The sequence below is a fragment of the Aegilops tauschii genome, chromosome 4 (genome assembly GCF_002575655.3).
Source record: "Aegilops tauschii subsp. strangulata cultivar AL8/78 chromosome 4, Aet v6.0, whole genome shotgun sequence".
NCBI lineage: Eukaryota > Viridiplantae > Streptophyta > Magnoliopsida > Poales > Poaceae > Aegilops > Aegilops tauschii.
Genome location: NC_053038.3, coordinates 443484359 through 443556447, shown reverse-complemented (window position 1 = coordinate 443556447; position 72089 = coordinate 443484359). Strand labels below are relative to the sequence as shown.

Here is a 72089-nt window from a genome sequence, read left to right as displayed (position 1 = left end):
AGACCCGGGGGCCATAGGTTTCACTAGTGGCTTCTCTCAAGAGCATAAGTATTTACGGTGGGTGAACAAATTACTGTTGAGCAATTGACAGAATTCAACATAGTTATGAGAATATCTAGGTATGATCATGTATATAGGCATCACGTCCGAGACAAGTAGACCGACTCCTGCCTACATCTACTACTATTATTCCACACATCGATTGATATCCAGCATGCATCTAGAGTATTAAGTTCATAAGAATAGAGTAACGCTTTAAGCAAGATGACATGATGTAGAGGGATAAACTCATGCAATATGATATAAACCCCATCTTGTTATCCTCGATGGCAACAATACTATACGTGCCTTGCTGCCCCTACTGTCACTGGGAAAGGACACCGCAAGATTGAACCCAAAGCTAAGCACTTCTCCCATTGCAAGAAAGATCAATCTAGTAGGCCAAACCAAACTGATAATTCGAAGAGACTTGAAAAGATAACCAATCATACATAAAAGAATTCAGAGAAGATTCAAATATTGTTCATAGATAAACTTGATCATAAACCCACAATTCATCGGTCTCAACAAACACACCGCAAAAGAAGATTACATCGAATAGATCTCCACGAGAGAAGGGGAGAACATTGTATTGAGATCCAAAAAGAGAGAAGAAGCCATCTAGCTAATAACTATGGACCCGAAGGTCTGAGGTAAACTACTCACACATCATCGGAGAGGCTATGGTGTTGATGTAGAAGCCCTCCGTGATCGATGCCCCCTCCGGCGGAGCTCCGGAAAAGGCCCCAAGATGGGATCTCACGGGTACAGAAGGTTGTGGTGGTGGAATTAGGTTTTTCGCTCTGTATCTGGTAGTTTGGGGGTACGTAGGTATATATAGGAGGAAGAAGTACGTCAGTGGAGCAACGTGGGGCCCACGAGGGTGGAGGGTGCGCCCAGGGGGGTAGGCGCGCCCCCTACCTCGTGGATTCCTGGTTGATGTCTTGACGTAGGGTCCAAGTCCTCTGGATCACGTTCGTTCCGAAAATCACGTTCCCGAAGGTTTCATTCCGTTTGGACTCCGTTTGATATTCTTTTTCTGCGAAACTCTAAAATATGCACACAAAAATAGCAATTCTGGGCTGGGCCTTCGGTTAATAGGTTAGTCCCAAAAATAATATAAAAGTGTATAATAAAGCCCAATAATGTCCAAAACAGAATATAATATAGCATGGAGCAATCAAAAATTATAGATACGTTCGAGACGTATCAGTGCCAACGCGATACACGCCATCAGTCAGATAGGCGGGCGGGGCCCGCTATGGACCACCCAGCACCGAGAGGCTCCGGTGGCCTATGTTACGAGGTGGGTTGCCCGGCCTTTACCTGTGAGCTGCGGCAGTTCCAGTGGTCGTCCCACCGTACGTTCAAGCTCGATGTCGGCGAGAAGTACAACGACAAGACCCACCTGTCGGAGTTCCTCGGCATCTACACCATCGCGATGCAAGCCGCTGGAGCTCGCGACGACAAGGTGCTTGCCATATACTTCCCGTTGGCCCTGAAACCCAATGTCATGTCTTGGTTGATGCACTTGCCGGCGGATTCCATTTCTTCTTGGTCGGATCTGTGTCATGAGTTCGTTGGTGCCTTCACCGGAGGCCACCAAGCTCATGGCCAGGTGAGTGATTTGCATATCATTCCCCAGAAGGAAGGTGCAACCTGCTTAAGTACATACAGAGGTTCAGCCGGGTGCAATACAACATCCCCGATGTTCATCCTGTCGCCGTGATCAGCGCGTTCCATCAAAATTTGCGCAACCGCAAGATGCGTGAAGAGCTGGCGATGCACAAGGTCAAGGATGTGGCCAAATTCTATGTTCTGGCCGATAGATGCGCTCGGGCTGAAGAGGGGAGGAAGTACCCCGGCGAGGACGCCGGCGCAGAAACCGACTCTACGGATGAGGACACCGCCGCCCAGACGAAGAAGGGTCGGCGTCGCAACAGCAAATGCAAGGGCAAGGCCGTGCTTGCCGTCGAGGGATCCGACAACACCGGCGCTGCCAAGAAGGCCAAGGCAGACGACCCCGGCAAGGAGATTTCTGGGTGCGCCGCCTGCCGGGCCTTGGCGGCTGCCGACAAGCCAGGAAGGTCCGACAAGCAATACTGCAAGATCCATCGCACCAAGGGCCACGACCTCCAGAACTGCCGACAAGTTGAGCTGCTTGCCGAGAAGCAAAAAGCTGAATACGAGAGGCGGGACAAGGAGAAGGGCCGGGATGGTGCTGAGGGATCCGGCAAGAAGCGTGGCGGCCAAGGGGGTCGCCGCGGCAAAGATAACCAACAAGAGAGGCCCGCCCGGGGCCGCGACAAGAAGCAAGAAGATGATGATCACGATGAGGACGACGAGTCCGACGAGCAAGTGTTCTAGAAGGCTACGGAGGCCATGTGCGTCGACGGTGGTGCTTCTCTGCATACCTCTCATCGCCAGCTCAAGCAATGGGCGCGTGAGATCACAGCAGCAGAACCATCGTTCGATGCCCAGAAATTGCTGAAGTGGTCCAGCACGCCTATCATTTTTGACACCGAGGATCACCCTGATCGCACAACTGTGGTCGGGTGTTTGCCGTTGTTGGTCACACCAACTATACGCAACCTCAAAGTGACAAAGATGCTAGTTGATGGCGGGGCCGGCCTGAACTTGATCTCGCTTGATGTGATCAAGAGGCTGCAGATTCCCGATGGGGACCTCGAAGAAACGGGTATGTTTCAGGGGGGTCAATCCGGGAAGGAGTCAACCAAAGGGAAAGGTCACGCTGCCCGTGACGTTTGGAAGCGATTTGAACTACAGGACGGAGAGGATTGTCTTTGATGTTGCCAAGATCCCCTTGCCTTACAACGGAATCCTTGGCCGCCCAGCGCTGGCCAAGTTCATGGCGGCGTCACATTACGCCTATAACACACTGAAGATGCCAGGGCCGATGACTATCATCACCGTCCCCTCCGACAAGAAAGATGTGCTGATCTGCGCCGACCAGCTCTACCGGGAAGCAGTTGTGGCGACTGCCGCCAAGGCACTTGCTCCTGCCGCTGAAGCCCCGGGAGGGAAGAAGACCGATAAGACCTCTCGCACCCACTCCGGCAAGCGCACCTCTTCGGAGTGTAGTGCTCCCGTCGAGAACGTGCTAGAGAGCTCCACTGGCAAGAGCAAGAAATCCAGAGCTGCACCACCAGAGACCAAAAGGGTGTCCGTCAAGGAGGACGGCGTGGGTGGGGCTTTCACTAAGCTCCACCCTCGACAGCAAATAGGAAAGTGCGCTCGTCGCCTTCCTGCGGGCGAATGTCGATCTATTTGCATGGCAAGCATCCGACATCCCCGGCGTTCCCAGGGAGGTGATTGAGCACCATCTTACTGTCTGCCCTCGTGCTCGGCCTGTCAAGTAGAAGGTCAGGAAGCAAGCTCTGGAACGGCAAGAGTTCATCACAGAGGAGATCATGAAACTGGAAGTGGCAGGCTTGCTGAGAGGAGTGCTCCCCCCAACGTGGCTGGCCAATCCGGTGGTGGCGCGCAACGAAAATGGGAAGTGGAGGCTATGTATTGATTACACAGATATCAATAAGGCTTGCCCAAAAGATCCTTTCCCATTGCCGCGCATCGACCACATTGTAGATTCCACGACTGGGTGTGACCTGTTGTCATTCCTTGATGCTTACTCAGGGTACCACCAGATCTTCATGACGAGAGAAGACGAAGAGAAGGCGGCATTCATCACCCCATGTGATACGTACTGTTTTATACGGATGCCTTTCGGGTTGAAGAGTGCTGGCTCAACATTTGCGAGAGCAGTCCAAATTGGTTTTGAGCCCCAGCTCCATAGAAATATGGAAGCTTATATGGATGACATAGTGGTCAAAACCAAGGACAGGGCAACACTCATACCAGATTTGGAAGAGACGTTTGCGAACCTACGCAAGATCAACCTCAAGCTGAACCCTGAGAAGTGTGTCTTCGGCGTCCCGTCCAGCAAGCTTCTCGGGTTCTTTGTGTCGCAGCGTGGGATCGAGGTGAATCCAGACAAGATCAAGGCCATTGAGCAAATTGAGGCACCCAGGCGGATTAAGGATGTGCGTCGGCTTGCTGGCTGCATTGCCGCCATGAGCAGATTCATCTCCAAGTTCGCCGAGTGTGCCCTTCCCTTTTTTAAGGTTTTGAAAAAGGCAGGCCCAATGGAATGGACCCCAGAGGCCGAAGCAGCGCTGCAAGATTTGAAGAAATACCTCTCCTCCATGCCAATACTAGTTGCGCCTAAACCACAAGAGCCGTTGCTGCTGTACCTAGCAGCAACAAATCAAGTGGTCAGTGCTGCGCTAGTGGCGCAGAGGGAGGTCGACACAGAAGTGATAGCGACAACGCAGCCTGACGCCACTGGGGCAGAGGTGACGCAACCAACTGAAGTGGTGCCGAAGAAATGATGATGCAGCGCCCGGTCTACTTTGTTAGCTCCCTCTTGCAGGGGGCTAGATCAAGGTACTCCAGTGTGCAGAAACTGCTCTTCGGCCTCCTTATGGCCTCGAGGAAGCTGCATCATTACTTAAAAGCACACGAGATCACCGTCGTCACCCGCCTCCCGTTACAGCGGATACTGCATAACCCAGATGCGACTGGGAGGATTGTGGAATGGGCCCTGGAGCTGTCTAGTTTTGGTCTTAAGTTTGAGAGCACTTCGACGATCCAAAGCAGAGTTTTGGCAGAGTTCATTGCAAAATGGACCGCGACACCCGACGAAGAAGTTCAGGAGACTGTTCTCCCCGGCAAGGAGGCAAGTTGCAACTGGATCATGTACTTTGATGGGGCTTTCTCGCTGCAAGGCGCCGGTGCTCGTGTACTGCTTGTCGCACCCACCGTAGAGCACCTCAAGTACGTGGTCCAAATGCACTTTCCCAGGGAGATGTCGACAAACAACACTGCCGAGTACGAGGGATTGCTTGCCGGTCTCAAGATCGCGGTAGACCTCAGAATCAAGAAACTCATCGTCAGGGGTGATTCACAGCTTGTCGCCAAGCAAGTCAACAAGGATTATCAGAGTCCGTTGATGGAGGCCTACGTAGATGAAGTGAGGAAGCTGGAAGAGCGTTTTGACGATATACAGGCGGAGCATGTTCCCCGAGCGGAGAACGACATCACCGGCTACGTGTCGAAATGCGCTGCCCTCAAGCTGCCTGTGGAACCAGGTACCTTTGTGCTTCGATTAACTCAGCCATCCGTTGAACCATCAACAGAGCAGAACAAGCGGAGGAAATCAGGGCCCGGCAAGTACTTTCCCGCCGAGCTCCCCGGAGCCGCCGGCAAGGATGTTGCCGGAGACACGGAGCCTACCGTGGGGCGATTGCCTCCGGCAGGGCGTCAAGCCCTGGCCGTAGAGACAGCCGCTCCCATGGCGGAGGAGATGCCTTTAGTCCTTGCCGTCGAGCCTCAGGATCCGGCATGGGCACAGCATACCATTTGATTCCTCCAAACAGGGGAGCTTCCTGAGGAGCAGGAAGAAGCGGAGAAAGTAGCCCGTCAGTCTGTCATGTATCAGTTCGTCGATGACGTTCTGTACAGGAAGAGACCAAACGGTGTGAAATTGAAGTGCATTCCCCGGGAGGAAGGACTAGAGCTGTTGGCGGAGATACACAGAGGCATATGTGGCTCCCACATAGGGTCGAGAGCCCTTGCCGGCAAAGCATTTCGGCAAGGTTTCTTCTGGCCCACAGCCCTCCAGGATGCAAGGACACTAGTAACCAAGTGTGAAGCGTGTCAGTTCCATTCAAAGAAGCTTCATCAACCAGCCCAAGCTCTCCAAACAATCCCTCTTTCCTGGCCATTCTCGGTCTGGGGGCTCGACATACTGGGCCCCTTTCCCCGTGCCGTCGGGGGCTTTGAGTACTTGTACGTCGCAATCGAAAAGTTCACAAAGTGGCCAGAAGTGGAAGCAGTGAGAAAGGTGACAGCGCAATCAGCCGTCAAGTTCTTCAAGGGGCTAGTTTGCCGTTTTTGCATGCCAAACAGAGTCATCACCAACAATGGCACGCAGTTCACAAGCCGCACCTTCATGCAATACATCCAGGACCTCGGCAGCAAGGTCTGTTTTGCTTCTGTGGCACATCCACGGAGCAACGGCCAAGCTGAGAGGACCAATGCAGAAGTGTTGCGAGGCCTCTGGACAAAGACCTTTGACAGGCTGTGCAAGTGCGGAAGGCACTGGATCGATGAATTGCCGGTGGTTCTTTGGTCAATCAGAACGACACCAAATCGAGCCACCGGCCAGACAACCTTCTCCCTCATTTACGAGGCGGAGGCAGTTCTCCCCACGGAACTCACATACGGGTCGCCCCGAGTGCTCGCTTATGATGAGCTTGAGCAAGAGCAACTGCGGCAAGATGACGCAACGCTCCTCGAGGAAGATCGTCTTCGGGCGGCTGTGCGAGCAGCGCGCTACCAGCAAGCCCTGCGCCGCTATCATAGTCGCAAGGTTCATGCCCGAAGCTTTGAGGAAGGCGGCCTTGTTCTTTGGCACGTTCAATCGGCCAAGAATTCCAACAAGTTGATGTCGAAGTGGGAGGGCCCTTATCGGGTAATACGAGTCACCAGGCCCGGCGCAGTCCGCCTGGAGTCCGAAGATGGTATTCCAGTGAGCAACTCCTGGAACATCGAACATCTTCGCAAGTTTTACCCATAAGGCACGGTTGCCGGGCCTCCCGGCAAGCCACCCTTTTGTACAAGCCTTGCCGACAAGGCATGTAACCCTTTGTACAGAGCCAGGCACAGACCCTGAGCATAAATAAATGAAGCGCTGGCGCCCTAAGTTTTAGCATGCATGCTAGATTGAGTCTCTCCCTCGGTTAGGGTTGATAGTGCTTAGCGGCGACTAACCCCTAGCTTAGAGGTAGAGTGTGTGTCTTTCTGTTCTCTCCTGTCGTTTCTAGGTTCACAGGATGCGTAAACATCCCTGCCGGACTATTTAGAGGAAAGAGGATAGGCCGACGTCCCAACCCCGGCAAGCCAAGGTTGCCGGGGGGCTGCAGGCCCGGAGATCCGACCACGACGAGCCGAGGTCACCGGGAGCTGCTGGCCCAGATAAGTTCTTTATCCCCTGGTATGCATTCCCGTACAAGATTGGGACGTATGAGCCTCATTTTATTCCCAGGCCACCGTGCTCCCCTTTTCCCGTGCCCTGGGACTATTCCCTGGGCCGGAACTTGGTCGTAGTCGCAGTGATGAGGAAGTAAACGAGGGGCCTAAACCTACTTCACCCCGGCCTCCGCCAAGAGCGTGAGTAGGGCCGCAGATGGAGAAAGGAACGGCAAGGCATGTTGCCGGGCGATAATGTCTATTTTAAAAAATAGCAAGGATTCGTTCCTTGGCATGGGCCTCGCTTACGCACAAAAAACCCGGGAAGCGCCCTTTTTCATTAATACGTTCCAAACAGGTACAGTTTGTATGGAATGCAAACATGAGCAAGGGGATTACAAGGTTTAAAGTTTATAAAGTACCGTAGGCTTAAAGACTGAAAAACGATAAGGTGCCCGTAACCCCTTTCTTGTCCCTTTCCTCAGGAAACGGAACAAGATGACGGGATGGCAAAAAGAGCGCCTAGGCGAGGTACGAGCAGCAGAAGGCACCAGGAGAACATCCCGGTGGCCACCCCAAAGAGAGGCTCGTGATGATGATGATGGGAGAAGAGCTGGAAGACGAGGCGGCAGGACCGGCAATACGCGACGAAGGCGTCGATGCCCGCGTACTCCGAATTGATGGCCCGCCACCCACCTTCTTCGTCTTCTCCGGCCTCCCAAGCCAGCTGCCCCAGGAGGCGACCCCGAGAAGTTCAAGGAGCTGGCGATGCAGATGGAGGTGTTGCCGGCGTCGCCTTGGACCACGCGTCCGACACCTAGTCGGACCCGTCATCCTCCCGCCTACTACCCTCGTCATCGTCGTCGTTGTCCTCCTCGTCACTCTCGCTCGAGGAGGAATCTTCATCATCGGAGGAGCTCTCCAGGCAGCACTTTAGGCGAGTTCCCATGTCCCCAAAGACCTTGACGGAGAGCAGGCCGTTCTTCATTAATTTGAAGTAGAGAACGAGCCCCTCCGTCGGGCTGTGGACACGAGCGAAGGTCTTCCATCCGCGACGAAGATACATGACGTGAGGAGCGGGGAAGTCGACATCGACCCGCGCGCCGCTGTTCCCGCAGCCCCTCATGTGCAGCCTCAGGGTCTACGGCGGATCAAGCTCCATCTCCCGAGCAAATGGAGTGGGAAGATGAAGACGGCGGCGCACCAGCCGGTGCAGCCCGATGAAGAATTCGCGAGGCTGGTCCCCGACGTGGCCCTCCATTGGAGGAGGGACTGCTGGTGGAGGCGAGGCCGATGCACCGCCCCGTCCTCCTCTTCCACGAGCGCCACGACAACCTCGCCCTCTCCCCCTCCCCCTTCCTCTCGTGGCCGGCTCCGCCGCCACGAGCTCTTGGGGAGGAGGGGCGCGCTGTCGAGCGAAAACCCTCGACGCCACCATCGAAATGTCGCCGCGCCCTCCCGCCATGGCAGAGGAAGGTAAGGAGCCAAGATGCAGAGAGATGGATAATGAGAGATTTAGGAACGCCGCCCTCCGCCTCCCCTTCTTATAAAGGGGCGGGGTCAGAGCTCGGCCGGCCCGCTCAACCAATCCAGCCATGGGGAGGGGCGCGGGGAATCAGGACCGACCCGCGGCCCCAATCAGCGGCGCCCAGGCCCCTGCCCCAGCACAGAAACCCGCGCCTTTTGCGTCCACCGCCTGCCCTCCCCGATGCATGGGGAACACGTGGCGAACGAGTCAGGCCCCGGATGGCAAGTGGAATGGCCATTCCACGCCCCGTGATCGGAGGGGGGCGTGCGAATCGTAATGGCCACAACCCAGGTCCACTTAGTAAATGAGCCGCGCCTCTGCAACTTCCTCTTTTTTAAGAGGGAAACGCAGACCGCCTTTTTACTATTAGACCCGTGAGATGACGCAAGGAGGCCACGATTGCCCTACGCATGACCCCCACATCACGCATTTGACGCGAGCCGTGGGGAAGCGCAACGGGCGAGAGAGTTACTGGAACAAGAAGAAATCCACCCCGCCTGCCCGTGCACTGTTCTGGGCCTAGCCCAACAACGCGTGGAGCTTATGTGTGGCCCAGGCCCGGGGGCTCCTGTCCGTGTACAAAAGTAGGGGCTCTCCTTTTGACCCCTAACTTGTGCACGGGCAGTCAGAGCCACGACCACGGCCACACTTAGCAGAGCAAGGAAGGAGAACAAGACCAACAAAACAACGCCAAGACCAAGAACACAAAGAGCAGAAGGACGAAGCAGGTTCCCCCGGCAAGACCCTTGCCGTGGCAACCTCAGCGGCCCCGGCAAGACCCTTGCCGGGGCAGCTCGCCCAACACCAGCAGAGCGCGCCACCTTGAGCCCACGGCTTCCAACGTAGTCAACCACGTAGGGAAAAAGGCTCGGGAGGCACCTCCATGGTGGCATGCAGATCTTTGTCAAGATCATAGATACACAAGATCAGATGAGGATTAGAAGGCAACGACCCTCGGCAAGATCCTTGCCGAGGAAATCCACAAGACCCCCGGCAAGATCCTTGCCGGGGACGGCTACGACGCCACGGCAAGGCCCTTACCGGGGTCCCCGGCAAGACCCTTGCCGAGGACATTGGTGGGCCATAGCCAGGCCCGCCCTGGCCAAGACTCCACCATTCCCATGCAGCTGCCAGCCGAGCCAGCTGGGCAAGCACCTGTGTGGCGACGAGCGGCTTCCAAGCCAACTCAACAAGCACCTGCGTGGTGGCATGCAGATATTCGTGAAGACCCTACCACCGCGCCACCTCAGCTGCCTGCCTGCCTACATGGCGCCACATGCATCGCTGGCCCGCGTGCGTGTCAAAGCGAGGCGGGGCAGCGATGGATGGGACGGGCCTCGTTCCCGTCCCCGATAAAGCTAAGGGACACCTAAGCGATGCATTAAATGCATCTTGTCCTGTAATGCGGGCGATAAGCTCAAAGTACTATAGACCTTTCCACCTCATGTGTGCCACTGTGGCAGCCCCTTTCGACTATAAAAGGAGGCCCGAGGCATACTGGAGGGGGATTCGGCTCTTTGGAACTACGCAGCCACCGTAGCTAGTTCAGGAGCTCAAGAACTCTCTCAAATACACACCAAAGCAGGACTAGGTTTTACGCATCCTCGCGGCCCGAACCTGGGCAAACGATCCTTGTGCTGGCTCTTAAACCTGCTCTTCTCACAACCCCGCGCCCGCCAACCGTAGTAGGGATTCTAGTGATCCCATAGGTGTTGTTTCCCCGACATCTTTGGCGCACCGGGTAGGGGGCGTGGCGCAGTTGAGAGAATCTGGTTTAGCAGTTACCAGTAGTTCTTCGTCACCATGGCTCCCAAGAAGAAGACGATCACGGTGATCGGTTCATCCGGAGCCGGACGGCCCGTACCGATGCGGGCGAGCAGCGGGCCAGTCGCGGACAGAACCCGAGCCGTGGCCCGCGAGCACCAGCATCCCTCTGGCAGTCAGAGCTTGGCGAGCGGCGTCGTTCGTGCGCCAGACGAAGGGTCGCACGCCGCCAAATCGAAAGACGGAGCCAGACCCTCCGCAGGCGGCGCGGGGCCCTCCAAAGGCGTCGTCGCGCCACCTGCGGGCGGCCCGGCGGCTTCGAAGACGCCCACGCTGGCGCCCACAGCGCGCTCCTCCCAAGCTGCGCGCGACGAACGGCGTCACCACGCTGATGACCCCGGGCGCCGCCGCGGGAAGAGTCCCATGCATCGTTCGTGGGACGCAGAAGACCAGCACGCTCGCCGAGGCGCTGGCGAAGACGGCGTGCAGCCGCTGGGCCGTGATAGAGCTCCTTCTAACGTGGCTAGAAGTCGAAATGCGCCACGGTCCACGCAGCTCTCACCGCCACCCACGCCAGCAGAAGCTTTGGCGCGCGCGCAGCTACTCCTCGACTTCCCTCGTGCTACGGAAAAGCTCGATGAGTGGAGGGCCACCATCCGGAGCCTTGTCGGCGTCGCCAACCAAGACGAGCCACGGCCAGCGGGGCCCTTAGGCCGGCGCTCCGTCGAACCACCGCATGCCAGCGGTGGAGGGGTCGGAGGTGCTGCGGCCACGGTGCACTCTCCTCCTCTACGCCAGCCACCGCGGGTGTCGATCCATCGTGATGACGCTTGTGATAACATTTCCATAGCGTCGTCCGACCCATGGACCCACCGTGACCAGTGCCAAGTTCTTCGGGAGCAAGCCCATTAAGACGCTTGAACCACCATCGAGCGCCGACACGATACACGCCACCAGTCAGATAGGCGGGCGGGGCCTGCTATGGACCACCCAGCACCGGGAGGCTCCGGCGGCCTACCTTACGAGGTGGGTTGCCCGGCCTTTACCCGTGAGCTGCGGCAGTTCCAGTGGCCGTCCGACCGTACGTTCAAGCCCGACATCGGCGAGAAGTACAACGGCAAGACCCACCCGTCAGAGTTCCTCAACATCTACACCATCGCGATGCAAGCCGCTGGAGCTCGCGACGACAAGGTGCTTGCCAATTACTTCCCGTTGGCCCTGAAACCCAATGTCATGTCTTGGTTGATGCACTTGCCGGCGGATTCCATTTCTTCTTGGTCGGATCTGTGTCATGAGTTCGTTGGTGCCTTCACCGGAGGCCACCAAGCTCATGGCCAGGCGAGTGATTTGCATATCATTCCCCAGAAGGAAGGTGCAATCTGCGCAAGTACATACAGAGGTTCAGCCGGGTGCAATACAACATCCCCGATGTTCATCCTGCCGCCGTGATCAGCGCATTCCATCAGAATGTATGCAACCGCAAGATGCGTGAAGAGCTGGCGATGAACAAGGTCAAGGATGTGGCCAAACTCTATGTTCTGGCCGATAGATGCGCTCGGGCTAAAGAGGGGAGGAAGTACCCCGGCGAGGATGCCGGCACGGAAACCAACTCTACGGATGAGGACACCGCCGCCCCGACGAAGAAGGGTCGGCGTCGCAACAGGAAACGCAAGGGCAAGGCCGTGCTTGCCGTCGAGGGATCCGACAACACCGGCGCTGCCAAGAAGGCCAAGGCAGACGACCCCGGCAAGGAGATTGCCGGGTCTGCCGCCTGCTGGGCCTTGGCGGCTGCCGACAAGCCAGGAAGCTCTGACAAGCAATACTGCAAGATCCATCGCACCAAGGGCCACGACCTCCAGAACTGCCGACAAGTTGAGCTGCTTGCCGGGAAGCAAAAAGCTGAGTACGAGAGGCGGGAGAAGGAGAAGGGACAGGATGGTGCCGAGGGATCCGGCAAGAAGCGTGGCGGCCAAGGGGGTCGCCGCGGCAAAGATAACCAACAAGAGAGGCCCGCCCGGGGCTGCGACAAGAAGCAAGAAGATGATGATCACGATGAGGACGACGAGTCCGCCGAGCAAGAGTTCTAGAAGGCTACGGAGGCCATGTGCTTCGACGGTGGTGCTGCTCTGCATACCTCTCACCGCCAGCTCAAGCAATGGGCGCGTGAGATCACAGCAGCAGAACCATCGTTCGATGCCCAGAAGCCGCTGAAGTGGTCCAGCATGCCTATCATTTTTGACACCGAGGATCACCCTGATCGCACAACTGCGGTCGGGTGTTTGCCGTTGTTGGTCTCACCAATGTACACAACCTCAAAGTGACAAAGATGTTGATGGCGGGGCCGGCCTGAACTTGATCTCGCCTGCTGTGATCAAGAGGCTGCAGATTCCCAACGGGGACCTCGAAGAAACGGGTATGTTTCAGGGGGGTCAATCCGGGAAGGAGTCAACCAAAGGGAAAGGTCACGCTGCCCGTGACGTTTGGAAGCGATTTGAACTACAGGACGGAGAGGATTGTCTTTGATGTTGCCAAGTTCCCCTTGCCTTACAACGGAATCCTTGGCCGCCCAGCGCTGGCCAAGTTCATGGCGGCGTCACATTACGCCTATAACACACTGAAGATGCCAGGGCCGATGACTATCATCACCGTCCCCTCCGACAAGAAAGACGTGCTGATCTGCGCCGACCAGCTCTACCGGGAAGCAGTTGCGGCGACTGCCGCCAAGGCACTTGCTCCTGCCGCTGAAGCCCTGGGAGGGAAGAAGACCGGTAAGACCTCTCGCACCCACTCCGGCAAGCGCACCTCTTCGGAGTGTAGTGCTCCCGTCGAGGACGTGCTAGAGAGCTCCACCGGCAAGAGCAAGAAATCCAGAGCTGCACCACCAGAGACCAAAAGGGTGTTCGTCAAGGAGGACGGCGTGGGTGGGGCTTTCACCATAAGCTCCACCCTCGACAGCAAATAGGAAAGCGCGCTCATCGCCTTCATGCGGGCGAATGTCGATGTGTTTGCATGGCAAGCATCCGACATCCCCGGCGTTCCCAGGGAGGTGATTGAGCACCATCTTGCTGTCTGCCCTTGTGCTCGGCCCGTCAAGCAGAAGGTCAGGAAGCAAGCTCTGGAACGGCAAGAGTTCATCACAGAGGAGATCAGGAAACTGGAAGTGGCAGGCTTGGTGAGAGGAGTTCTCCACCCAACGTGGCTGGCCAATCCGGTGGTGGTGCGCAAGGCAAATGGGAAGTGGAGGCTGTGTATTGATTACACAGATATCAATAAGGCTTGCCCAAAAGATCCTTTCCCATTGCCGCGCATCGACCAGATTGTAGATTCCACGACTGGGTGTGACATGCTGTCATTCCTTGACGCTTACTCAGGGTACCACCAGATCTTCATGACGAGAGAAGACGAAGAGAAGACGACATTCATCACCCCATGTGGTACGTAATGTTTTATACGGATGCCTTTCGGGTTGAAGAGTGATGGCTCAACATTTGCGAGAGCAGTCCAAATTGGTTTTGAGCCCCAGCTCCATAGAAATATGGAAGCTTATATGGATGAGATAGTGGTCAAAACAAAGGACAGGGCAACACTCATACCAGATTTGGAAGAGACGTTTGCGAACCTGCGCAAGATCAACCTCAAGCTGAACCCTGAGAAGTGTGTCTTAGGCGTCCCGTCCGGCAAGCTTCTCATGTTCTTTGTGTCGCAGCGTGGGATCGAGGCGAATCTAGACAATATCAAGGCCATTGAGCAAATTGAGGCACCCAGGTGGATTAAGGATGTGCGTCGGCTTGCTGGCTGCGTTGCCGCCATGAGCAGATTCATCTCCAAGTCCGCCGAGCGCGCCCTTCCCTTTTTTAAGGTTTTGAGAAAGGCGGGCCCAATGGAATGGACCCCAGAGGCCGGAGCAGCGCTGCAAGATTTGAAGAAATACCTCTCCTCCAAACCAATACTAGTTGCGCCTAAATCACAAGAGCCGTTCCTGTTGTACCTAGCGGCAACAAATCAAGTGGTCAGTGCTGCGCTAGTGGCGCAGAGGGAGGTCGACGCAGAAGTGATAGTGACAACGGAGCCTGACGCCACTGGGGCAGAGGTGACGCAACCAACTGAAGTGGTGCCGAAGAAATGATGATGCAGTGCCCGGTCTACTTTGTTAGCTCCCTCTTGCAGGGGGCTAGATCAAGGTACTCCGGTGTGCAGAAACTGCTCTTCGGCCTCCTTATGGCCTCGAGGAAGCTGTGTCATTACTTAAAAGCACAAGAGATCATTGTCGTCACCCGCCTCCCGTTACAGCGGATACTGCATAACCCAGATGCGACTGGGAGGATTGTGGAATGGGCCCTGGAGCTGTCTAGTTTTGGTCTTAAGTTTGAGAGCACTTCGACGATCCAAAGCAGAGTCTTGGCGGAGTTCATTGCAAAATGGACCGCGACACCCGACGAAGAAGTTCAGGAGACTGTTCTCCCCGGCAAGGAGGCAAGTTGCAACTGGATCATGTACTTTGATGGGGCTTTCTCGCTGCAAGGCGCCGGTGCTCGTGTACTGCTTGTCGCACCCACCGTAGAGCACCTCAAGTACGTGGTCCAAATGCACTTTCCCCCGCCCCAGCACAGAAACCCGTGCCTTTTGCGTCCGCCGCCTGCCCTCCCCGATGCATGGGGAACACGTGGCGAATGAGGCAGGCCCCGGATGGCAAGTGGAACGGCCATTCCACGCCCCGTGATCGGAGGGGGGCGTGGGAATCGTAATTGCCACGACCCAGGTCCACTTAGTAAATGAGTCGCGCCTCTGCAACTTCCTCTTTTTAAGAGGGAAACGCAGGCCGCCTCTTTACTATTAGACCCGTGAGATGACGCAAGCAGGCCACGATCGCCCTACGCATGACCCCCATGTCACGCATTTGACGCGAGCCGTGGGGAAGCGCAACGGGCGAGAGAGTTACTGCAACAAGAAGAAATCCACCCCGCCTGCCCGTGCAACGTTCTGGGCCTAGCCCAACAACGCGTGGCGCTTATGTGTGGCCCAGGCCCGGGGGCTCCTGTCGGTGTACAAAAGTAGGGGCTCTCCTTTTGACCCCTTACTTGTGCACGGGCAGTCAGAGCCACGACCACGGCCACACTTAGCAGAGCAGGGAAGGAGAACAAGACCAACAAAACAATGCCAAGATCAAGAACACAAAGAGCAGAAGGACGAAGCAGGTTCCCCCAGCAAGACCCTTGTCGTGGTAACCTCAGCGGCCCCGGCAAGACCCTTGCCGTGGCAACCTCAGCGGCCCCGGCAAGACCCTTGCCGGGGCAGCTCGCCCAACACCAGTAGAGCGCGCCACCCTTGAGCCCACGGCTTCCAACGTAGTCAACCACGTTGGGACAAAGGCTCGGGAGGCACCTCCATGGTGGCATGCAGATCTTTGTCAAGATCATAGATACACAAGATCAGATGAGGATTAGAAGACGACGACCCTCGGCAAGATCCTTGCCGAGGAAATCCATAAGACCCCAGGCAAGATCCTTGCCGGGGACGGCTACGACGCCACGGCAAGGCCCTTACCAGGGTCCCCGGCAAGACCCTTGCCGAGGACAATGGTGGGGCCATAGCCAGGCCCGCCCCTGCCAAGACTCCATGATACGTCTCCAACGTATCTATAATTTATGAAGTATTCATGCTATTATATTATCTGTTTTGGATGATTATGGGCTTTACTAAACACTTTTATATTATTTTTGGGAGTAATCTATTAACCCAGAGCCCAGTGCCAGTTTCTGTTTTTTCCATTGTTTCAGTGTTTCGCAGAAAAGGAATATCAAACAGAGTCCAAACGGAATGAAACCTTCGGGAGCGTGATTTTTGGAACGAACGTGATCCAGGATACTTGGAGTATACGTCAGGGAAGCAACGAGGAGGCCACGAGGCAGGGAGGCGCGCCCTACCCCCTGGGCGCGCCCCCACCCTCGTGGGCCCCTCGTGGCTCCCCTAACCGACTTCTTTCACCTATATGTCCATATACCCTAAAAACATCGGGGAACACAATAGATCGGGAGTTCCGCCGCCGCAAACCTCCAGAGCCACGAAAAACCAATCGGGACCCTATTTCGGCACCCTGCCGGAGGGGGGGTCCCTCATCGGTGGCCATCTTCATCATCCCGGCGCTCTCCATGACGAGGAGGGAGTAGTTCACCCTCGGGGCTGAGGGTATGTACCAGTAGCTATGTGTTTGATCTCTCTCTCTCTCGTGTTCTTGAGGTGATACGATCTTGATGTATCGCGAGCTTTGCTATTATAGTTGGATCTTATGATGTTTCTCCCCCTCTACTCTCTTGTAATGGATTGAGTTTTCGCTTTGAAGTTATCTTATCGGATTGAGTCTTTAAGGATTTGAGAACAGTTGATGTATGTCTTGCATGTGCTTATCTGTGGTGACAATGGGATATCACGTGATCCACTTGATGTATGTTTTGGTGATCAACTTGCGAGTTCCGTGACCTCGTGAACTTATGCATAAGGGTTGGCACACGTTTTCGTCTTGACTCTCCGGTAGAAACTTTGGGGCACTCTTTGAAGTTCTTTGTGTTGGTTGAATAGATAAATCTAAGATTGTGTGATGCATATCGTATAATCATACCCACAGATACTTGAGGTGACATTGGAGTATCTAGGTGACATTAGGGTTTTCGTTGATTTGTGTCTTAAGGTGTTATTCTAGTACGAACTCTATGATAGATCTAACGGAAAGAATAGCTTCGTGTTATTTTACTACGAACTCTTGAATAGATCGATCAGAAAGGATAACTTTGAGGTGGTTTCGTACCCTACAATAATCTCTTCGTTTGTTCTCCGCTATTAGTGACTTTGGAGTGACTCCTTGTTGCACGTTGAGGGATTGTTATATGATCCAATTATGTTATTATTGTTGAGAGAACTTGCACTAGTGAAAGTATGAACCCTAGGCCTTGTTTCCTAGCATTGCAATACCGTTTACGCTCAATTTTACCACTCGTTACCTTGTTGTTTTTATATTTTCAGATTACGAATACTCATATCTATCATCCATATTGCACTTGTATCACCATCTCTTCGCCGAACTAGTGCACCTATACAATTTACCATTGTATTGGGTGTGTTGGGGACACAAGAGACTCTTTGTTATTTGGTTGCAGGGTTGCTTGAGAGAGACCATCTTCATCCTACACCTCCCACAGATTGACAAACCTTAGGTCATCCACTTGAGGGAAATTTGCTACTGTCCTACAAACCTCTGCAGTTGGAGGCCCAACAACGTCTACAAGAAGAAGGTTGTGTAGTAGACATCATGCTCTTTTCTGGCGCCGTTGCCGGGGAGGTGAGTGCTTGAAGGTATATCTTTAGATCTTGCAATCGAATCTTTTTGTTTCTTCTTTTATCACTAGTTTAGTCTATAAAAGAAAATTACAAAAAAATGGAATTGAGGGTGCCTCATATGCTCATCTGTTTAATGTCTTCCGTGAAAATAAGGATTCCGATAATTGTGCTCAATTGCTAGAGGAAGAATGCATTAAAATGTTTGGCACTAAATCTTTGAATGATGAGCATGATTGCAATGTTGTTAGTATGAATTCCTTGAATATCCATGGTGCTAATGATATGCAAAGCCACAAGCTTGGGGAAGCTATGTTTGATGAAGATGATATTTTTTGCCCCCCCAAGTTTTGATGAGCAAATTTATTATGATGATAGCATGCCTCCTATTTATGATGATTATGTTGATGAAAGTGGTTTCGGAGAGGTCATGACTTTATTTAGTAATGAATCCACTATTTCAGAAGAGGTTCCAATTGATTATGAGAACAAAGTTGCTATCTATGATGATTATTGTGATGACACGTATGCTATAAAGAATAAAGATAACCATGAAACTTGTCATCATGATTTTAATTTTCAATTGGATTATGCTTCACATGATAATTATTTTGTTGAGTTTGCTCCCACTACTATTCATGAGAAGAAGTTTGCTTATGTGGAGAGTAGTAAAATTTATATGCTTGTGCATCATGAAAATAATGCTTTATGTGATGGTTATATTGTTGAATTCATTCATGATGCTACTGAAAATTATTATGAGGGAGGAACATATGCTTGTAGGAATTGCAACAATATCAAGTTTCCTCTCTATGTGCTTAAAATCTTGAAGTTATGCTTGTTTTGCTTTCCTATGCTAGTTGATTCTTGTTCCCATAAGTTGTTTGCTCACAAAATCCCGATGCATAGGAAGTGGGTTAGGATTAAATGTGCTAGTCACATGCTTCATGATGCTCCCGTTATGTTTCAATTCTTATCCTTTATGTGAGCATCATTGTCATCATCATGCCTAGCTAAAAAGGCATTAAAGAAAAGCGCTTGTTGGGAGACAACCCAATATTTACCCTTACTATTTTTGTGTGTTCACATGATTATGATATTGTAGTAATCATGTTTTATAGCTTTTGTTTCAATAAAGTGCCAAGTAAGACCTTTAGGATAACCTACGGTGATAGTTAATTTGATCTTGCTGAAAAACAGAAACTTTTTCTCACACGAGATTAGTTTTCATAAATCAAAGGAACGTGATTTTCAATTGATTCTTTTTTAAGAAGATTAATAAACAAATTTCTTAGTACTTCCTAATTTGGTAGAATTTTTGGAGCTGCAGAAGTATTCGAGAGTTACAGATTACTACACACTCTTCTATTATGAGTAGTATCGGATGGTATGAACCATAGAGAAGTTGGAATACAGTAGATATTACACTAATATGAATTTAGAATGAGTTCACAACAGTACCTAAGTGGTGGTTTTATTTTCTTATACTAACGGAGCTTACAAGTTTTCTGTTGAGTTTTGTGCTGTGAAGTTTTCAAGTTTTGGATAAAGATTCGATGGACTATGGAATAAGAAGTGGAAAGAGCCTAAGCTTGGGGATGCCCAAGGCACCCCAAGTCAATATTTAAGGACAACCAAGAGCCTAAGCTTGGGGATGCCCTCGAAGGCATCCCCTCTTTCGTCTTCGTTCATCGGTAACTTTACTTGGAGCTATATTTTTATTCACCACATGATATGTGTTTTGCTTGGAGCGTCATGTCATTTTATTTTATTTTGCTTGCTGTTATTTATAATAATGTTTTTCATCTATATTTTCAATAAAAAATGTCAAGGATAGCCGTTACCATGCTTATTTTGCAAGTATACATGTTGCTGTTTCAAAACAGAAAGTTTACCGATGTTGCAAAAAATCCCTAGAAAGGTCAAAATATGATAAATTGTTGAAACTTTTTGCATATTAAGCTCTGATAAATTTTCTACAATGTGGTAGAATTTCATAATGTTTGGAGTTAGGGAAGTATGATGAATCTTGCATTCTTTACAGACTGTACTGTTTTGGCAGATCGCTGTTATGTTTGCATTGTTTGCATATGTTTGCTTGTTTAATGATTCTATTTGAGGATAGGAGTATTAAATATGCAGAGACATTTAGTATGCAATGTTGAATAATAATTTTTGTGATTTGCTACAGTAGAGAATGATAAGGTTTTTGCATTGGTTTATACTAACTTATCTCACGAGTTCTTGTTGAGTTTGGTGTGGATGAAGCTTTCGAGATTTAGGAAACCGTGATATGAGAGGAATTAAGGAGACACAAAAGCTCAAGCTTGGGGATGCCCAAGGCACCCCAAGATAATATTTCAAGAAGTCTCAAGCATCTAAGCTTGGGGATGCCCCGGTAGGCATCCCACCTTTCTTCTTCAACAATTATCGGTTAGTATCGGTTGAGCCTAAGTTTTTGCTTCTTCACATGATGAGTGCTATCCTTGAAATGTTGTTTTATTTTTTTTTTGCTTGCTGTATGAATAAAATACCAAGATCTGAAATTATTAAATGAGAGAGAGTCTTCACATAGCTACATAATTATTTAACTACTCATTGATCTTCACTTATATCTTTTTGGAGTAGTTTGTCATTTACTCGTGTGCTTCACTTATATCCTATGAGTAAATGGTTGAATGAAATGAATATCATAAATCTGAAATTATATATGTTTCATATGATTATCCCATGGGGAGTAATGACTTTACATATAAGAAGTAGAGGTGGTAAATTTATTGAAGGTTAGCAAACATTGTATTGGTCACTTGAACAATTCATGAAAGAATATTGAAGGAAGAGAGATTTCACATATAAATATACTATCTTGGACATCTTTTGTAATTGTGAGCACTCATTAAAATATGATATGCTAAAAGGTTGATGTTGGACAAGGAACACAACGTAATGGGTTATGTTTTCTTATATCCGAAATAAAGTATATTGTCATGGATCGCCCAACACGTTGAGCTTGCCTTTCCCCCTCATGCTAGCCAAATTCTTTGCACCAAGTAGAGATACTACTTGTGCTTCCAAACATCCCTTAAACCAGTATTGCCATGAGAGTCCACCATACCTACCTATGGATTGAGTAAGATCCTTCAAGTAAGTTGTCATCGGTGCATGCAATAAAAATTGCTCTCTAAATATGTATGATCTTTTAGTGTGGAGAAAATAAGTTTTATACGATCTTGTGATATGGAAGCAATAAAAGCGATGGACTGCATAATAAAGCTCCCTATCACAAGTGGCAATATAAAGTGACGTTCCCTCGCATTAAGATTTTGTGCATCCAACTATAAAAGCGCATGGCAACCTATGCTTCCCTCTGCGAAGGGCCTATCTTTTATTCTTGTCTTTTACCTTATGCAAGAGTCATGGTGATCTTCACCTTTCCTTTTTACATTTTATCCTTTGGCAAGCACATTGTGTTGGAAAGATTCTGATATATATATCCAATTGGATGTAAGGCATCATGAGCTATTATTGTTGACATTACCCTTGATGTAAAAGGTTGGGAGGCGAATCTATAAGCCCCTATCTTTCTCTGTGTCTGATTAAAACTTTGAACCCATAAAAATATCGCGTGAGTGTTAACAATTGTGAAAGACTATATGATAGTTGAGTATGTGGAGTTTTCTAAATCAAAGCTCTGACATAGACTCTTCCTGAAAATAAGATGAATTGTAATTGTTTGATGACTGATAACACGGTTTGTTAGTTTTCAAGAAAGCTTATGATCTATACTTTAACATGTGAATAGCTTGTTACTTCATCATGAGAAGCTTTATGAGATGAGCTACTGTTATGATATATAATGATGCTAGAAAAGGTGGTTGAAATTATCATTCATCAAACTTGTGCACCTGCTAGCATTCACACTTCATAAATTATTTCTTTTATCATTTACCTACTCGAGGACGAGCAGGAATTAAGCTTGGGGATGCTGATACGTCTCCAACGTATCTATAATTTATGAAGTATTCATGCTATTATATTATCTGTTTTGGATGATTATGGGCTTTACTAAACACTTTTATATTATTTTTGGGACTAACCTATTAACCCAGAGCCCAGTGCCAGTTTCTGTTTTTTCCCTTGTTTCAGTGTTTCGCAGAAAAGGAATATCAAACGGAGTCCAAACGGAATGAAACCTTCAGGAGCGTGATTTTTGGAACGAACGTGATCCAGGAGACTTGGAGTATACGTCAGGGAAGCAATGAGGAGGCCACGAGGCAGGGAGGCGCGCCCTACCCCCCTGGGCGCACCCCCACCCTCGTGGGCCCCTCGTGGCTCCCCTGACCGACTTCTTTCGCCTATATATGTCCATATACCCTAAAAACATCGTGGAACATAATAGATCGGGAGTTACGCCGCCGCAAACCTCCAGAGCCACGAAAAACCAATCGGGACCCTATTTCGGCACCCTGTCGGAGGGGGGATCCCTCATCGGTGGCCATCTTCATCATCCCGGCGCTCTCCATGATGAGGAGGGAGTAGTTCACCCTCGGGGCTGAGGGTATGTACCAGTAGCTATGTGTTTGATCTCTCTCTCTCTCTCGTGTTCTTGAGGTGATACGATCTTGATGTATCGCGAGCTTTGCTATTATAGTTGGATCTTATGATGTTTCTCCCCCTCTACTCTCTTGTAATGGATTGAGTTTTCCCTTTGAAGTTATCTTATCGAATTGAGTCTTTAAGGATTTGAGAACACTTGAATTATGTCTTGCATGTGCTTATCTGTGGTGACAATGGGATATCACGTGATCCACTTGATGTATGTTTTGGTGATCAACTTGCGAGTTCCGTGACCTCGTGAACTTATGCATAGGGGTTGGCACACGTTTTCGTCTTGACTCTCTGGTAGAAACTTTGGGGCACTCTTTGAAGTTCTTTGTGTTGGTTGAATAGATGAATCTGAGATTGTGTGATGCATATCGTATAATCATACCCACGGATACTTGAGGTGACATTGGAGTATCTAGGTGACATTAGGGTTTTGGTTGATTTGTGTCTTAAGGTGTTATTCTAGTACAAACTCTATTATAGATCTAACGGAAAGAATAGCTTCGTGTTATTTTACTACGGACTCTTGAATAGATCGATCAGAAAGGATAACTTTGAGGTGGTTTCGTACCCTACAATAATCTCTTCGTTTGTTCTCCGCTATTAGTGACTTTGGAGTGACTCCTTGTTGCACGTTGAGGGATTGTTATATGATCCAATTATGTTATTATTGTTGAGAGAACTTGCACTAGTGAAAGTATGAACCCTAGGCCTTGTTTCCTAGCATTGCAATACCGTTTACGCTCACTTTTACCACTCGTTACCTTGCTGTTTTTATATTTTCAGATTACAAATACTCATATCTATCATCCATATTGCACTTGTATCACCATCTCTTCGCTGAACTAGTGCACCTATACAATTTACCATTGTATTGGGTGTGTTGGGGACACAAGAGACTCTTTGTTATTTGGTTGCAGGGTTGCTTGAGAGAGACCATCTTCATCCTACACCTCCCACAGATTGACAAACCTTAGGTCATCCACTTGAGGGAAATTTGCTACTGTCCTACAAACCTCTGCACTTGGAGGCCCAACAACGTCTACAAGAAGAAGGTTGTGTAGTAGACATCACTCCACCGTTCCCATGCAGCTGCCAGCCCAGCCAGCTGGGCAAGCGCCTGCGTGGCGACGAGCGGCTTCCAAGACAACTCAGCAAGCACCTGTGTGGTGGCATGCAGATATTCGTGAAGACCCTACCACCGCGCCACCTCAGCTGCCTGCCTGCCTACATGGCGCCGCATGCTTCGCTGGCCCGGGCGCGTGTCGAAGCGAGGCGGGGCGGCGACGGACGGGACGGGCCTCGTTCCCGTCCCCGATAAATCTAAGGGACACCTAAGCGATGCATTAAATACATCTTGTCCTGTAATGCGGGCGATAAGCTCATAGTACTGTAGACCTTTCCACCTCATGTGTGCCACTGTGGCAGCCCCTTTCGACTATAAAAGGAGGCCCGAGGCATACTGGAGGGGGATTTGGCTCTTTGGATCTACGCAGCCACCGTAGCTAGTTCAGGAGCTCAAGAACTCTCTCAAATACACACCAAAGCAGGACTAGGGTTTTACGCATCCTCGCGGCCCAAACCTGGGTAAACGATCCTTGTGCTGGCTCTTAAACCTGCTCTTCTCACAACCCCACGCCCGCCAACCGTAGTAGGGATTCCAGTGATCCCATAGGTGTCATTTCCCCGACAGTCATAGAGCTCCTTCCCTTTGAAATTGTGTACAAACCACACCGAGCTATCAAATCTCATGTGTTGGCCGACTTCCTAGCCGATTGTACGGAAGCTGAGCTCCCCCGGAATATAGTACATATTCACATTAGACAATGTACTTTGATGGCTCCAAAATGTTAGCCGGACTAGGGGCTGGTGTGATCCTTACATCTCCCACGGGCGACAACATTCGGTACATCCTACAGATGATGTACACAAACTCTAATAACGCAGTCGAATACGAGGCCTTGTTGCATGGTCTTTGGATGGCAACGTCAATGGACGTACAGCGGCTCGAGGTGTGGGGAGACTCGAACCTTGCCATCTCCCAAGTCAACGTCGAATTTGACGCTAAAGACCCAAAAAATGGCGGCATATAGAAATGTCGTCCTTAAGATATCAGCCCCATTTGAGGGGTTAGAATTTCACCATGTCTCAAGAGACAGTAACCAAGTCATGGATGCCGAGTTGGTTCGGCAGGACGACCTGGATGCCTTGGAAGGAGAGCGCGACATAGCCCGGGCTCATTCTATATTCTATCAACAGCAAGCCCGGCGCTACCAGAGCAGGGAAGTTCGGGTGAAGGCATACAACATGGGCAAACTAGTCCTCCGCCTCCCTGAGAAACAGAAGCATAAGCTCTCGCCCAAATGGGAGGGTCCTTTCATAATCGATGAAGTACCAGCAGGAGGAGCATATCGTCTTTGCAATCCAGCGGAAAATCGCCTTGAACCAAACCCGTGGAACACAACTCGGCTTCGGCGCTTCTACGGCTAGTCCGGTGTCATCACCTTCACTCTCATTTTCTTTTTTATAGTTTTTTCTTTTTACTTTTTGCAGTTGTCACCTCCCAAACTATGTTCGGATAAACCGAACTACGCTACGCTCTTTAAGTACACATCTTCAAATGTAATACCCAGATTTACATGGGGGCTTCTTTCAAGAAGCCAATTAATATACTCTTCGTGCACGAATTCATCTTTGTCACGGTTGCACCCTTCCCGTACCTTTAAAGCCATCATATGCACCAATTTAACTTAAGTTTTTGCCAAGCTGGGTTGACTGGCTCCTGTGCTTACCCCCTACATTCCCGATTATTCGGCTAGGGGGTAAAAGGAGCACATCTGTGATTGCTACGACCGGGTTGGCCATGTATGTTCCTCAGACGGGTGAAGCCGAAAGCTAGCATTCTTAAGAAAATAATGGGTCGGCCACGGGGGGGAGTGAAAATAATTAGGTGTTCACCACCAAAATACTGGGGCTCGGTTCCCATAATAAAAAATGACCGCATACTATTGATTGCGCAAACTACGTTGGTATTTCCCCGAAGAGGAGAGGATGATGCAGCACAGCAATAGTAAGTATTTCCCTTAGTTATCAAACTCAGCTATTAATCCAGTAGGAGGATCCACCATACTATGTAAGCAGTACCTTCACACAAATAACAAAAACTTGCAACCCAACGTGTAAGAGGGGTTGTCAATCCCTCCTCGGTATTGAGATAGATTAAATTGTATGGGATTGGATAAATAGATCTAAAAACAAAAAATAAGAGAGGTAAAGAAAAAGTGAAGCAAGGTATTTTTGGATTTTTGGATTAATAGATCTGCAAATAATATGATAGGAAATAGACCCGGGGGCCGTAGATTTCACTAGAGGCTTCTCTCAAGAAAATAGCATTCGGTGGGTAAACAAATTACTTTTGGGCAATTGACAGAACAGCAAATAATTATGACGATATCAAAGGCAATGATCATGTATATAGGAATCACGTCCAAGATTAGCAGACCAACTCCTGCCTACATCTACTATTATTACTCCACACATCGACCGCTATCTAGCATGCATATAGTGTATTAAGTTCATGGAGAAACGGAGTAATGCATTAAGAACGATGACATGATGTAGACAAGATCTATTCATGTAGGAATAGACCCCATCTTTTTATCCTTAATGGAAATGATACATGTGTGTCATGTCTCCTTCTATCACTGAGATTGAGCACCGCAAGATCGAACCCATCACAAAGCACCTCTTCGCATGGCAAGAAAAATCAATCTAGTTGGCCAAACCAAACCAAAGTTTCGGAGAAGAAATACGAGGCTATAACAATCATGCATAAGAGAGTTCAACAAAGACTGGCAATTCATCTGATCCCAACAAACACACCGCAAAAAGTCATTACATCAAATAGATCTCCAAGAACATCGAGGAGAACATTGTATTGAAGATCAGAAAGAGAGAAGAAGCCATCTAGCTACTGTCTACGGACCCATAGGTCTGTGGTAAACTACTCACGCATCATCGGAGGGGCAAGGGTGATGATGAAGAACCCCTCCGTGATCGTTGACCCCTCCGGCAGAGTACCGGAAAAGGCCTCTAGATTGGATCTCATGGTTCTGGAACTTGCGGGGCTGGAATTGTGTTTTGTCGACTCCCCTAGGGTTTTGGGGATTTTAGAGTATTTATAAAGGTGAAGGTCAGTGGAGAAGCCTCCCGTGGGCCCCACTACCCACCAGCGCGCCTGGGGCCTCTAGCGCGCCCTGGAGCCTAGTGGGCCCCATGGCCTCCTCTGGTGCACTTCCTTGGCTCCCTAGGTGTCTTCTGTCTAGAAAAAATCTCCAAAAAGTTTCGTGGCATTTGGACTTCGTTTGGTATTGATATTCTGCAAAGTAAAAAAATAAGTAGAAAACAACAACTGGCACTGGGCACTATGTCAATAGGTTAGTCCCAAAAAATGATATAAAGTTGCTAGTAAATGAGTATAAAACATCTAAGAATGATACTTTAAAAGCATGGAATAATCAAAAATTAAAGATACATTGGAGACGTATCACTCAATGGTGGGACAGTCACATGCGTACACAACCGGCTGGAACAATCATTACTTGGCCGGAGTTCCAAGCTGCCTTCCGTGCCCGCTTCATTCCTCAGGGAATCATGGACAGGAAGAAGCAAGAGTTCCGCAACCTCACACAGGGCAACAAGACTGTGGATGCTTATCAGCGGGAGTTCCTAGACTTGTCCCACTATGCTGAAGAAGATATTGCTACTGATGCTCGCTGACAGGAGAAGTTCCATGACGGACTTCACCCTGATATCAAGCTCGCGCTCCTGGTTCATGACTTTGTTGACTTCGCCACCTTGTTGAACAAGGCCATTCAGGTTGAGACTGCTCTTCAAGAACACCAGGGATCCCTCAGGTGCAACCGTGATGCCGGTTCATCTTCGGCCCCGTCATCGCGGAAGCGTAGGATATGGATCCCCCACAGCATGTATTGTCCAACTGCTCCTGCACCAAGGTCGTCCTATGCTGCACCTCATCTGCCTCCTCCACCACCGAGGCAACCTCTTCGAACTGCACCACCACGAGCTCCTGCTCCCAATCCCAATGATGGGTTGTGCTTCAAGCGTCGCCGTCCAGGTCACCGTGCCAGGGAATTTTAGCAAAACTAGAACCAGCTTGCTCTTCCTTCAACTGGCCGTGGCAATGGCCGTGGTTACAACCAGGCCCGCAACAACAATGCCAGACCTTATGGTCGTGGTCAGGCTAACCACATTGACCTGAATGAAGCTCAAGACCAGCATGCTACTGTGATGGGTACTCTTCTCGTTAATTCAGTACCAGCATATGTTTTATTCGATTCAGGAGCATCACATTCTTTCATATCAAAAAAATTTGCACACACGCACGACATTAGATGTGAGAACATGAACATTTCACTAGTGGTACACACCCCTGCGGGCCAATGTCGAACCTGCATGATTAGTCACAATGTCCCCGTTGAAATTGAAGGGTTGGAATTCCATGTCTCTCCCATTATTTTGGAGCCTTCCAATATTGACCTCATTCTGGGAATGGATTGGTTGAAACCGCATACTGCTTCTATCGTTTGTGCCACCAAAACCGTCCATCTCCTACATCCATCGAATGAGATAGTAAGCTACCATGCACGTCTTGTTCAGAATGCCGAAGCACGACTTTATTCCTTGAATGCGTTGAACGCATCACCTCTTGAGGGAATTGAAAACATTCCAGTCGTTCACGACTTCCAAGATGTCTTTCCAGAAGAACTCCGAGGGATACCTCCTGTTCGAGCTGTCGAATTCGTCATCGACTTGAAACCAGGCACCACTCCTATTGCCAAATGACCCTACAAGATGCCGCCTCATGAACTCCTTGAGCTTAAGGAGGAAATCGACAATTCACTTTGCCAGGGTTTCATTCGTCCAAGTTCCTCTGCTTGGGGAGCACCTTCCCTCCTTGTCAAGAAGAAGAATGGAACAAATCGTTTGGCCCAAGACTACCGATCTATAAACCAAGCAAGAATTCAGAACAAGTATCCCCTTCCTTGGTCATGTGATCTCCAAGAATGGTATTGCTGTCAACCCCGAACAAGCATCGGCTATATGCCAAGTATTCCAAGTGTGAATTCTGGTTACCCGAAGTAACCTACCTTGGTAATGTGATCTCCAAGGATGGTATTGCTGTCAGCCCCGAACGAGTTCAGGCCATTCTTGACTGGACTGCCCAAAAGAATGTCAAACAAGTCAGAAGCTTTCTCGGACTCGCCAGCTATTGCCGCCATTTTATCGAGAACTTCTCCCAGATCACCAAGCCCCTGACTAGTCTGCTTCACAAGGGCGTTAAGTTTGATTGGACAGAAAAGTGTCAGGAAAGTTTCCAGGCACTCAAGGACAAGCTGACTTATGCCCCAGTTCTTGCTCCTCCAGATTCCCAAAAGGATTTCTTCATTTACTGCGATGCATCCCGTTGATACGTCTCCATCGTATCTATAATTTTTGATTGTTTCATGCCAATATTCTACAACTTTTATATACTTTTGGCAACAATTTATATGATTTATTGGACTAACATATTGATCCAGTGCCAGTTCCTGTTTGTTGCATGTTTTTTGTTTCGCAGAATAACCATACCAAATGAAGTCCAAACGCGATAAAAATTTACAGAGTATTATTTTGGAATATATGTGATTTTTGGGAAGTGGAATCAACGCGAAACGATGCCTAAGGGGCCCACAAGCTCATGGGGCGCGCCCCCCTACCGAGGGCGTGCCTGGCAAGCTTGTGGCCACCATGTAGGTCGGTTGGAGGTGTCCTTCGGCCGCAAGGAAGCTTATATCCAGATAAAAATCGTGTTAAAATTTCAGACCAATCGGAGTTACGGATCTCCAGATATTTAAGAAATGGTGAAAGGCCAGAAAACGGGAACACGGAAACGGAAGGAAACAGAGAGAGAGAGAGAGAGAGAGAGAGAGAGGGCGAGAGAGAGAGAGAGAGAGAGAGATCCAATCTCGGAGGGGCTCCCACCCCTCCGCCGCCATGGAGGCCATGGACCAGAGGGGAAACCCTCCTCCCATCTAGGGAGAAGGCCAAGGAAGAAGAAGAAGGAGGGGGCTCTCTCCCCCTCTCTCCCGGCGGCGCTGGAACGCTGCCGGGGCTATCATCGTGACGGCGATCTACACCAACAACTTCACCACCGTCATCACCAACTCTCTCCCCCTCTATGCAGCAGTGTAACAACTCTTCTCCCCGCTGTAATCCCTACTTAAACATGGTGCTCAACGCTATATATTATTTCCCAATGATGTATGGCTATCCTATGATGTTTGAGTAGATCTGTTTTGTCCTATGGGTTGATTGATGATCGTGATTGGTTTGCTTTGTGTGTTCTATTATTGGTGTTGTCCTATGGTGCTCTCCATGTCGCGCAAGCGTGAGGGATCCCCGCTGTAGGGTGTTGCAATATGTTCATGATTCACTTATGGTGGGTGGCGTGAGTGAGAGAAGCACAAACCCGAGTAAGTGGGTTGTTGCGTATGGGAGTAAAGAGGACTTGATATTTAATGCTATGGTTGGGTTTTACCTTAATGATCTTTAGTAGTTGCGGATGCTTGCTAGAGTTCCAATCATAAGTGCATATGATCCAAGTAGAGAAAGTATGTTAGCTTATGCCTCTCCCTCATATAAAGTTGCAATAATGATTACCGGTCTAGTTATCGATTGCCTAGGGACAAATAACTTTCTTGTGACAAAAATCTCTCTACTAAAACTAACTTAATTGTTTCTTTATCTAAACAGCCCCTAGCTTTTATTTATGTGTTCTTTATTATCTTGCAAACCTATCCCTTTACACCTACAAACTACTTCTAGTTTCATACTTGTTCTAGGTAAAGCGAATGTTAAGCGTGCGTAGAGTTGTATCGGTGGTCGATAGAACTTGAAGGGGATATAAATTCTACCTTTAGCTCCTCGTTGGGTATGACACTCTTACTTATCGAGAAAGGCTACAATTGATCCCCTATACTTGTGGGTTATCACCCGTCAAGGATTAGGCTGTGTCCGGATGCAAGAGTGCAGGGTGATTGCTTATGCCTCTCGTCAGTTGCGCCCTCACGAAGAGAACTACCCAGTTCATGACCTCGAGCTTCCTGTAGTTATCTATGCACTGAAGTTGTTGCGACATTACCTTCTCGGTAATCATTGCGAGATCTTTACCGATCATCGGAGTCTGAAGTATCTGTTTACTCAGCCAGGTCTGAACCTCCGTCAGCAGCGGTGGATGGAAGTTATTATTGTTGGGGAACGTAGTAATTTCAAAAAAATCCTACGTACACGCAAGATCATGGTGATGCATAGCAACGAGAGGGGAGAGTGTCGTCCACGTACCCTCGTAGACCATAAGCGGAAGCGTTATGACAACGCGGATGATGTAGTCGTACGTCTTCATGATCGACCGATCCTCATTACCGAACGTACGGCACCTCCGTGTTCAGCACACGTTCAGCTCGGTGACGTCCCACGAACTCACGATCCAGTAGAGCTCGAGGGAGAGTTTCGTCAGCACGACGGCGTGATGACGATGTTGATGAAGTTACCGACGCAGGGCTTCGCCTAAGCACCGCTACGATATGACCGAGGTGGATTATGGTGGAGGGGGCACCGCACACGGCTAAGAGATCAATGATCAATTGTTGTGTCTTGGGGTGCCCCCCTGCCCCCGTATATAAAGGATCTAGGGGGAGGTGGCTGGCCAGCAGGAGGGCGCGCCAAGGGGGAGTCCTACTCCCACCGGGAGTAGGACTCCTCCTTTCCTAGTAGGAGTAGGAGAAGGGGGGAGGAGGAGAGAGGGGAAGGAAAGGGGGGCGCCCCCCCCCCCTCCTTGGACTAGAGGGGGAGGGGGCGCGTGGCCTGCCCTGGCCGCGCCTCCTCTTCTCCACTAAGGCCCAATAGGCCCATTACACTCCCCGGGGGGTTCTGATAACCCCCCGGTACTCCGGTAAATGTCCGAAACCTCCCGAAACACTTCCGGTGTCCAAACATAGTCGTCCAATATATCGATCTTTACGTCTCGACCATTTCGAGACTCCTCGTCATGTACGTGATCATATCCGGGACTCCGAACTACCTTCGGTACATCAAAACATATAAACTCATAATACCGATTGTCACAGAACTTTAAGCGTGCGGACCATACGGGTTCGAGAACTATGTAGACATGACCGAGACATATCTCTAGTCAATAACCAATAGCAGAACCTGGATGCTCATATTGGCTCCTACATATTCTACGAATATCTTTATCGGTCAAACCGCATAACAGCATACGTTGTTCCCTTTGTCATCGGTATGTTACTTGCCCGAGATTCGATCGTCGGTATCTCAATACCTAGTTCAATCTCGTTACCGGCAAGTCTCTTTACTCGTTCCGTAATGCATCATCCCGCAACTAACTCATTAGTCACATTGCTTGCAAGGCTTATAGTGATGTGCATTACCTAGAGGGCCCAGAGATACCTCTCCGACAATCGGAGTGACAAATCCTAATCTCGATCTATGCCAACTCAACAAGTACCATCGGAGACACCTGTATAGCACCTTTATGATCACCCAGTTACGTTGTGACGTTTGGTATCACACAAAGTGTTCCTCCGGTATTCGAGAGTTGCATAATCTCATAGTCGTAGGAACATGTATAAGTCATGAAGAAAGCAATCGCAACATACTAAACAATCAAGTGCTAAGCTAACGGAATGGGTCAAGTCAATCACATCATTCTCTAATGATGTGATCCCATTAATCAAATGACAACTCATGTCTATGGCTAGGAAACTTAACCATCTTTGATTCAACGAGCTAGTCAAGTAGAGGCATACTAGTGACACTCTGTTTGTCTATGTATTCACACATGTACTAAGTTTCCGGTTAATACAATTCTAGCATGAATAATAAACATTTATCATGAAATAAGGAAATAAATAATAACTTTATTATTGCCTCTAGGGCATATTTCCTTCAGTCTCCCACTTGCACTAGAGTCAATAATCTAGTTCACATCGCCATGTGATTTAACACCAATAGTTCACATCACCATGTGATTAACACCCATAGTTCACATCGTCATGTGACCAACACCCAAAGGGTTTACTAGAGTCAATAATCTAGTTCACATTGCTATGTGATTAACACCCAAAGAGTACTAAGGTGTGATCATGTTTTTCTTGTGAGAGAAGTTTAGTCAACGGGTCTGACACATTCAGATCCGTATGTATTTTGCAAATTTCTATGTCTACAATGCGCTGCATGGAGCTACTCTAGCTAATTGCTCCCACTTTCAATATGTATCCAGATTGAGACTCAGAGTCATCCGGATCGGTGAAAAAGCTTGCATCGACGTAACTCTTTACGACGATCTCTTTATCACCTCCATAACCGAGAAATATTTCCTTAGTCCTCTATGGATAATTTTGACCAATGTCCAGTGATCTACACCTAGATCACTATTGTACTCCCTTGCCAAACTCAGGGCAGGGTATACAATAGGTCTGGTACACAGCATGGCATACTTTATAGAACCTATGGCTGAGGCATAGGGAATGACTTTCATTCTCTCTATCTTCTGCTGTGGTCCGGCTTTGAGTCTTACTCAACTTCACACCTTGCAACACAGGCAAGAACTCTTTCTTTGACTGTTCAATTTTAACTACTTCAAAAACTTGTTAAGGTATGTACTCATTGAAAAAACTTGTCAAGCGTCTTGATCTATCTCTATAGATCTTGATGCTTAATATGTAAGCAACTTCACCGAGGTCTTTCTTTTGAAAAACTCTTTTCAAATACTCCTTTATGCTTTCCAGAAAATTCTACATTATTTCTGATCAACAATATGTCATTCACATATAGTTATCAGAAAGGTTGTAGTGCTCCCACTCACTCTTTGTAAATACAAGTTTCACCGCAAGTCTGTATAAAACTATATGCTTTGATAAACTCATCAAAGTGTATATTCCAACTCCGAGATGCTTGCGCCAGTCCATAGATGGATCGCTGGAGCTTGCACACTTTGTTAGCACCTTTAGGATTGACAAAAACTTCTTGTTGTATCATATACAACTCTTCTTTAAGAAATCCATTAAGGAATGCAGTTTTGACATCCATTTGCTAGATTTCATCAAATGTGGCAATTGCTAACTTGATTCAGACAGACTTTAAGCATCGATATGACTGAGAAAATCTCATCGTAGTCAACACCTTGAAATTGTCAAAAACCTTTTGCGACAATTCGAGCTTTGTAGATAGTAACACTACTATCAGCGTCCGTCTTCCTCTTGAAGATCCATTTATTTTCTATGGCTTGCCGATCATCGGGCAAGTCAACCAAAGTCCACACTTTGTTCTCATACATGGATCCCATCTCAGATTTCATGGCCTTAAGCCATTTCGCAGAATCTGGGCTCATCATCGCTTCCTCATAGTTTGTAGGCTCGTTATGGTCAAGTAACATGACCTCCAGAACAGGATTACCGTACCACTCTGGTGCGGATCTCACTCTGGTTGAACTACGAGGTTCGGTAGTAACTTGATCTGAAGTTACATGATCATCATCATTAGCTTCCTCACTAATTGGTGTAGGAGTCATAGGAACAGATTTCTGTGATGAACTACTTTCCAATAAGGGAGCAGGTACAGTTACCTCATCAAGTTCTACTTTCCTCCCACTCACTTCTTTCGAGAGAAACTCCTTCTCTAGAAAGGATCCATTCTTAGCAATGAATGTCTTGCCTTCGGATCTATGATAGAAGGTGTACCCAACTGTCTCCTTTGGGTATCCTATGAAGACACAATTCTCCGATTTGGGTTTGAGCTTATCAGGATGAAACTTTTTCACATAAGCATCGCAACCCCAAACTTTAAGAAACGACAACTTTGGTTTCTTGCCAAACCACAGTTCATATGGTGTCATCTCAACGGATTTAGATGGTGCCCTATTTAACGTGAATGCATATGTCTCTAATGCATAACCCCAAAACGATAGTGGTAAATCGGTAAGAGACATCATAGATTGCACCATATCTAATAAAGTACAGTTATGACGTTCGAACACACCATTACACTGTGGTGTTCCAGGTGGCGTGAGTAGTGAAACTATTTCACATTGTTTTAACTGAAGGCCAAACTCGTAACTCAAATATTTTACCTCTGCGATCATATCGTAGAAACTTCTATTTTCTTGTTACGATGATTCTCCACTTCACTCTGAAATTCTTTGAACTTTTTCAAATGTTTCAGACTTATGTTTCATCAAGTAGATATACCCATATCTGCTCAAATCATCTGTTCAGGTCAGAAAATAACGGTACCTGCCGCGAGCCTCAACACTCATCGGACTACATACATGAGTATGTATTATTTCCAATAAGTCAGTTGCTCGCTCCATTGTTCCGGAGAACGGAGTCTTAGTCATCTTGCCTATGAGGCATGGTTCGCAAGCATCAAGTGATTCATAATCACGTGATTCCAAAAGCCCATCAGCATGGCGTTTCTTCATCCGCTTTACACCAATATGATCTAAACAACAGTGCCACAAATAAATTGCACTATCATTATTAACTTTGCATCTTTTGGTTTCTATATTATAAATATGTGTATCACTACGATCGAGATCCAACAGACCATTTTCAATGGGTGTATGACCATAGAAGGTTTTTATTCATGTAAACAGAACAACAATTATTCTCTAATTTAAATGAATGACCGTATTGCAATAAACATGATCAAGTCATATTCATGCTCAACGCAAACACCAAATAACATTTATTTAGGTTCAACACTAATCCTGAAAGTATAGGGAGTGTGCGATGATGATCATATCAATCTTGGAACTACTTCCAACACACATCGTCACTTTACCCTTAACTAGTTTTTGTTCATTCTGCAACTCCCGTTTCCAAATACTACTTTTAGCAACTGAACCAGTATCAAATACCGAGGGGTTGCTATAAACACTAGTAAAGTACACATCAATAACATGTATACCAGATATACCTTTGTTCACTTTGCCATCCTTCTTATCCGCCAGTTACTTGGGGTAGTTCCGCTTCCAGTGACCAGTCCCTTTGCAGTAGAAGCACTTAGTCTCAGGGTTAGGTCCAGACTTGGGCTTCTTCACTTGAGCAGCAACTTGCTTGACGTTCTTCTTGAAGTTACCCTTCTTCCCTTTGCCCCTTTACTTGAAACTAGTGGTCTTGTTAATCATCAACACTGGATGCTCTTTTTTTTATTTCTACCTTCGTCGATTTCCGCATCGCGAAGAGCTCGGGAATTACTTTCGTCATCCCTTGCATATTATAGTTCATCATGAAGTTCTAGTAACTTGGAGATAGTGACTAGAGAACTTTGTCAATTACTATCTTATCTGGAAGATTAACTCCCACTTGATTCAAGCAATTGTAGTACCCAGACAATCTGAGCACATGCTCACTGGTTAAGCTATTCTCCTCCATCTTGTAGGAAAAGTACTGTCAGAGGTCTCATACCTCTCGACAAGGGCATGAGTATGAAATACCAATTTCAACTCTTGGAACATCTTATATGCTCCGTGGTGTTCAAAACATTTTTGAAGTCCCGGTTCTAAGCCGTAAAGAATGGTGCACTAAACTATCAAGTAGTCATCATATCGAGCTTGCCAAACGTTCATAATGTTTGCATCTGCTCCTGCAATTGGTCTATCACCTAGCGGTGCATCAAGGACATAATTCTTATGTGCAGCAATGAGGATAATCCTCAGATCACGGATCCAATCCGCATCATTGCTACTAACATCTTTCAACTTAGTTTTCTCTAGGAACATATCAAAAATAAAACAGGGGAGCTAAACACGAGCTATTGATCTACAACATAGATATGCAAATACTATCAGGACTAAGTTCATGATAAATTAAAGTTCAATTAATCATATTACTTAAGAACTCCCACTTAGATAGACATCCCTCTAACATCTAAGTGATCACGTGATCCAAATCAACTAAACCATGTCCGATCATCACGTGAGATGGAGTAGTTTTCAATGGTGAACATCACTATGTTGACCATATCTACTATATGATTCACGCTCGACCTTTCAGTCTCAGTGTTCCGAGGCCATATCTACATATGCTAGGCTCATCAAGTTTAACCCGAGTATTCTGCGTGTGCAAAACTGTCTTACACCCGTTGTAGATAAACGTTGAGCTTATCACACCCGATCATCACATGGTGTCTCGGCACGACGAACTTTGGCAACGGTGCATACTCGGGGTTTTACCTTGAAATTTAGTGAGAGATCATCTTATAATGCTACCGTCAATCAAAGCAGAATAAGATGCATAAAGGATAAACATCACATGAAATCAATATAAGTGATATGATATGGCCATCATCATCTTGTGCCTTTGATCTCCATCTCCAAAGCACCGTCATGATCACCATCGTCACCGGCGCGACACCTTGATCTCCATCGTAGCATCGTTGTCGTTTCGCCAACTATTGCTTCTACGACTATCGCTACCGCTTAGTGATAAAGTAAAGCAATTACAGGGCGATTGCATTGCATACAATAAAGCGACAACCATATGGCTCCTGCCAGTTGCCGATAACTCTGTTACAAAACATGATCATCTCATATAATAAAATATAGCATCATGCCTTGACCATATCACATCACAACATGCCCTGCAAAAACAAGTTAGACGTCCTCTACTTTGTTGTTGCAAGTTTTATGTGGCTGCTACGGGCTGAGCAAGAACCGTTCTTACCTACGCATCAAAACCACAGCGATATTTCGTCAAGTTAGTGTTGTTTTAACCTTCAACAAGAATCGGGCGTAGTCACACTCGGTTCAACTAAAGTTGGAGAAACTAACACCCGCCAACCACTTGTGTGAAAAGCACGTCGGTAGAACCAGTCTCGCGTAAGCGTACGTGTAACGTCGGTCCGGGCCGCTTCATCCAACAATACTGCCGAACCAAAGTATGACATGCTGGTAAGCAGTATGACTTGTATCGCTCAGAACTCACTTGTGTTCTACTCGTGCATATAACATCTACGCATATACCTGGCTCGGATGCCACTGTTGGGGAACGTAGTAATTTCAAAAAAAAAACCTACGCACACGCAAGATCATGGTGATGCATAGCAATGAGAGGGGAGAGTGTCGTCCACGTACCCTCATAGACCATAAGCGGAAGCATTATGACAACGCGGATGATGTAGTCGTACGTCTTCACGATCGACCGATCCTCAGTACCGAACGTACGGCACCTCTGTGTTCAGCACACGTTCAGCTCGGTGACGTCCCGCGAACTCACGATCCAGTTGAGCTCGAGGGAGAGTTTCATCAGCACGACGGCGTGATGACGATGTTGATGAAGTTACCGACGCAGGGCTTCGCCTAAGCACCGCTATGATATGACCGAGGTGGATTATGGTGGAGGGGGCACCGCACACGGCTAAGAGATCAATGACCAATTGTTGTGTCTTGGGGTGCCCCCTGCCCCCGTATATAAAGGAGCTAGGGGGAGGCGGCCGGCCAGGAGGAGGGCGCGCCAAGGGGGGAGTCCTACTCCCACCGGGAGTAGGACTCCTCCTTTCCTAGTAGGAGTAGGAGAAGGGGGAAGGAGGAGAGAGAGGGGAAGGAAAGGGGGGTGCCGCCCCCCCCCTCCTTGTTCAATTCGGACTAGAGGGGGAGGGGGCGCGCGGCCTGCCCTGGCCGCCCCTCCTCTTCTCCACTAAGGCCCAATAGGCCCATTACACTCCCCGGGGGGTTTCGGTAACCCCGCGGTACTGCGGTAAATGTCCGAAACCTCCCGAAACACTTCCGGTGTCCAAACATAGTCGTCCAATATATCGATCTTTACGTCTCGACCATTTCTAGACTCCTCGTCATGTCCGTGATCATATCCGGGACTCCGAACTACCTTCAGTACATCAAAACATATAAACTCATAATACCGATCGTCATAGAACTTTAAGCGTGCGGACCCTACGGGTTCGAGAACTATGTAGACATGACCAAGACACGTCTCCGATCAATAACCAATAGCGGAACCTGGATGCTCATATTGGCTCCTACATATTCTACGAAGATTGTTATCGGTCAAACCGCATAACAACATACGTTGTTCCCTTTGTCAATACCTAGTTCAATCACGTTACCGGCAAGGCTCTTTACTCGTTCCGTAATGCATCATCCCGCAACTAACTCATTAGTCACATTGCTTGCAAGGCTTATAGTGATGTGCATTACCGAGAGGGCCCAGAGATACCTCTCCGACAATCGGAGTGACAAATCCTAATCTCGATCTATGCCAACTCAACAAGTACCATCAGAGACACCTGTAGAGCCCCTTTATGATCACCCAGTTACGTTGTGACGTTTGGTAGCACACAAAGTGTTCCTCCGGTATTTGGGAGTTGCATAATCTCATAGTCATAGGAACATGTATAAGTCATGAAGAAAGCAATAGCAACATACTAAACGATCAAGTGCTAAGCTAACGGAATGGGTCAAGTCAATCACATCATTCTCTAATGATGTGATCCTGTTAATCAAATGACAACTCATGTCTATGGCTAGGAAACTTAACCATCTTTGATTCAACGAGCTAGTCAAGTCGAGGCATACTAGTGACACTCTTTTTGTCTATGTATTCACACATGTACTAAGTTTCCGGTTAATAGAATTCTAGCATCAATAATAAACATTTATCATGAAATAAGGAAATAAATAATAACTTTATTATTGCCTCTAGGGCATATTTCCTTCAATTATAGACTATGACTGCGGCATATCTTATACCCCTGGCAAGGCTAATGTCATGGCCGATGCCCTGAGCCGTAAGTCTTATTGCAACAATCACATGGTTCATAAAGCTCAACCCCGCCTTCATGAAGAGCTTCGCAAGTTGAACCTTCACCTTGTTCCACAGGGTTCTCTGAATAACATTGTTCTGGAACCAACTCTTCTGAAAGCTATTAAGTCTGCGCAAGCCAAAGATGTTGAAGTTGATCAAATGAAACGGGATCATGCTTTAGAGAAAGACAGAGATTCTCGCTTGCTGAAGATGGAACCTTGTACTTGAGAGATCGCATTATGGTCCCCCGATTCGAACTTATGACAGAGAAGGTGATGAAAGAAGCACATGACACACCTCTCTCTATTCATCCGGGAAGTACCAAGATGTATCTAGACATTCGTCAGAAATACTGGTGGTCTAAGATGAAGCAAGACATTGCTCGGTATATTTAAGAATGTGACATTTGTCGTCGCGTCAAAGCAGAACATCAGAAACTAGCTGGACTTCTGCAACCACTTCCTATTCCTGAATGGAAATGGGATAAGATTCAAATGGACTTCGTCACTGCCCTTCTCAAGTCACAAAAGGGTAACGATGCTATATTTGTCGTCATCGACCAATTCTCCAAAGTTGCCCACTTTATGCCAGTCAAGGAGACAATCACTGCTAGTCAATTAGCAAACTTGTATATCTCTAGAACTGTGACACTCCACGGCATTCCAAAGATCAGTTCAGACCGTGCCAGTATTTTCACTTCTAAGTTCTGGGATAGTTTCCAAGAGGCAATGGAAACTCATATAACCTGGAGCACTGCTTATCACCCCCAGTCCCAAGGTCAAGTCGAGCGAGTCAATCAAATTATTGAAGATATGTTGCGTGCTTGTGTTATCTCCTTTGGCAAGAAATGGAAAGAATCTCTTACTTATGCTGAATTCTCGTACAATAACAGCCATCAGGCTAGCTTGAAGATGGCACCCTTTGAGGTACTTTATCGACGTAAGTGTCGAACCCCTCTGAATTGGTCAGAAACTGGGGGAACGGCCGCTCATTGGTCCAGACATTATCCAACAAGCCGAAGAGCAAGTCCGCATTGTCCAAGATAATCTCAAGGCGGCCCAGTCCCGCCAGAAGAGCAACTATGACCGTAAACACTGGGGTTCTACGAATCAACCTGGTGAGCAAGCTTATATGTGTGCCACCCCTTTGATAGGCACTCATCGGTTCGGAGTCAAGGGCAAGTTAGCTCCTCGCTACATTGGTCCTTTCCGCATTCTCGCCATTGTGGACTTGTGGCTTATCAACTGGAATAGCCACCTCAGTTCTCTCACATCCATGACGTCTTCCATGTGTCGCAACTCCGTCGTTGCTTCAAGGACCCGCACCGTGAAGTGGATCCTAAATTGATCGAAGTGCAAGATGATCTCACTTACAAAGAGCATCTGATCCGCATTCTTGAAGAAGCTGAACGTCGAACCCGTCAGAAGGTTACCAAGTTCCTCAAAGTGTAGTGGTCAAATCATACTGAAGATGAAGCCACTTGGGAACGTGAGGATAACCTTCGTGCAGAACACCCCGATCTTTTCCGTTCTACCTCTTAATTCTCGGGATGAGAATTTCTTTTAGAGGAGGAGAGTTGTAACACCCCTATGTAATGAGCTACATTGATCATCATCATTAAGCTAAGATATCTTGGTTAACTAGCCTTGATCACCTTAGATCCATATCTCATTTCAAATTCCACTTTGAAATCAAATTCAAATTATAAGTGAAATAAAGAAATTCATAAACATGAAAACTAAAATGTTCGTAGTGTTGCAAATAATCCCTGGATATTTGTCACGGTGAAACCAACATATTATAAAATGGTTAAGTGCCCTAAAACATTTAAAACAGAGAGAAAAACAATAATTTAATTGCTTTTAAAATTATAAAAATCCCAAACCTTTTTAAATAAAGGCCAAACTTTTTGTGGCAGTGGCCTAAATTACAATGCTAAATTAGGTGCAAGTTTTATATTTTATAAAACTAAATTACTTTTGAAAATAAAAAGGAAACAGAAATAAATAAAAGAAAAACAAAAGAAAGAAGAAAAAGAAAAAGGAGAAGGCTACACTGTGCACTACTATAGTGCACAACCCAGCCCACTCCCCCGGTCTCCTGCTTCTCCCTCCCTCCACTGCTCCTCCGATTGGGTGCAACCAAGCGCATCCCCGCCGGACCGGGTGCGCCACCCCATGCTACCACGCCGATGGGAAGGGATAAGGACGCCTCCCCGCGACCCCCCTCGGCCCCCTCGCCTCCCCTAGATCCACTCCCCCCGCTCTCCCTCGCTCTACGTCACCTCCTCCGTCCTCACCGAGCGCTGCCTCGCCATGGCCGCCGTCGTCCATGCGCCCGCTGTCACCCCCACGCCCTGACTGCGTGTCTTGGAGCTCCGCTGCCGCCGACTACGTCGTCCACGCCCACGAGCGGGAGCGTGGAACCTCACCATCGCTGGATTGATCCCCTTCTTCCACCTTCGGCCACCATGACGCCGCCGTTGCTTCACTGCCCCCTGCTGCTCCTAAGCCTCTCGCCGGCCTCCTTCCGCCACTAGGTGAGCACCGCTCCGTCCACCCCCCTCGTCCTCCCCTTGCTACATCATTGCAGCCTGCCTCGCCACCATTGCCGATTCTCGTCGCCGCCGCTTGCCTCACCACCGTGGCCACAGCCGCTACGGCTCGCCCCTAAGCACGCGGCCGCGCTTAGTGCTTCGCCACGGGGCCGCCCGTGCTCGCTGACCGACTTGTCGTGCCCCACGGTGCCCCGCCCATGCTCGCCAGAATTCCGGCGGTCCCCCCCCCCCCCCGGTCGCCGTTGCCGTCATTTTAGGTCACCTCCGCCTCCGTCGTTTACTCCGTTGGACCCGCGCGAATGCCGGGTCCCCGCGGAGCCCATCCACGCGCCTCCCCGTGCTCCCTGTGCTCGGGTCCGTCGAGGCCCGAGCTCTGGCGTCCGCCATGGATCTCACCGTCGTCGTTTCCGGTCGCCCCGGCCCGGCAACCACCATGGTTCAGCGTGGCTAGACGCCCGCGTCCGAACGCCCCTAACCACACGCAAAAAGGCCCTCTATGGCGGATTTCCGGCGAGCACCGAGCCTCCTCGCCGCGCTTTTGGTCGCCGGCGCAGCTCCGGCGCCGCCCGCCGATGTGGCTGGCATGGGGCCACCCCTGGGTCACTAACTAGTGGGCCCCAGGGGCCCAGTTGACAGACCAGTCAACTGTGCTGACTAGGCGGCCCCAGTTGACAGACCAGTCAACTGTGCTGACTAGGCGGCCCCAGCCACTGACGTGTGTGCCCCCTTAATTTAACTAAAACTAATTAAATTAATTAGTTAATTTAATTAGTCACTGACATGTGGGCCCTAGTGGCTAATTAACTTTAATAGTTAAAAATTAACTTTGTTAATTCCTTGTGTCAGTGACATGTGGGACCCAGCGGTCAGGTTTGACCTGGACCAGCTGGGTTGACTACTAACGTCATGTCGATGTAATGCAGATGAATTATTTTTTGAATTAATAATAATTTTAGAAAAATTTTAAATCTTTGAAAAGTCATATAAAATAATGTATAAGTCAGATGAAAATAATTTATATATTAAAGTTGCTTAGAAAAATATAACGAATCCGAATATGCTATCCACTCAGCTGTCACATGCCTCTGGCATGATGAATGATACGTCTCCAATGTATCTATAATTTTTTTATTGTTCCATGCTATTATATTATCTGTTTTGGATGTTTTATATGCATTAATATGCTATTTTATATTATTTTTGGGGCTAACCTATTAACCTAGAGCCCAGTGCCAGTTTTTGTTTTTTCCTTGTTTTTGAGCTTCATAGAAAAGGAATACTAAACGGAGTCCAAATGGAATAAAACTTCACGATGATTTTTCTTGGAGCAGAAGACACCCAGGAGACTTGGAGTTCAAGTCATAAGAGCCACGAGGCAGCGGCAAGGGTGGAGGGCACGCCCAGGGGGTAGGGCGCGCCCTCTCCCCTACCTTGTGGGCCCCTCGGTGACCCCCTGACCTAGATCTTACTCCTGTATATTCACATATATTCCCAAACCCTCATAAGCATCCACGAAAATACTTTTCCACCTCCGCAACCTTCTGTTCCCTGAGATCCCATCTTGGGCCCTTTTCCGGCATCCTGCCGGAGGGGGATTCGATCATGGAGGGCATCTACATCACTCTATTGCCCTTCCGATGAAGCGTGAGTATTTTACCTCAGACCTACAAGTCCATAGCTAGTAGCTAGATGGCTTCTTCTCTCTCTTTGATTCTCAATACCATGTTCTCCTCGAGGTTCTTGGAGATCTATCCGATGTAATCTTCTTTTGCGGTGTGTTTGTCGAGATCCGATGAATTGTGGATTTATTATCAACTTATCTATGAATATTATTTGAATCGTCTCTGAATTCTTATATGCATGATTTGGTATCTTTGTATTTCTCTTCAAATTATCGGTTTGGTTTGGCCAACTAGATTGGTATTTCTTGCAACGGGAAAGGTGCTTAGCTTTGGGTTCAATATTGCGTGATTTCACCCAGTGACAAAGTAGGGGTAGCAAGACACGTATTGCATTGTTGCCATCAAGGATAAAAAGATGGGTTTTCATCATATTGCTTGAGTTAATTCCTCTACATCATGTTATCTTACTTAAGGCGTTACTCCGTTCTTTATGAAATTAATACTCTAGATGCATGCTGGATAGCGGTCGATGTGTGGAGTAATAGTGGTAGATGCAGGCAGGAGTCAGTCTACTTGACACAGACGTGATGCCTATATTGCATAATCATTACCTTGGATATCATCATAACTTTGCGCTTTTCTATCAATTGCTCGACAGTAATTTGTTCACCCACCGTATTATTTGCCTTCATGAGAGAAGCTTCTAGTGAAACCTATGGCCCCCGGTTCTATTTTCCATCATATTAGTTTCCGATCTACTATTTTGCAATCTTTTATTTTCAGATCTATAAACCAAAAGCATTTTATCTTTTGTTTAGTTTATCTATCTCTATCAGATCTCACCTTTGCAAGTAACCGTGAAGGGATTGACAACCCCTTTATCGCGTTGGGTGCAAGTGTTTGATTGTTTGTGTAGGTAAATCTATTGGGGACTTGCGCGTTTCTCCTACTGGATTGATACCTTGGTTCTTAACTGAGGTAAATACTTATATCTACTGTGCTGCATCACCCTTTCCTCTTCAAGGGAAAAACCAACGCAAGCTCAAGAAGTAGCAATGAACATGGATCCTTCCCCTCTGATTCATCTGTTCAAAAACTGCCAAACACCGGAAAAACATTCCCAGACGTTTTCTTCCTTCGTCTATAACGTGTAGTACTGCGTTATGTCACCCCTCGCACTGCATATTGCCATGTCATGCATCGTGATGCATGTGTTTTCTTTGTATTTATTGTTTCTTCCCCTTCTTCTCTCCGGTAGACACCGAGACTGGAGCTGCTCCAGAGTACGACTATGCCCCTGATGTTCAGCCACTTGCATCAGAGCTTCCAGGCAAGCAAAACCCCCTTCATCATTCCTATATCTCCCATTTCCTTCTCTCTCATGCTTGCATTAGAATTTGTTATTGTATTTGATTGATCCTATTCTCATGCATAGCCTGATTTTGTAACTTGCTATTCTTACCTACCTGCTTATCCTATGTGCTTAGTATAGGTTGGTTGGTGATCCACCAGTGACCCCTCACATTGTCCCTGTTGCCCCCGCTTTATGATCGATGAATCGATCAATGTGATCGGCGTCCAGAGCCCGACACATCACCTCACACCCCCTTAGTTGTACGACTCTGCAGGGCTACTACCGAGTGTCGAGGGTGATACCTCGTATAGCACTTCTGATGAGATCTCTTACTGTAGCTAATCGGTCGTGGTCTACGGAAGGTGATTCCGCCTTCACCACTCCCAATAACGACTCTGTCGTGCAACACCTCAAGTGTGAACCCTCGAGGGTGATTCTCCAAGTTCACCTTGACGGTTACATCAAGTGGAATCCATCGAGGGTGATTCCTCGGATTCCCCCTTGGTGTTATGGACACACGGTTACTTTGACTTTACCCCAGAACTATGATGAAGTCGGTTCGGCCCCAAGGGGTACCCGCGAGAGAAATGAGAAGTTGGGTTGACCACGAGGGTGCCCGCGAGTGATGTGGAATCGGGTTGACCTGGAGGGTACCGGAGGGATAACTACGTGGCATGGTCGGGCATTCTTAGCCCTTGTTGTAGTCCATGAGGCGGGGCGACGGGACCACAGATCGTGGATCATTGATCATCTCTGCGCGGTCCCAAGACACTAATGGGTTTGGATATGTGATCTGAGTAGGCCTCTAGCATTTTCGCACTAACCACCACGCGGGAATAAGTATGGGCACTCGGCGTCGTACGATTCTGCGAAAGCTCTTCGGACATCGGCGATTGAGCGGCACGCGCCCGGGTGGTCCGCGTAAGCACCTGCTTTGTATAAAGAGGTAGCCAGGACTGATCCCGGCCGTCCACGCAACGGGCAGGAGTACAAAGGGCGATGGGCCCAAGACCCCTGAGCGCTTAGGATGTAGACTGGCGTGCTGGCCTCTCTGTTGAGCCTAGGTAGGACTACGGCATGTCGATCAGCCGAGGTCGGGCATGACCCAGGAAAGTGTGTCCGGCCGGAGTTAATCGAGTGTGTTGGGTAAGTTGGTGCACCCCTGCAGTGAAGTTAATCTATTCGAATAGTGTGTCCACGGTAACAGACGCTCGGAGTTGTATTCCGATCTATACAACTAGAACTGGATACTGGAGACATGAGATGGATATGATGGCTCCAGGATTTCTTTCTCGCAGGGAGTCGAGGAAGAATCTTTGGGCGTTACTACAATATACTTGCTACTTATAATATGCTAATCTGCACTCTTATAATGCTGCAAGATGCTTCAAGATGCTAGTCTTTGATAGGCTAGGTTTTCCCTTCTCTTCTGGCATTTCTACGGTTCAGTCCAAAGATATAGCCCCATTCCTTTGATACTGATGCATACTTAGCATAGATCTGATGTAAGTCTTGCGAGTACTTTGGATGAGTACTCGCAGTTGCTTTGCTACCTCTTTTCCCCTATACCCAATTGCTGCGATCAGATGACGGATCCTAGGAGCCAGCTGACACCACCGACGACTACTACTACCCTGAGGGTGCCTACTACTACGTAGAGGCCGCTGGCGACCAGGAGTAGTTAGGAGGCTCCCAGGCAGGAGGCCTTGCCTTTCCGATCGATGTTGTTGTTTTTGCTAGCCTTCTTAAGGCACACTGTTTATCTTATGTGTGTACTCAGATATTGTTGCTTCCGCTGACTCGTTTGTATTCGAGCCCTCGAGACCCCTGGCTTGTATTATAAAGCTTGCATTATTTTAATTTGTGTCTAGAGTTGTGTTGTGATATCTTCCTGTGAGTCTCTAATCTTGATCGTGCGCATTTGCGTGTATGATTAGTGCACGATTAAGTCGGGGCGTCACACTTAGTATCCACTATGTTCTGAGATTGATATTTCTATGACTTTGCTATGCTTAATGCTTGTCACTATGGTCCGAGTGTCGTGATTCCAGATCTGAACCTATTATGTTTTCACGGATATATTTGATTTCTTGATCTTATCTGCAAGTTATATGCACCTGTTATTTTTCTGAACTATAGACCCCAAGGTGACAATAATTGGGATACTCTCAAGGAACGACTGTAATTTGAGGAGTTCATGTATTCACTATGTGTTAATGCTTTGCTCTGGTTTTCTATTAAAAGGAGCGCCTTAATTACCATTAGATTTCAATGAGGACCCCGCTGCCATGGGAAGGTAGGATAAAAGATGGCATGCAAGTTCTTACTGTAAGCATGTATGACTATATACGGAATACATGCCTACATATCATTGATGAATTGAAGCTATTGTGTATCACTCTAGGTTGTGACTGTAACATGATGAATGTCATCCAAATACCCATCGCTACTCCGTGCCTACGCTTTACTCATATTGTTTTTGCTAAGTTAGTACTACTGTTGCTGCTGTTACACTTGTTACGAAAACAGTTAATATTACTATTGCTATGACTATTGCTATCAAATTACTGTGCTACAAATAATTTGCTGCAAGAGTTTGCTTCTCAGATGTGGTTGAATTGACAACTCAACTGCTAAGGCTTATAAATATTCTTTGGCTCCTGTTGTGACGAATCAATAAATTGGGTGAAATACTACCCTCGAAGACTGTTGCAATCCCCTATACTTGTGGGTCATCAAGACTATTTCCTGACGCCGTTAATGGGGAGCATAACTCTATTTATTAAGTTCACTTGGGAGTTAAATATCTACTGCAATTTATATTCACTATGAAGAATCTGAGAGACTCTAAGACCAACATCATGCCCTCTAAGAGGAGGGGAGTTAAGGAACTACCAACTCGGTCTACACTTGAGTCACCTACTGTTTTAAGTCAACTTGTGACACCACCACCTGCTATTCAATCAGATATGTCACAAGTAATAGACACTGCTTCTGCTATTGATAATACTCATGATGATGATTCTACTATCTTTGATAAACCAGTACCACTTCTTGAATCACTTGATGCTCATATTGCTAAACCTGCGCCTTGCCCGAATCTCCTGCTCAATCTGGAACCGGCGCTCCTGCGTGAGCATACGTGGTTTTCTTTGACCTAACCATGGCGAAGCCTGAGGGTCTGGGAAGAGCGGCGGAGCAGGAGAGAGGTGGATGGGCTCAGGCTGGTGGCGGAGAGGAAGAAGGTGGATGTGGCTAGGGTTGTGGGACACTGACCGGCTTAAATAGCCGGGTTTGGCCTTAGGCGGCGAGCCGGAGCGGCGCCATGCGGCGTTCACACCACTCACCGGAGGAGACGTCCACCGGACCGCCGGGTTTTGGGGCGATTCCGTGTGGGACCCCATCGTCAATCCAACGTGGCGGATGCGTTCCGATGCCGCCATATCCGCCGTACATTTGGGCTGGGGTGCCAGTCAGCCCGGGGGTTTGAGACCCGTTTGAGGCGCCCGTCTGGATTGCTTTTTTATGATCGATCACTGACCGAGCTGTTCGCCCGGGCATATGAGGGGGCTTTAGGGTGCCCGACTGTAGATGCTCTAGAGCCCATTCAGGCCCAGCAAGCCGAGATGGTAGACGAGGCTTGCGGGCGGGCTTGTGTTTCAATTTGAACCCTCGCTTGATTCCCGTGATGGCGCCACCTTGCTGCTGACAAAAAATGCACGGATCTCCATGTGAAATCAAATGGTGTGAGAGTTAGTTAAGACTTGGTTAATTCCTGCCTAAATGAGAGATAAACACATCACTCTCATAACTAAGTTACCTAGATATGTGGTAAAAGATATTATGCTAAAAGATCCTCTCTTAATTAAGAGAAGACTTTTTTATCTTTATCCTTCGCAGAGTATCGGGTACTACCATCTTGGGGTACTCCCAGTGCTCCAAATTCAAAAAAAAAATCTTAATGTTTCAAAAATATCCGGAAAAAAATATGAATGTTCGCAAGGAATTTGACTATAATCCCTAAAAATTTCAGGTTCAAACTCGAAACACACATTGAGAAACAAAAATGTGGCATGGATAGTGTAAAAAAAGGCCAAAGCTACAATATTCACATTTGGATTTCACTTTTTTGTTTCTCAATGTGCATTTCAAGTTTGGACTTGGAATTTTCAGGGGTTGTTGTCGCATTCTTTGTGAACATTCACATTTTTTACAGAATTTTTTAAAAATATTTAAGAATGTTTTTTTTCTGAATACCGGAGTAACCAAGGATATGAGCACCTGATACTTTCCCATCCTTCGCCTCAACGTTTATCTGTCAAGATAACATTGTGCACCCCTTAAGCACCGAAATTAGCAACGGAAGCCGCACCGAAACTTCGGGTAGGATTGTACACCCAGCACCGAAATTAGCAACGGAAGCCGTACCGAAATTTCGCGTAGGGCGGTGGGCACCAATGGATATACATCGCACGGCACGTGCACTCCACCTCACATAGCCAGTGTCCAAGTGGCTAGCATAGGACACACCCCACGGACCACAACACCACCGCGAGTCCTCGAGCCGCCCACCGCCTCCGTCGTGACCAGGGCACGTCGCGCCCATGCACGGCCACCATGCCCACGGCCTCCCACGTAGCTCACGCCACGCATCGCCGCTTCACCAGCTACAGCATCCCAGCGTCTACATATGAGGCGCCATAGCCTCCCGTTCCTTCCACAGACCGCGCGAGGTCAGACGAGACAGCAGAAAAGAAAGACTTGCAAAAATGGCGGTGGCGACAGCTCGGTGGCTCGTCCTGTCCCTGCTCGTGTCCGCCGCGGCCGCGGCGCATGACACGAAATGGAAGGCCGGGGCTGCGGTGGGCGGCCAGGTCGTGGAGAAGGAGCGGCGGAGGGTGGTCGCCGAGAGCGAGGCCGGCACGGTCACGGCCACGGACGTCGCCGACGCGGCGGGCACCGTGTACCGGCTGCAGTTCATAACCATGGACCCCGGCGCTCTGTTCCTGCCCGTGCAGCTGCACGCCGACGCGGTGTTCTACGTGCACAGCGGTACGCAGCATCCATGAACGCTATCAGCAAGCGCACGTGTTTTCTGTGACTAAACTTATGTCGTGATTTTATGGGGGGCAGGGCGGGGCAAGGTGACCTACATCCAAGAAGGGGGCAGCGAGACAAGCTCGCTTGAAGTACAGCGAGGAGACGTGTACAACTTGGAGCAGGGCAGCATCCTGTACATCCAGAGCTACCCCAACGCCACCAGAGAGCGCCTTCGGATCTACGCCATTTTCACCAGCAACGCCATCAACTGCGACGACCCATCGGTACCTACAGAGCGCTTCTATGTTCGTCGGTGATCTACTTATTCATTCATTCTTGAGGCACTGATGAGTGAGTACTTCACTTCGGCCCCGGTATTGCAGCATCCCACTTCAGAAGCATACTCGAGCGTCAGCAATCTACTGAGAGGATTTGATGTAAAGATTCTTCGACAGGGATTTGGGGTAATTAAAATTAGTACTGTATGTATGATCTTGCATAGTTGCATCACATCGATTACATGAATTGTTGGTCTTGTAAGGTTTCCGGTGAAGTGGTGGAGGCAATTCAGTCGGCGAAGAGCCCGCAGTTGATTATAATGTACAATCCAGACCAGGAGAAGAAAGAGAAGTCGAATTGGACGGAAGAAATCTTCGACGCGCTGTGGGGCGACGAGTCCCCACTGAACAAGAAGAAGAAGAAGGATAAGCACAAGAAGAAGGACAAGAAGGACGACAAATCCAAGAGCGAGACGTTCAACTTCTACTCCGGCAAGCCGGACGTCAAGAACTGCTTTGGATGGAGCAAAACCATGACCAACAAGGACCTGCAGAACCTCAAGGGGTCCAACATTGGCATGTTCATGGTGAACCTGACCACGGTAAGTGAGCTAGCAGACTCGGACCAGCGTTCAGTAGTTTCAGTCCTCGTGCTAACATAAAAAATGTTGGGACTTGGGAGTACCTAGAACTCATCTAGATTGAGATACAATTTGGTCTCATTTACTTTAAAAACAAGAACAAATACAACCCACGTCAGCACACACGCATCTTATAGCATCAATGGCTAATTCAATGGCTATAAAAGGTGAATGGGACCAAATTATATCTCATCCAGATGAGTTCTAGCAAAACTGAAAAATGTTTGCACTGATCAATTTTGTAGGGGTCTATGATGGGGCCTCACTGGAACCCGAAAGCCACGGAGATCGCCATCGTCACCCACGGGTCAGGGATCGTGCAGGTGGTATGCCCGAGCACCGCGTCGGGCGCCGGAGGCGGTCACGGCCACCACGACGAGGGCGGCCGCGGGGGCGGCGATCACGGTCACCACGATGAGGGCGGCCGCAGGAGGGGCGATCACGGTCACCACGACGAGGGCGGCCGCAGGGGCGGAGACCACGGGCAAGGAGGCGTAGAGTGCAAGAATTCAGTGTTCAGAGTGAAGGAAGGCGACGTGTTCGTGGTGCCGAGGTTCCACCCGATGGCGCAGCTGTCCTTCAACAACGGGTCGTTCGTGTTCGTCGGGTTCAGCACCCACATGGGGGAGAACAACCCGCAGTTCCTGGCCGGGGAGCATTCGGTGCTGCAGGTGATCGGCAAGGAGATAGTGGCGCTGGCGCTGGGGCAGAAGAACACGACCGCCGTGGAGCAGCTGCTGTCGGCCAAGAGCGGGTCGACCATAATGGCGTGCATCTCGTGCGCGGAGGAGCTGGAGAGGAAGGCGGAGAAGGAGGAGCAGGAGGGCGGGAAGGGGGAGCGGGAGCGGGAAGAGGAGGAAGAGAGGGAGAGGAAGCAGAGAGAGGAGGAAGAGCGGAAGAAGCGGGAGGAGGAGGAAAGAGCAAGGAGAGAGGAGGAAGAGAGGGCGAGGAGGGAGGAGGAAAGGAAGAAGCGGGAGGAGGAAGAGCAGAGGAAACGAGAGGAGGAAGAGAGGAAGAGGAGGGAGCAAGAAGAGGAAGAAGAAAGGAGGAGGAGGGAGGAGGAAGAAGGTGGCGGAGGCCAAGGCGGGGGAGGAGGTGATGATCCAAGGGAGGAGGAAGAACGGCGGAGGGAGGAGGAAGAAGGTGGCGGAGGCCAAGGCGGAGGAGGAGACGATCCGAGGGAGGAAGAGGAAGAGCGGCGGAGGAGAGAGGAGGAAGAGGGAGGCGGAGGCCAAGGCGGACGAGGAGACGATCCGAGGGAAGAAGAGGAACGGAGGAGGGAGGAAGAAGGAGGCCGTGGCGGCAGAGGCGGAGATGACCCGTGGGAAGAGGAGGAAGGCGACTGGGGAGACTCCTCCAAGTACCGCGCGGCCACGAACCTGAAGAAGCGCTACCGTGGTCGCAAGGGCGCCGTGTTCCAGAGCGCCTGAACAAGAACTGTTCCAGTCACCTTGCACGCTCTCTGCTCCACCCTTTCCCCGCGTACCGCTGTACGAATAATGGTGGCCATCCTAGTTGTGTGGCTCTGTTCAGTCTACTGTAGTCTCTACGTAGTTTTGTTGGGTCCGTCGTTGCCACAATGCCACTGTGTCTTGCTGTAGCCGGTGTATAGAAGAGCTTGTGCATTATGCCTGCGTATAAATAAAGGAGCCGTTCATCGCCGCAATGGTTTTGCAAACTACTTAAAGGTCCGTAAAGTTGCTCATCAACGATGAAGCCGCTACGAGCTCACCTCGGGTGAAGAGGTGATCCCTCTCCTTCTCCGTGGAGAGGGAACTGCCCTGGTAAAGCTGCTGATCAATGATGGAACCGCGTCGAGCTCGAGTGAGAAGATCAATGATGGAACCGCGTCAAGCTCGAGTGAGAAGGTGATCTGTCTTCTCCTTCTTAATGGAGAGGGACCTGCCCTGGTGAAGTGTCTTTTTCTTTTTAGTGGAGAGGGACATGTGCTGGTAAAGCGGTGATCTGTTTTTTTAGTGGAGAGAGACTTGCGCTAGTAAAATTGTTTTCTTCTTCTTAGTGAAGAGGACCTGTGCTAGTAAAATTGTTGATCAGCAATGGAGCCGCGTCGAGCTCGGATGAAAAGGTGATCTGTTCTTTTCCTTAATGGAGAGGGACCTGCGCTGGTAAAGCTGCTGATCAATGATGAGCCGTGTCAAGCTCGAGTGGGCGATTTCTCTTTTTCTTAGTGCAGAGGGACTTGCTTTGGTTTTTTCTAAGGATTATCCTATCTTACCAATTAGGTGATATTGATGTTTACATGGCTTGTAACTGAATTTTTATGTTATTAAAATAAAACACGTATTACTATGAAAAAATAATCTATCACAATGCACTGGATGCTGACCGCTAGTGCATAATCTCCTTCCATCCCGGAAATTCGCTCATCTGCTCATAGAAGAACAGTGGAATAATAAAAGTTGAAAATATTTGCTACTTCTTTTACATGAAAGAAAGAAGATGAACAAATTCTTTATGGAGTAAAATGCATCACTAGTCATTGTACTTATGTTTTTTTGCGGGGAAACACAGAGAGCTTTTTATTCATATGAAAGCATTCTCAGGACAATCAGCCAAGAGGCTGGTCACCAAGAATTCTCAAGCCAGCTATCGGTCACATTCAGAGTGTAAGCACGCTTTGCACAAAGATGCGCCGGGACGTTAGCCGACCTGTTTACATGCTGAATATCAAACAAAGTAAAATTATTACATATCTCTCCTATCTCTACTAATAAAGGAGCCACAATTGAACGAGAATTGTGGCGAGTGGTCCAGAGCGTCACCATCTCCAAGCAATCAGTTTCCATTATCACATGCGAAAAACCTCGAAGAGAAGCGAACCGAACTCCATCTCGTACTGATAAACCCTCCATAATCAAGGGATCAGAAATACCCAAATATGGTTTGCACCAAGCTTCGAGGAGCGCCGAAGAGGATCGAGCCACCCCTCCCGCACCGCCCCTGTCATCGGCCAAATTTAAGGCTCCATCTGTGGTGACCTTGACAACACCTTCATCAGGTGGTCTCCAGCCGAAACCAGGCAAAATCATCGCATCTCTCCGTGGTAGATGAAGAAGGGCGATCGTCTCCTTAGTGGCCCTGATCGTAGCCGTAGGATTCCTTCCCTCTTCGCCGTGTTTGATCCGGTTCCGGGAGTGCCATATAGACCACATTATGGTGGTGATCTTGGCGCGGTCATCGTTTGTAAACCGGGGATCACATGTGATATCCCGCGCCCATGAGTCTGGGTGAAGACGAGGCAATCTGAGGCCAAACCATGCAGCCGCTTCCTCCCAGAAGCACTTTGCATGTGAACAGTGTATGAGTGCATGCTCCAGATTTTCATCCATAGCCAAACAAACTTTGCATCGACAAATCTCTGCAATATGTCGATGGTTAAGAGTGGCTTCATCCGGAAGAATTCCACGAAGAACCCTCCACCAGAACACTCTCACCTTCGGAATAACATTCAATTTCCATAGGGATTTTCACATCTGTGTATCATCCTCTGAGGTCCCGGTAGCCGTCCCTTCCTCTAGAGCAACACGCTCTTTCTGAGTCACGAGAGCACGGTACGCCGACTTCACAGTGTAGTTCCCCGATCTTTCAAATGCCCATGCAAGAAAATCATCTCCACCTCCTTGCCGAATAGGGATGTTCAATATTGCTTCAGCATCAGGCGCAATGAAATTATATCGAACAAGCTCTTGTCTCCACGACCAGTTAGATGGATCAATAAGCTCAGACACACGCTCAATAGTTGTATGCTGAGGCCGAAACATAGGAGACATAGATATTGTACCTGGGATCCATTTATCGTTCCAGGCTGATATGGAGGAGCCATCGCCCACTCGAAAGATCAGTCCGGATCGAAGGGCTTCCCTCCCCGCCATGATCGCCCTCCATGTGGCCGACGCTGACTTTGGTATAGTAGCATTTATGAAGTCAGTGTCGGGGAAGTAGCGACCCTTCAGAACTTGCACATAGGGAACTCGGGTTGGTGAGGAATCGCCATCCGTGTTTGCCCAGCATAGCAAGATTGAAAAGTTGCGGGTCTCTGAACCCCATCCCGCCCTTGCACTTGGGTGTAGCTAGCTCCTTTCAGGACACCCAATGCAATGATTTCTTGTCAAGAGAGCTACTCCAAAAATATTTGGCCATTGGTGAAGTAAGACTCTTACAAACTTTCTTGGTCAGTAGGAATGTACTCATTGGATAAGTAGGAATTGATTGAACGACAGATTTGAGAAGAGTCTCTCGACCTGCACACGCCAATAATTTTTCCGACCAGCCTTGTATTTTCCCGTGAGCTCTTTCGCTGATATGATCAAATGTACCGCTGGTAATCCGACCCACAGCAGTAGGGAGCCCCAGGTATTTCTCACTGAATGCTTGCACATGGATATTTAATGTTGCTTGCAGAACCTGCCTCAACGAATCAGGAGTGTTAGTACTGAAGTATACTGAACTTTTATCACGATTAACACTTTGGCCCGAAGCCTCTCCATAAATCCTGAGAATCTCATTGAGTCTGAGAACACTTGGATTACTTGCATTGATGAAAATCAAACTGTCATCCGCAAATGATAAATGTGTGACCCATGGTGATCTATAACTCACCCTCAGACCCGTGTCTATGGTTACTCCACTGTCAAAAGCTTATTTTGGTCATTGTACTTAAAAATACGATCAATACAGTCACTAAATACGACTTAAGGTGATTATACGGTCACTGACACACCGTATAACTTAGTATTTTGCCTACTTTAACCGGTCAAACTGTCTGTGTGACAAATAAGCAGCCTAGTCAGCCAACGTTCTCTCTACCTTTATGCGAGTCCCACCTGTTAGCGAGTTGAAAGAAATAAAAAGAAAATAGAGTGCACCAGTGAGGTTCGAACTTGAGATCTCAGGGCGGCGCAAGCCATCTTACGTTCACTAGGTTTATGTGAGTTCCGCCGAGTCGTTCCGTCGCGATCGTATCCATCCTGTTGGTGCTAGTGCAAGCCACCGGCCAGAAGCGATACGTACGTACGTCTACCGCAAGACTAAACGTGCACGTGCTGTTAGTCAAGAGATCAATCAAGCAGTTTGCTAGCTTGCTTGCTTTTTTTCTTTTCAAATTGAGGGGCGATGCCCCCGATTTCATTTCATATAATGAAAAGAAACCGATAAACGCTAGCTTGCTTGCTTCCTCACACGTATGTGTAATAGCTCGAGATGATTTGATCTAGCGTTCTACTCCCTCCGTTTCTAAATATAAGTCTTTTTAAAGATTTATTTTAGAGTGTAGATTCATTTATTTTGTTCTGTTTGTAGTCCATATTAAAATCTTTAAAAAGACTAATATTTAGGAACGGAGAGAGTAAAAACCAACAATCGTCTGCCGTTCCTGAGGTCTCAGCCCTCGCGCCATGTCTTTCACGTTTACACCGCGACCATGTATCTCCTGGCCTTCAGCGTCAGCTGGTTCGCATGCAGCCTGCCGCCGCTTGGCGCGCTCGTGCAATTTCTCACCATATTCGCATCATTCACCACATGCACGTACACACACAAGCATAAGCACAAACACAGCTCGGTACGCACGCACATAAAGCAGCCGCCGCCTGGCATGGCTAGCGCGAGTGGACAGTACTGTCGGGGTGTACATCGTGATGCCGGTCATCCGGGACAGGGTCTCATGAGCGCTCGCCAACTGATAGATGTCAGTGGATGCACAGGAGCTGCGAGAGGAGGCGGTGCAAGGCATACCAACTCTTTGTCTGTGTGAGATGGCCACATGGACGACAACGGCGGCACCCACACCGGTCGCTCTCCTTGCCGTGCGCGCGTACCATGGCGGCCCGGCTGCTGGAGCACGCCCCGGCGGCCTCCGATGTGTCATGTGTGCATGCTGTGTGGTGTGTGCTAGGCTGCTAGCGAGTGTGTGCATGCGTGTTTCGTATTCTGATAATAAGGGGATAGGCTCTTGTTATTTAGCATGACTAACCGTGGTTCAGTTGGCTAGCTCGTTTCGGCGGTAGTCAAAAGTCCAAGTTTCTAATCCCTACTGCACATAATTTTTCCTATTTATTTCTTCATTCAACTAGCTGACTAGGCTACTTATTTGCCACATAGGCAGTTTGACCGGTCAAAGTAGGCAAAATACGAAGCTATATGATGAGTCAGTGACCGTATAATCACCTTGAGTTGTATTTAGTGACCGTATTGACCGTATTCCTGAATAGTGACCAAAGTGAGCTTTCGACACAAGTACAATGATTAGTGATGCATTTTACTCTTCTTTATGTGCTGGAAAGTTGCAGACCATGTGATATCCGGGGAGCTCGGGACAGAAAATAAAATCAACAGTTTTGAACCTTTCTCAAGGCACAGAATTTGTTCCAACACGAGTAGATATCCATCCCATCTGTACATGTTCTGATTACTGTGCTGTTGTTGAATTATTATGTTTTGAGGCGTGAGTTCTAGCCATGGAATAGGCATAGATTGATAATCCAAGACGTAGTCATGCATTTGAGAAGAGGGGGAATAACAAGGCTTTAAAATTACGAATAGATGCTCATACTGCGCTAGCCTGGAATCTAGTACTCCAGCGATGCTCATACTATGACATTGTCAAAAAAACGTCTTTTATATTAAGTTAGAAGATTATTTGTGTTGCATAGTGCTTCCCAGCGATGGCCGTGCAAAACCATTTACCCACTTCAATAACAAAGAGCATAACTCAGTCGGCATTTTCCACGCAAATTTCACATGAGATGATCGCATAGCAGAATCGGTTCCGGAAGTATCAGTCAACGGCAAAACATCTGTACAAAAATGTTAATCCACCGACTTGACCCGAGTTAAATCATAGACACCATCGAAACAACTGGGTGAACAGACTCCCTCAGACAGGTATAGCGATCCCTTTGCTCGACATGCTGTCAAGGATGTCGTTCAGCGCTTGGCACAATCCAGCAATCTGCAGGTGTGGCAAAGTTGTTGCAATCCATGATTAGAAACGGACGGATGCGTTTTCCTGATAGTTGTTGTAAACGTAGCAGGTACTTGTGGAGAAATTTTTGGTGTCCAGTGCACGAAGGCAAGTGCAAGTATGCAACAGTTCTATCAAGGCTAGTTTCCCGCTTTAACTAAATTTAAAAAAAGGTTAAAACTAGGAAGAAATGAAATACAATGCAAAACTAACCTGTTGGTCCCACTGCTGTAGCCCTTCGGTGTCATCCTCAAAGTGTATCACAGCCTCAACCTGTGGAACAAAGATGTATGCATGAATTTCAGACTGATAACACAAAGATGTGGTTGAGTAATTCTATTCCAGAATTTCATGATCCAATAGCAGATAGTGAATGCCAAGAGAGAGGGCTCATAAAATACCTGATCAATTGAACCCCGCATTCTATCTTCACAGATCATTCGACATGCTATCTTCTCAGCCTGCCAGTAAGAAGTCAATGGTAAGAAGGCTTAAAATTTAAATGGTATCCTAGATTAAGTTCAGAACTCTGCACCCTGTATTTGTATAGCAGTAGAAACCAAAATAAGAACAAGGAGCTGAGCCTGACAAATGTTTCCATGTTTTGGTTGTAAATTTAAATATGTTCCGTTATTAAGTTACACAGCATTGCAACTTCCCTTTTACAAGCCACAAACAATATGGCAAAATATTGCAGAGTAGAGTTCAGGGAAATGAAAGAAACAGCACATTCACAAAGAATTTACCTTTCTAGGGTCAATGCCCAACAATGTTCCAAGCTCCTCAAAGCTGCAGAAATGAATTGATGGTCTGTTAGGTTGAATAAACCAATACTGAATGCACAACAATATCCATGAATACTGACCTGATATTGGTGTAAAGTTTACTGGCACTAAGGAGATTATGCTCAATCATCGCCCGGTCAAGCACAGTAGAGTTGTCTGGCAGAAGGGCTTTCTGTTGAACAGTAATTAGAAAATCCAGTCAGGAATACCATAAATGAGAACTTATTTTCAACGAGGTACAGATGACTAAAAGTTTCCCTACTTGATGCGGCTTCAGCTCCTCTGCAAATGCATCAATTTCTGGTTTCCTCAAAATCCTTTCAAGAAAAACCTGAATATTTGGATAAAGTGCAGACCCTATCAACGAAGAGAACTTATATTCCAAACATAATGCCAGGGGAGTATATCAATGTCAGATACCTTCTGCAGTATTGGGTATATCTTGAGCTTCGAGCATCTTTCATCCTGGAAGGGGCAAATTATTATAACATCATGCCATAAGTCATAGTTTAGGAGTCATTATGATAAGATACACTGGAAAATAAAAATATTTGCACATGACTAAGGTACCCATTATGTTTGTTTCAGGCAGCATAGCTAAAAGACCAAAACATTCAGCGAAAATAAGATGTATAGGTTGCCTGCCAGCGGACAGTTTAAAACTGTGGTGGAAGATGTTCAAAACTAGCAAAATAATTACCAAAAAAGTTAAACATAATTGGTTCACAGGATTATGATATTAGTAAGACCAAATTGGAAAAAAGCCATAGAACGGCGTGTTTTTAGACCTTGGATGGGTTTAGCAAACAGTAGGTTTAACGGCCCTGGGTTCCCACAAATCCTGGATGCAATCTAATTTATTTCACGTTAACTTGATCAGATAACAGGGGAAAGACAATATGATGAGTGGCAAATTAAAATTGTTACCAACCAAAGAGAAAATAGAGACGAAATGAGGCATCACAAGCCCACTATGACAGTAAGGTAAAGCCACAGCTCATCCAAGTTAAAAACTTAACCAGTTAGTCTAAAACCCAAGATAGGTGACACAGCTCCAACTCTAAAGAGAACAAGCAGATGGGGTGGGGGGGCAAGACCATGGTTATGGGTGGGGTTAGAGGCTATTTGGATTGCGCCAAGCCAGCCCCGCCAATCTATGGGCAAGCCAAATAATGAATCGAGGATTCCCCCACCCGCGACATGCCAACAATTTGGCAGAAATTGAACTGCATGAAGTGAGGTGTGCTGGACCCACCAAATAATTGTTGCCCAACTAAACATGCAACCAGATCTGGTCAACGGCCAACTTTTTGGAAGGGCAGCTCACGGCTCCCATCTAAAGAGCCCCTTGAATTCAGAGCTTGTTTACCATCTTGCCATTATTACAAATAAACATTTCTCGGTACCCTGCGGGTGCAGGGATCGAAGCCTGGTGCATCTATACTTGGGCCTTAGTACCACAAGGGCAAAATTGACCAGCGAACTCCTAATCGTCCAACATCATATTATGTTGTGCTTTGCCAAGACAGCTCCAGCAACATGTATTCGGGTTATGGAGGGAGTACTCCCTTCATTCCAGTGAATAAAGTGCACGCGTATCTCGAGAATCAAGTTTGACCGTCAAGTTTAACCAACAAAATGTGGGTTATGTGCAGCAAAAGTTATACTGTTGAATTTGTATTTGAAAAGACCAGTGGTATAATTGTAAAGTCACGTAACTTATATATTATTGGTCAAATTAATGATCAATGTTAAAACTCAACGAAACTACTCTGCACACAACAATGCACATACTAATTTTGTACGATGCCTACTTTGAACGGTTCTGATTTGCAAAATGATGCAATCTAATGGATGATTTGATCCATCATACAAAAATTGTAAGGAAAGCTATCGTATGTATAGCACTGCTCAAATCTCAAAATGTGTGTTAACAACTTAAACCAGTGGGACTAAAACTCTAAATAAATGACGTGGCTTGCATTGATGGTTTCCAATTGGCAAAACAGGATCAAGAGAGAACTAAGACTATCATGATGGTTAGAAGTTACTGGAGCAATTAATGATAATGGATTAAATAATAAAGGTGTGAAGCCACAGGAGCTAAAAGCCAATACCTTGTACAATGTAGCAAGAACACGGGAGCGTTGTGGGCCAGCACCAGCCAATATTGTGCATGTTACAGCAGCACTAAGAGCTTGCTCAAGAGCATTTTCATCAATCTCTCTGAGAAAATACAGAAACAATGTTCCATCAAGATTTTTGAGAACAAAATATGGAAGCAATATCAGTTCCAAACACGACTTGCCAATAACCACTGCAGTATCTAAACATGAGTGTCAAATAGGGTAATTTATTTCATATAATGAGCAAAATATTGAAATAGCAAGTGTGTAAAGTAGAGATTAGGCACCACTACACCGGCAAGGCAACAAAGGACCATAGAAAACAGAACATTAAAAGGGAGTAAGCCTTACTCATCCCCGATTTGGCGTTGCTCAATCTGAGAGATACCATAGTACCGAAGTGCAGCTTCCAAGAATTTACGCTTTAGATCTAAAATTCTCGCATAGCAGACCTATAAGAGATATAAGAAGGGAACTAAATTGTTGTCCTTGGTTGTAGGCAGATAGATTGTTAAACTATTTCTGAACCAACAAACCTTGTATTGTAAGTTCAGAACTTCCTGGTTGCTGTTTGTGACCAAAAACGAGGCTTTGTTGATAAAAGCTTCAGCATTCACTGCATCATCATCCTACAAAATTAAGAAGTACATTAGTCCAGCTGACAATGCAAATGAGCCAATGACAACAAAGGCTAAACAGCACTAACCTCCAAATAGAGTCGCGCAATCTGGACGCACTTGGATAATTTGTTTGTGTCATCAAGCATCCTGGTTTTTTAGCAGATGGTCAGATTTCCCAGACTTATAAAATTCATTGACATGTAAAGAGAGACAAAAGCTTCTACCTGATTCCTGAGTCCAAGTCAATGCCACTAAGCATTTGTGCTGCTCTCGACCATTGTTGTTCAGATTCATACAGTTCTGCAAGCTTCTCCCTAATCACCACTACCTGGATATAGACAGACAGAAAAATTATATGTTAAGAATGTTGCAACACTTCTTTTTAATAACAACAAGGTCAATCATGAAATCACCGAAGAAGATTTAATGAGTGGTTACAAAGCCCACAGAAACAGATATTAAGTCAGTTATTTGTGGTAGAGAAACAAATCTAGAGATTCACATTCTCTAGATTTACATGAAGAAGCTGGAATAGCAGTAAATATCACATATAATTCACCGGATAATTTCTTTCACAAGATGACAAGCATGATGCAGCCATAACTGCTAATTTCTTTCACAAATTGCTTTCACAAGATAGATTTACATTCTATCTTGGTTTACTTTGATGGTACCTACTACCTAGAATATGAATATCTAAGACCTTTGACATAATTGCAATAAATAGAAATCATACTACTCCATAACTGCTAATTTTAGTGACTGTTCTCAGCAGCTTAACAAAGTTTAAACCAATGACAATATAAATTGCAACTTCAACAAGAACTCCGAAACAGTAACAGTAAAGAAGTAAACCACAGATATTTAGATTTCTGAAATGCAATGCATAAGAGGGACATGATGCACGAAGCTATAGGTAGATATTCAGGTTTCTGCAATGCAACCCATATGAACATAGAATGAGTAGCAACAGTAATTCCTATATTGCATTATTTTCTCTACTCACAGACAAGATCATGAGGTATTATAAAACTATAATCCTTGAGCAATAATTTTCCTGTTTATACCTAGTATCGAACTATCACACAGATAATCAAAATAAGTTAACCATGTGGGGTAATAAGCTTAAGGAATTGGATCAAATGGCTGATAAGTGGCTTATAATGACTGGACACCAAATCAATAGGTCTTCATAATGGATTACAGACTAACACGGCTTGTCAAAGCTGTGTAGTTGACTGCCTGACTGGCATAACTCAACTATAGCTCTATTTCCCCTGAAAAATATGCCACACGGAAATCTAAATGGTAGAGAGCATCAACAAAAAATGCATAACATTAAACTCAATACTTGCCTTTGCATACATAATCTAAGCTGAGACTGCATAAATGAGATAACAGGATGACATCATCTTCATGCAATGCATATTCCCTTGGATAAAAATTAGCCAACACCCAAATTGGCCACTCCAAAGCAAATCTCACGAGAACAGAAAATCCCATTACAGCAATAGCTCCATACGTACTACTAGTAGTTACTGGGCAAGTTCAAAATTGAGTGGCAGGTGTGACCAACTGTCAAAACAAAAGTGCTGTGATAGCAATTTCCCAAAAATTATATCATGGCATTGCATAGTAGCTATGCAGGCTGTGCAGTACAACATACTACAACTAGTACAGAGCAATCTGGTACTTAAAATTAGTCTGCTAGGAACCGAAGGGTGCCTACCTGCTCCTCGAAGGAGACCACACGAGGCTGGATCTGCGTGAGCGCGTAGTGGGCAACCTCCTTCTGAGAGTCCGGCTCCAGCTTCCCCAGCTCCTGCGCGAACGTCTGCAGCAGCTGACGCGACACCACGAGAGGCACCTCATCCGACACCACTGCGCTCGCAACAATCCCGGCCATTACGCCCAGAACAAAAATTAAATACCCAGAAATCTAGGGCTAGGGTTTCAGTGAAGCGCGTTACTGTGGTTGAGGAAGCGCTTCGCCTGGGGGATGTCCGGCGGGGAAGACGAGATGACGGAGGCGAGGATGTGGCGGTACTGCTCGATCTTCTGGCGCTGGTCGGCGATCGCCGCCGCGCTTGCGAGGGCGCTGTCCATGGCTTCCTCCGCCTGGGCTACCGCGGACAGCCGCAGGGGTTGGTGGTTGTCGCCGGCGTCGGAGATGGAGTGGCCTAGGGTTTTGGCGTTTGATCTGCGGAGAAGATGAGGGGAAAAGCTATAACTGGGTTTTGCAGATGAACTGGGTCGGATATATTCTGCTGGGGAGTAGGACGATGGGCCGCCTTATGTTTTTTCTAGTCGTGGGCCGCCTTGTTATTTGGGCCTAAAGTTTTGGTTTCGTCTTGAGACTCTATGGGCAACTGAGCCTTTAGTTTTATTTTTTTTATTTTCTTTGACGCGTCCTTCAGTTTTATCGAGAGCAACTACTTAACGAGCGCTCCTTCGGGAGCCCCGCAACAATCAGCGCCACTTGGCAAGACCTCAGTCGCCCGCCCCGTGTCGCGCTCTGGGCGCTTCCTCTGGATATTTTTTTCCACACACGTTTTCGGCTTTTAAACGGGTTTTTTTTTGGTATTTTCGACGTTTCAGTTTCTACCGGTCTTCCTTAGCTTTTGGGTCAAAAAAATTACGCGAAAAAAATGTGTTTTCTTTTATTATTATTTCACGAGAGTCATGGTTTTGCTTCCGTGAAAGGCACGGATGTGCTTCCGCGAGAGTCACGGCTGTGCCTTTCGGAAACGGAAAAAAACATAGTTTTTGTTTTTTTTCCTTTCGCAAGAGGCATGGTTTTGCTTCCGCGAGAGGCACGGTCATGCTTTCGCGAGAGTTACGGTCGTGCCTTTCGGAAACAAAAAAAACGCATTTTCTAAAAAAAAAATCCTTCTGCGAGAGGCACGGTTTTGCTTTCGTAAGAGGCACGATTGTGCTTTCGCTAGAGTCACGGCCGTGCCTTTCGAAAAAGGAAAAAAACGTGTTTTCTGTTTTTTTTTCTTCCGCAAGAGGCACGGTTTTTTTTCGCGAAAGGCACGGTTGTGCTTTCATGAGAGTCACGGCCTCTCGAAAACAGAAAAAAAACGCGTTTTCTGTTTTTTTCCTTCCGCGAGAGTCACGGTCGTGCCTCTCGGAAAAGGAAAAAACACGTTTTCTGTTTTTTTTCCTTCCGCGAGAGGCACGGGCGTGCTTTCGCGGGAGGAACGAGCGTGGCTCTTTCGGAAAGGGGAAAAACCCGTGCTCCCTGGTCGGTTTTTTCGTCCAGTTGTTTCGTGAAAAAAGGTTCGTCAAAACCTATCAACATCGGATCAAGTTTTGAAAATCTCGATGCGAGGAATCCAACGGTGAAAACGGTTCAAGATTTGGACGCAGGGTTTAAGAGATAAAACGTTTTGAATAAACGAATCTATGAAAAAAGGGAAAACTCCCAGGTTGCAACAAGTGGCGCACATACGGCGTGCCACTTGTTGCAACCTGGGGAGGTGGGAGTGGTCTTTGTAACGAGTACTCCTCAACTAGTGATTTCGAGTTTTATCTTGTAACACATGCAATGAAACCAGGGCAACTCTATGTCTTTCGCCTTGGGTTGGCAAGGCACGTTCTTATTTGGCGCTTGCTTATGCGCTGATTTTTTTTGCGAGTGAAATATTTGTATTACTCAATCACATAGTCCTCACAATCAATGAGGGCTAGAACCAAAGAAACATCCGGGCCAGACGATAACCAAGTCATAGTTCTGCCCTCAACTCTAGCAAATTTAACTAAACTATCACTAACATTATTTTGAGTGCGGTAAATATGAGTAATACAACATTCACGTAAGCCCATAAGATGCTTAATCTCCTTGACGATAGAAGCGTGGCCCGATCTATCTTGTTCCCGCGCTTGGATAAACTTCACTGCAACTATAGAATCCATCTCCACCATGATTGACAATTCACTTCTCTGAATGGCAAGAGAGAGACCCTCCATGCAAGCACATAAATCAGCCTCAAGTGTATCACGGCAAGAAAAGAGAGCCCTGCGAGCAGAGAAAATGATACTGCCCTTTTCATCTCTAAGGACTGTACCTGCACCGGCACGACCATCATCAGCAAAGGCACCATCGGTGTTGAGTTTAACCCAACCACCCTTTCGAGGACACCACCTGAGTTGCACCCCTGTTCCCATTATCACAAGCCGCCTCTTCACTATTTTCTCACAAGTGATGATAGACTTACCTTGTTAGGATCTGCAGATAGCTCTGTTTTGAGGCCAATCAAGGAACCAAGATAGCTGCAAGATAGGTTCTGGATACTTCCATTGGTAGAGGAGGCTTATGATGCACAACTTCGTTCTGTACATGCCATATTCGCCAAATCATCATGAGTAACATAGACCGCTCAATGTCAGGCAAAGGCTCAAGCACCTGGAATAACCATTCCCTCCTAGCATTCTAAATTGAAGACAGTGGCGGCAACATCTAAACCTCAGTCATAACACTCAAAATTCTTGAGCCAGATTACACCGAGCGAAGGGGTGAAAATTGTCCTCCAGTTCAGACGCGCGCACCAGACATAAATCATCATCTTCGAGACCTATCATGTGTTTCTTTTGCCAGGTAGGCAAGGTATTCATCGCAAGTCTCCATGCAAAGTTGCGGACAGTAGGTGGCACCTCGCATGACCAAATATATTTCCAACAATCACGCCGACCATCCTCTCTCGAACTAGACCCAGAAGAAGTATCTTTGTGCGCCTCATCAAAGGCCAACTATTATGCACTTCTGACGGGAAACACTCTGTACTTTGGACCTTAGGCCAGTGTTCGGACTCCAATCCAGGCGAAGCACTGAAATTTCTAAGACATTCACCTGCATAAAGATGTTCTCAAGTAAGCCAGAAATCCAGGAACCATTAGCATTTAAGAGTTCATCAACAAATTTGATTCTGCACGTTCCTTGGGGGAAGATAGGTTTGTATGAAAAAGGTCTCGGATCCAATTATTCCGCCACACACGAATGCTCCTGCCATCCCCCACCCTCCACACCAAACCTTTTTTCAGAAGTTCTAATCCATTGCCTACCATGTTCCATGAAGAAGACGCGTTTTCGGTGAAGACCGTGTCCTCAATTTTTCCACCTGGACAATAACAAGCACTGAGAACCTGTGCACATAAGACTTTCGGGTTTAACAATTAGCCTCCATGCTTGACGAGCTAAAAGGGCTTGGTTAAAGAGCCGGAAGTATCTAAACCCAACACCGCCTCTCTCTTTTGGTTGTAGAAGATCATCCTACCCACACTAGTGAACTTTCCTCTTCCCATTGGTAGAACCCCAATAAAAACTTTGCACCATTCTAGTAGGTTCATCACACACCGAAAAAGGGAAGCTTAAACATACCCATTGAAAGAACATGCGGTGCCCCCATGCTTGGTTTTGGTAATTGATGACAATCTCTATGGACTAATGGTTGCCTTGAGTAATATTTGAAGGTTTTGTCCATAGGCTTTTCTTGGAATACATGTGTTGGTTTCAAGGAGAGTTTGTGTCGACCAAGGTGCTATTCAAGGAATTACCTAAAGATTGGTCTTGTGAGAGGTTGATCAAGACTAAGTCAAAGAGTGAATCAAGTTGATCAACACACAAAGCGTAGAAGATGTACCGAGAGGGATCAAGCGATCCCATGGTATAGTAAGCATTGTCAATTATGCTTTGTGTACTAACCCATGGTCTTCGTGAGAGTTCTTTGTGGGGTTAGGTTGCGGTGTGCAAGTTCAAGTGATGCATCACGAAGACATCAAGTGCTTGAAACTTGCTGTCCATTGTGGTGATAATGGACTTGTGAAGATGTGCCGAAGAGTGGCTCACCCATAGTGGAGTATGGGGGATCAATCTACTAGTCTTCACCGAGCCAATGCAATCAAGAAAGGTGGTCCAACTTGAGGAAGTCAAGATCATCTACATCTAGCTCAAGTGTGCTTTGTGCAAGACAAAGGTTTGCCCTTGATAGGTTTTCTATTTTACCGGTCTCATGGTGGTAGTTGGGAGACCGGGTTATAGGATCGATTGCCGTACTATCAAGGGGGGGCTCTTGATGAGTAGCTTGATCGTATCGTTCGCAGAGAGCTCAAACCATTGCATCCTTGCATCATATTTCTTGGTTCTTGTTTGGTTATCTTTGTGAGTCTTAGAGCTTATGGTCATCTTCTTGACAAGCTCGAGTTCATCGAAAACGGAGTTCACATGCTTCTTCTATTGTGTTTTCGGTGTTGGAGGTTTTACCGGTCTTATTCGAGGAACGGTTCTCACCATTTTCTTATGGGCCTTTTCTAATTTGCTTATTATTGTTATTTCTATCAAGATTGTGTTAGCTCTTGTCGCTAGCTTTCCAACAAACTTGGTTTCGTTGAATTCGTAGTCCGTTTGCAGAAGTGTGTCAGTTTTGGTGTCCTTATAAAAGCTGCAGCGGTACCACCGCTCGTGGGAGCGGTACTACCGCTTGGAGGGGATGTAATTTTTACTACCGCTCTTGGGAGCGGTACTACCGCTTGGAGCGGTACTACCGCGGCTACTTCCGTGGCTACTTCCGCTCCAGACCAAAAACTCGTCACAAGTCCAGCGGTGGTAGGCACGGATGTATTTTTTTAGTACCGCTCGCAAGCAGTAGTACCGCTACCCTTTGATGTAGTACCGCTACCCCTAGTGGTAGTACCGTGAGGACGAGCGGTAGTACCAATCTGTGTGGGTTGTGAGCATAACGGTTGGATTTTCTCCACCTATAAAAGGGGGTCTTCTTCCCCAATGTACCTTATCCTTTGAGCTCGTGTTCTTCCCCCATTGTTGACCTTCTTCGAGCTTGCTAACTCTCAATCCCTCCATGGATTCTTGCTAGTATTTGGGGGAAAAGAGAGAGGAGATCTAGATCCACATTTCCACCAATCACTTTCTCCTCTATGTGAGGGGAACCCTTTGGATATAGATCTTGGAGTTCTTTGTGTTCTCTTCTTCGTTCTTCCTCTCATTTTCCTCCCTAGCATTAGTTGCTTCGGTGGGATTTGGGAGAGAAGGACTTGGGCACTCCGCGTGCCCTTGCCATTGCATTTGGTGCATAGGTTTGAGTCCTCCACAATGATACGTGGAAGTTACAAGTTGAGAAGCTTATTACTCTTGGGTGCTTGGTACCCTTGAGCTTGTTCCTCTTGGGTGCTTGGGCGCCCTAGACGATTGTGGTGTAAAGCTCCGGGCAAGCGTCGGGGTATCCAATTAGGTTGTGGAGATCGCCCCGAGCAATTTGACGGGTACCGGTGACCGCCCCCAAGGGTTGCCAAAGTGTACGGGTTCGGTGACCGCCCCCAAGGGTTGCCATTTGTACGGGTTCGGTGACCGCCCTCAAGGGTCCCTTAGTGGAATCAGGGCATCTTGCATTGTGCGAGGGCGTGAGGAGATTACGGTGAACCTAGTGGCTTTTTGGGGAGCATTGTTCCTCCACATCGCTCCAAACGGAGATTAGCATCCGCAAGGGTGTGAACTTCGGGATACATCGTCGTCTCCGCGTGCCTCGGTTATCTCTTACCCGAGCCCTTTACTTATGCACTTTACTTTGTGATAGCCATATTGTTAATTGTCATATATCTTGCTATCACCTAGTAGTTAATCTTGCTTAGCATAAGTTGTTGGTGCACATGGGTGAGCCTAGTTGTTGTAGGTTTTGTGCTTGACAAATTAACCACTAGGTTCATTCCGCATTTGTTCAAGCCTAAACCGTAATTATTTTAAAGCGCCTATTCACCCCCCTCTAGGCGACATCCTCGATCTTTCAATTGGTATTAGAGCCTCGTCTCTCGTGTTTAGGCTTAACCGCCTAGAGAGTAAAGATGTCGACTAGGGGATTAGGATTCTTTGACACTCTTAGTTTCGATGGCACAAATTTTGATGTTTGGGTAATTCGCATGCTTAATCTCTTTAGGGTCATGGACCCAAATTTAGAGCGAATTGTAGATATGGGGTTTTATCCTCCAAAGGATCCCCAAAGATTATCTTTAGAGGATGAGAAAAACTCTTATCTCAATTCTCAAGCTTCTAATGTGCTTTTCGATGCTTTGAGCAATGTAGTTATATTTCAACTCATGCCGTTCCGGGATGCTCATGAGTTGTGGACAAAGCTTCAAGATAAATATGGTGTGTCCAAGATTTGTGGGGATGATTGTTCTCCCTCCACCTTCGGTCGTGTTGCCTTCTCAACTTCTTCTACTTCACCTACATGTGGATTGCCACAAGGTAATGCTATGGTGAGTAGTGTTGGTCATTGCAATGATGATAGTGTGCTTGTTCTTGGTGATCCTTCATCATTATCTTATTGCAATGGTCTTTCTTTGGAATTTAACACTTCGAGCACCTTACATGTTTCACATGCTTGTGTTGATAGTCCTTGCATATCATGTAGAAATTGCTTGCTCATCTCATGATGATATGCGTGCTATGACTTGTTGCCATGATAAAAATGTATCTATTTCCTCGAGTTGTTGTGCTAACAATGTAGAGGAAACTCAACACTCCATGGAACAAGATGTGGTCTTAAATGGTGCTGCAAGGGATCCTACATCATCATTTATTGCTTTATGCCTTATGGCTAAGGCTTCAAAGGTATCTCCTACTTTGAACGCCAATATGTCTCTTGATGATGATGTTAATGCTAATGATGAAGAGAATGATAACGTTGCCTCCTTAAAAATTAAGGGGGAAATGGTCTTTAAAGCTCTTCATAAAAATAAAATTGCTCGTTCCAACTTCATGGAAATCATGTCCATTGCCATTGAGGGCAAGAATTATATTGAGGAGTTGGAATCTCATCTTGAGGAGCATGAGGTCACCATTGAGAAAATGGAAGGTCCCGAGCGTGATTACGCTGAGATTGCAGACCTCTCTCAAGCTCTTGAACTTGAACAAACCACCAAGGAAACTCTTGAGGAGACTTTTGCTCTAGAACTATCTAGAGTGAAGGAATCTCATGATAGAGCTCTTGAGGTGGCCAATGATTTTGAAACTAAAAATGATAAGCTTGAAGTTGCGCATGCTAAACTCCTTGAGGACTTTGGGCACCTCGAAAATGGCTCAAGGGTCATTAAGAGTGAGCTCATCAAACTCACCGAGTCTCATGCACAACTTAAAGCTTCATATTCAAAAGAGCTTGCCAAGTTGCCTTCTCCTCTTACTATTATTGATGGTGCTTGTGCTACTAACTCTATTACTTGTGAAGCATCCATTCTGAAGGAGAATGTTGAGCTTCGGGCTCAACTTGAGTTGCTATCTAGCAATTATGGGAAATTGGAAGAAATCCATGAAAAGCTCTCAAGCTCTCATGATGATCTTCTAGTATCCCATAATGTGCTAAAGAGAGCTCATGAGGCCATGATTGCTAAGGTAACATCTAGTGAGCCTCATGTGGATACTAGCACTACTTCTAGTCAAAATGCTATATTGCCATGTGCTAGTCCTTCTAATTCATCTACTCACAATGTTGGTACATCTTGTGATGAATTGCTTTCCTTGCCTTATTGCTCTATGATGAAGCTTATACTTTCTCTAGTACTTGTGTTGAGACTAACCATGTAGAGGAAATCAAAGAGCTCAAGGCCCAAGTCACTTCTTTGAAGAAAGACTTGGAAAGGTGTCATGAAGGGGAGGCCACACTCAACAATATCTTGAGTGTGCAAAAATCCCCCAATGACAAAGGTGGACTTGGATTCAAATCCAATAAGAAGAATAAGTCCAAGAGCAACAAGAAGAAGGGCCAAAAACAAGTCAAGAATTCGGCCAAGATCATTTGCTTCAAGTGCAAAATTGAAGGGCATCATGTTAGATCTTGCTCTTTGAAGAAGAAGGCCATTAGTGACAAGAAACAAGGGAAGCGGGCACAAGTTCATTCTCATGCTCAACCTCAAGTTGAAGAAAGGCCTCTTCCCAAGAAAACTCAAGCTAATGCTTCTCAAGTTGAGAAATCAAGTGAGAAGAAAGTGAAGAGTAGACGTTGCTACCTATGTCGTGAGAAAGGTCACCTTGCTTCCTCATGCACTAGTGGTAACTTATCCAACCCAATTATTATTGATGATATATATTCTCTTGGGAAGGATAAGGTTGGCAATGTGTTTGCCAAAGTTGGTACTCAAAGTGGTGTCAAGAAAAGAATCATTTGGGTAGCCAAGCCTATTGTGAATAACCTCTTAGGACCCAACTTGGTTGGGGACCAACTAGCTCAAACTTGATCAATAGGTGTTGATGGAGGGCATTGGAGACTTGGCTACATCATGAAGAATTAAGGGATCTTCATCATTCATATTGTCTCAAGCCAAGTCAATTGGGTTATCAAGTTTCTATCTTATATCCAATGTGCCTCCTTGCGGTAACTTGTACTTAAATTGTTTACATTGGAAGTTACTTGCCCCTTTGCATGTTTTGGTTTTGTTCCTTGCATGTGGTTGTATATGTTGCGCCTCCAATTTGCTTATCTTGAGTAATCAAGTATGTGTGTGTTGGTTTGCACATCATGTACGTGTGCGTAGTGCGTTGAGCCTTTGCGCATCTTGTTTGTATGTTAGTTGGCTCTTGTGAGAGATTAATGGAACATCCCATTTTGGGGGAGTGATGTGCTTTGTGCAAAGGCTCCTAGTATTGATATTGCAAGCTTATCTAGTCACTATGTGGTATGTCTTCTCATGACAAATTCAAATTCTAAATAGTCCATTAATTATCTCTTGTAGGATCCTCTTATTGCCTCTTGTTAAGTTTTCTTTAGTTGGTATCACATTATGGGGGAGTAATATGCTATGTATATTACTAGCCTAGAAAATGTGTACATTTGAGATATTGTCACCTAGTGTTGATATTGTAG

At 47.2% G+C, this 72089-nt stretch overlaps 2 protein-coding genes across 2 annotated transcripts; one reads left to right on the top strand and one right to left on the bottom strand.

Annotated features, from left to right (window-relative positions):
- The first annotated feature begins 49470 nt into the window (after positions 1-49470).
- LOC109772877 (vicilin-like seed storage protein At4g36700) lies at positions 49471-52377 on the top strand. Its single transcript, XM_020331579.4, has 5 exons — positions 49471-49804; positions 49886-50076; positions 50176-50256; positions 50334-50672; positions 50957-52377. Exons 1-5 carry the CDS (start codon positions 49522-49524, stop codon positions 52139-52141), a joined length of 2079 nt encoding a protein of 692 aa, XP_020187168.3. The 5' UTR covers positions 49471-49521; the 3' UTR covers positions 52142-52377.
- Positions 52378-57448: 5071 nt separating this feature from the next.
- Positions 57449-63472, bottom strand: LOC109772844 (COP9 signalosome complex subunit 4). The gene is made up of 14 exons (XM_020331542.4): positions 63192-63472; positions 62951-63102; positions 61446-61549; positions 61308-61368; positions 61138-61230; positions 60953-61053; positions 60593-60701; positions 58896-58940; positions 58738-58806; positions 58556-58647; positions 58437-58479; positions 58092-58151; positions 57904-57963; positions 57449-57678 (listed from the first exon to the last, which is right to left on the bottom strand). Exons 1-14 carry the CDS (start codon positions 63325-63327, stop codon positions 57604-57606), a joined length of 1200 nt encoding a protein of 399 aa, XP_020187131.1. The 5' UTR covers positions 63328-63472; the 3' UTR covers positions 57449-57603.
- Between the last annotated feature and the right edge of the window lie 8617 nt (positions 63473-72089).

Bases quoted from the DNA above. Each gene is read 5' to 3' on its own strand.
- LOC109772844 (XM_020331542.4), bottom strand. From the start codon at position 63,327: ATGGACAGCGCCCTCGCAAGCGCGGCGGCGATCGCCGACCAGCGCCAG. The intron at 63,103-63,191 runs GTAACGCGCTTC...TTGCGAGCGCAG, and splicing joins GAAGCGCTTCCTCAACCACA to TGGTGTCGGATGAGGTGCCT. The intron at 58,648-58,737 runs GTAGGGAAACTT...ACTGTTCAACAG, and splicing joins AGGAGCTGAAGCCGCATCAA to AAAGCCCTTCTGCCAGACAA.
- LOC109772877 (XM_020331579.4), top strand. From the start codon at position 49,522: ATGGCGGTGGCGACAGCTCGGTGGCTCGTCCTGTCCCTGCTCGTGTCC. The intron at 50,077-50,175 runs GTACCTACAGAG...CCGGTATTGCAG, and splicing joins TCAACTGCGACGACCCATCG to CATCCCACTTCAGAAGCATA. The intron at 50,673-50,956 runs GTAAGTGAGCTA...TCAATTTTGTAG, and splicing joins TCATGGTGAACCTGACCACG to GGGTCTATGATGGGGCCTCA.